Raw genomic sequence first — 70,936 nt, forward strand, 5'->3', positions numbered from 1 at the left:
AAAAGTTTTTTGCCCAAAAAAAAAGTAAGGCTAACCCCTTTGTGTTTTTGGCAAAAATTTTCGTGATTTTGAAAAGTGCTGAAATAAATTCTTTCGTGCACTTTCTCGACGTAATTTTGCAAGAGAAAGCGATTGGGCGCAGTGCGAGTACGCTGCGAGCAACCGATCAAAAGTTAGAGCCAAAAAACAAGAGCCTGTGATTTCCGCATTTTTTATATGGTGCTCTCTCCGCCGTCATTTCTCTGCTGTTGGTCCTACGCTGCTTTTGCTGCGTTTTCTGAGTTGCTGGGGGTCCAATTAGTCAGGAAAGAGTCATCCAAATCGAATTTGAGACCAAAAGATTCTTGCCCAAAAAAAAAAGTAAGGCTAACCCCTTTGTGTTTCTGGCGAAAATTTTCGCGATTTTGAAAAGCGCTGAAATAAATTCTTTCGTGCACTTTCTCGACGTAATTTTGCAAGAGAAAGCGATTGGGCGCAGTGCGAATACGCTGCGAGCAACCGATAAAAAGTTAGAGCCAAAAAACAAGAACCTGTGATTTCCACATTTTTTAAATGGTGCTCTCTCCGCCGTCATTTCTCTGCTGTTGGTCCTACGCTGCTTTTGCTGCGTTTTCTGAGTTGCTGGGGGTCCAATTAGTCAGGAAAGAGTCATCCAAATCGAATTTGAGACCAAAAGTTTTTTGCCCAAAAAAAAAGTAAGGCTAACCCCTTTGTGTTTTTGGCGAAAATTTTCACGATTTTGAAAAGTGCTGAAATAAATTCTTTCGTGCACTTTCTCGACGTAATTTTGCAAGAGAAAGCGATTGGGCGCAGTGCGAATACGCTGCGAGCAGCGGATCAAAAGTTAGAGCCAAAAAACAAGAACCTGTGATTTCCGCATTTTTTATATGGTGCTCTCTCCGCCGTCATTTCTCTGCTGTTGGTCCTACGCTGCTTTTGCTGCGTTTTCTGAGTTGCTGGGGGTCCAATTAGTCAGGAAAGAGTCATCCAAATCGAATTTGAGACCAAAAGTTTTTTGCCCAAAAAAAAAGTAAGGCTAACCCCTTTGTGTTTTTGGCAAAAATTTTCGCGATTTTGAAAAGTGCTGGAATAAATTCTTTCGTACACTTTCTCGACGTAATTTTGCAAGAGAAAGCGATTGGGCGCAGTGCGAATACGCTGCGAGCAACCGATCAAAAGTTAGAGCCAAAAAACTAGAACCTGAGATTTCCACATTTTTTAAATGGTGCCCTCTCCGCCGTCATTTCTCTGCTGTTGGTCCTACGCTGCTTTTGCTGCGTTTTCTGAGTTGCTGGGGGTCCAATTAGTCAGGAAACAGTCATCCAAATCGAATTTGAGACCAAAAGTTTTTTGCCCAAAAAAAAAGTAAGGCTAACCCCTTTGTGTTTTTGGCAAAAATTTTCGCGATTTTGAAAAGTGCTGAAATGAATTCTTTCGTGCACTTTCCCGACGTAATTTTGCAAGAGAAAGCGATTGGGCGCAGTGCGAATACGCTGCGAGCAACCGATCAAAAGTTAGAGCCAAAAAACTAGAACCTGTGATTTCCACATTTTTTAAATGGTGCTCTCTCCGCCGTCATTTCTCTGCTGTTGGTCCTACGCTGCTTTTGCTGCGTTTTCTGAGTTGCTGGGGGTCCAATTAGTCAGGAAAAAGTCATCCAAATCGAATTTGAGACCAAAAGTTTTTTGCCCGAAAAAAAAGTAAGGCTAACCCCTTTGTGTTTTTGGCAAAAATTTTCGCGATTTTGAAAAGTGCTGAAATAAATTCTTTCGTGCACTTTCTCGACGTAATTTTGCAAGAGAAAGCGATTGGGCGCAGTGCGAATACGCTGCGAGCAACCGATCAAAAGTTAGAGCCAAAAAACAAGAACCTGTGATTTCCGCATTTTTTATATGGTGCTCTCTCCGCCGTCATTTCTCTGCTGCTGGTCCTACGCTGCTTTTTCTGCGTTTTCTGAGTTCCTGGGGGTACAATTAGTCAGGAAAGGCTCATTCAAATCGAATTTGAGACCAAAAGTTTTTTGCCCAAAAAAAAAGTAAGGCTAACCCCTTTGTGTTTCTGGCGAAAATTTTCGCGATTTTGAAAAGTGCTGAAATAAATTCTTTCGTGCACTTTCTCGACGTAATTTTGCAAGAGAAAGCGATTGGGCGCAGTGCGAATACGCTGCGAGCAACCGATAAAAAGTTAGAGCCAAAAAACAAGAACCTGTGATTTCCACATTTTTTAAATGGTGCTCTCTCCGCCGTCATTTCTCTGCTGTTGGTCCTACGCTGCTTTTGCTGCGTTTTCTGAGTTGCTGGGGGTCCAATTAGTCAGGAAAGAGTCATCCAAATCGAATTTGAGACCAAAAGTTTTTTGCCCAAAAAAAAAGTAAGGCTAACCCCTTTGTGTTTTTGGCAAAAATTTTCGCGATTTTGAAAAGTGCTGAAATAAATTCTTTCGTGCACTTTCTCGACGTAATTTTGCAAGAGAAAGCGATTGGGCGCAGTGCGAATACGCTGCGAGCAACCGATAAAAAGTTAGAGCCAAAAAACAAGAACCTGTGATTTCCACATTTTTTAAATGGTGCTCTCTCCGCCGTCATTTCTCTGCTGTTGGTCCTACGCTGCTTTTGCTGCGTTTTCTGAGTTGCTGGGGGTCCAATTGGTCAAGTGAGAGTCATCCAAATCGAATTTGAGACCAAAAGTTTTTTGCCCAAAAAAAAAGTAAGGCTAACCCCTTTGTGTTTTTGGCGAAAATTTTCACGATTTTGAAAAGTGCTGAAATAAATTCTTTCGTGCACTTTCTCGACGTAATTTTGCAAGAGAAAGCGATTGGGCGCAGTGCGAATACGCTGCGAGCAACCGATCAAAAGTTAGAGCCAAAAAACAAGAACCTGTGATTTCCGCATTTTTTATATGGTGCTCTCTCCGCCGTCATTTCTCTGCTGCTGGTCCTACGCTGCTTTTTCTGCGTTTTCTGAGTTCCTGGGGGTACAATTAGTCAGGAAAGGCTCATTCAAATCGAATTTGAGACCAAAAGTTTTTTGCCCAAAAAAAAAGTAAGGCTAACCCCTTTGTGTTTCTGGCGAAAATTTTCGCGATTTTGAAAAGTGCTGAAATAAATTCTTTCGTGCACTTTCCCGACGTAATTTTGCAAGAGAAAGCGATTGGGCGCAGTGCGAATACGCTGCGAGCAACCGATAAAAAGTTAGAGCCAAAAAACAAGAACCTGTGATTTCCACATTTTTTAAATGGTGCTCTCTCCGCCGTCATTTCTCTGCTGTTGGTCCTACGCCGCTTTTGCTGCGTTTTCTGAGTTGCTGGGGGTCCAATTAGTCAGGAAAGAGTCATCCAAATCGAATTTGAGACCAAAAGTTTTTTGCCCAAAAAAAAAGTAAGGCTAACCCCTTTGTGTTTTTGGCAAAAAATTTCGCGATTTTGAAAAGAGCTGAAATAAATTCTTTCGTGCACTTTCTCGACGTAATTTTGCAAGAGAAAGCGATTGGGCGCAGTGCGAATACGCTGCGAGCAACCGATCAAAAGTTAGAGCCAAAAAACAAGAACCTGTGATTTCCACATTTTTTAAATGGTGCTCTCTCCGCCGTCATTTCTCTGCTGTTGGTCCTACGCTGCTTTTGCTGCGTTTTCTGAGTTGCTGGGGGTCCAATTGGTCAAGTGAGAGTCATCCAAATCGAATTTGAGACCAAAAGTTTTTTGCCCAAAAAAAAGTAAGGCTAACCCCTTTGTGTTTTTGGCAAAAATTTTCGCGATTTTGAAAAGTGCTGAAATGAATTCTTTCGTGCACTTTCTCGACGTAATTTTGCAAGAGAAAGCGATTGGGCGTAGTGCGAATACGCTGCGAGCAGCGGATCAAAAGTTAGAGCCAAAAAACAAGAACCTGTGATTTCCGCATTTTTTATATGGTGCTCTCTCCGCCGTCATTTCTCTGCTGTTGGTCCTACGCTGCTTTTGCTGCGTTTTCTGAGTTGCTGGGGGTCCAATTAGTCAGGAAAGAGTCATCCAAATCGAATTTGAGACCAAAAGTTTTTTGCCCAAAAAAAAAGTAAGGCTAACCCCTTTGTGTTTTTGGCAAAAATTTTCGCGATTTTGAAAAGTGCTGGAATAAATTCTTTCGTGCACTTTCTCGACGTAATTTTGCAAGAGAAAGCGATTGGGCGCAGTGCGAATACGCTGCGAGCAACCGATCAAAAGTTAGAGCCAAAAAACTAGAACCTGTGATTTCCACATTTTTTAAATGGTGCTCTCTCCGCCGTCATTTCTCTGCTGTTGGTCCTACGCTGCTTTTGCTGCGTTTTCTGAGTTGCTGGGGGTTCAATTAGTCAGAAAAGAGTCATCCAAATCGAATTTGAGACCAAAAGTTTTTTGCCCAAAAAAAAAGTAAGGCTAACCCCCTTGTGTTTTTGGCAAAAATTTTCGCGATTTTGAAAAGTGCTGAAATAAATTCTTTCGTGCACTTTCTCGACGTAATTTTGCAAGAGAAAGCGATTGGGCGCAGTGCGAATACGCTGCGAGCAACCGATCAAAAGTTAGAGCCAAAAAACAAGAACCTGTGATTTCCACATTTTTTAAATGGTGCTCTCTCCGCCGTCATTTCTCTGCTGTTGGTCCTACGCTGCTTTTGCTGCGTTTTCTGAGTTGCTGGGGGTCCAATTGGTCAAGTGAGAGTCATCCAAATCGAATTTGAGACCAAAAGTTTTTTGCCAAAAAAAAAAGTAAGGCTAACCCCTTTGTGTTTTTGGCGAAAATTTTCACGATTTTGAAAAGTGCTGAAATAAATTCTTTCGTGCACTTTCTCGACGTAATTTTGCAAGAGAAAGCGATTGGGCGCAGTGCGAATACGCTGCGAGCAGCGGATCAAAAGTTAGAGCCAAAAAACAAGAACCTGTGATTTCCGCATTTTTTATATGGTGCTCTCTCCGCCGTCATTTCTCTGCTGTTGGTCCTACGCTGCTTTTGCTGCGTTTTCTGAGTTGCTGGGGGTCCAATTAGTCAGGAAAGAGTCATCCAAATCGAATTTGAGACCAAAAGTTTTTTGCCCAAAAAAAAAGTAAGGCTAACCCCTTTGTGTTTTTGGCAAAAATTTTCGCGATTTTGAAAAGTGCTGGAATAAATTCTTTCGTGCACTTTCTCGACGTAATTTTGCAAGAGAAAGCGATTGGGTGCAGTGCGAATACGCTGCGAGCAACCGATAAAAAGTTAGAGCCAAAAAACAAGAACCTGTGATTTCCACATTTTTTATATGGTGCTCTCTCCGCCGTCATTTCTCTGCTGTTGGTCCTACGCTGCTTTTGCTGCGTTTTCTGAGTTGCTGGGAGTCCAATTGGTCAAGTGAGAGTCATCCAAATCGAATTTGAGACCAAAAGTTTTTTGCCCAAAAAAAAAGTAAGGCTAACCCCTTTGTGTTTTTGGCAAAAATTTTCGTGATTTTGAAAAGTGCTGAAATAAATTCTTTCGTGCACTTTCTCGACGTAATTTTGCAAGAGAAAGCGATTGGGCGCAGTGCGAGTACGCTGCGAGCAACCGATCAAAAGTTAGAGCCAAAAAACAAGAGCCTGTGATTTCCGCATTTTTTATATGGTGCTCTCTCCGCCGTCATTTCTCTGCTGTTGGTCCTACGCTGCTTTTGCTGCGTTTTCTGAGTTGCTGGGGGTCCAATTAGTCAGGAAAGAGTCATCCAAATCGAATTTGAGACCAAAAGATTCTTGCCCAAAAAAAAAAGTAAGGCTAACCCCTTTGTGTTTCTGGCGAAAATTTTCGCGATTTTGAAAAGCGCTGAAATAAATTCTTTCGTGCACTTTCTCGACGTAATTTTGCAAGAGAAAGCGATTGGGCGCAGTGCGAATACGCTGCGAGCAACCGATAAAAAGTTAGAGCCAAAAAACAAGAACCTGTGATTTCCACATTTTTTAAATGGTGCTCTCTCCGCCGTCATTTCTCTGCTGTTGGTCCTACGCTGCTTTTGCTGCGTTTTCTGAGTTGCTGGGGGTCCAATTAGTCAGGAAAGAGTCATCCAAATCGAATTTGAGACCAAAAGTTTTTTGCCCAAAAAAAAAGTAAGGCTAACCCCTTTGTGTTTTTGGCAAAAATTTTCGCGATTTTGAAAAGTGCTGAAATAAATTCTTTCGTGCACTGTCTCGACGTAATTTTGCAAGAGAAAGCGATTGGGCGCAGTGCGAATACGCTGCGAGCAGCGGATCAAAAGTTAGAGCCAAAAAACAAGAACCTGTGATTTCCGCATTTTTTATATGGTGCTCTCTCCGCCGTCATTTCTCTGCTGTTGGTCCTACGCTGCTTTTGCTGCGTTTTCTGAGTTGCTGGGGGTCCAATTGGTCAAGTGAGAGTCATCCAAATCGAATTTGAGACCAAAAGTTTTTTGCCAAAAAAAAAAGTAAGGCTAACCCCTTTGTGTTTTTGGCGAAAATTTTCACGATTTTGAAAAGTGCTGAAATAAATTCTTTCGTGCACTTTCTCGACGTAATTTTGCAAGAGAAAGCGATTGGGCGCAGTGCGAATACGCTGCGAGCAGCGGATCAAAAGTTAGAGCCAAAAAACAAGAACCTGTGATTTCCGCATTTTTTATATGGTGCTCTCTCCGCCGTCATTTCTCTGCTGTTGGTCCTACGCTGCTTTTGCTGCGTTTTCTGAGTTGCTGGGGGTCCAATTAGTCAGGAAAGAGTCATCCAAATCGAATTTGAGACCAAAAGTTTTTTGCCCAAAAAAAAAGTAAGGCTAACCCCTTTGTGTTTTTGGCAAAAATTTTCGCGATTTTGAAAAGTGCTGGAATAAATTCTTTCGTGCACTTTCTCGACGTAATTTTGCAAGAGAAAGCGATTGGGTGCAGTGCGAATACGCTGCGAGCAACCGATAAAAAGTTAGAGCCAAAAAACAAGAACCTGTGATTTCCACATTTTTTATATGGTGCTCTCTCCGCCGTCATTTCTCTGCTGTTGGTCCTACGCTGCTTTTGCTGCGTTTTCTGAGTTGCTGGGAGTCCAATTGGTCAAGTGAGAGTCATCCAAATCGAATTTGAGACCAAAAGTTTTTTGCCCAAAAAAAAAGTAAGGCTAACCCCTTTGTGTTTTTGGCAAAAATTTTCGTGATTTTGAAAAGTGCTGAAATAAATTCTTTCGTGCACTTTCTCGACGTAATTTTGCAAGAGAAAGCGATTGGGCGCAGTGCGAGTACGCTGCGAGCAACCGATCAAAAGTTAGAGCCAAAAAACAAGAGCCTGTGATTTCCGCATTTTTTATATGGTGCTCTCTCCGCCGTCATTTCTCTGCTGTTGGTCCTACGCTGCTTTTGCTGCGTTTTCTGAGTTGCTGGGGGTCCAATTAGTCAGGAAAGAGTCATCCAAATCGAATTTGAGACCAAAAGATTCTTGCCCAAAAAAAAAAGTAAGGCTAACCCCTTTGTGTTTCTGGCGAAAATTTTCGCGATTTTGAAAAGCGCTGAAATAAATTCTTTCGTGCACTTTCTCGACGTAATTTTGCAAGAGAAAGCGATTGGGCGCAGTGCGAATACGCTGCGAGCAACCGATAAAAAGTTAGAGCCAAAAAACAAGAACCTGTGATTTCCACATTTTTTAAATGGTGCTCTCTCCGCCGTCATTTCTCTGCTGTTGGTCCTACGCTGCTTTTGCTGCGTTTTCTGAGTTGCTGGGGGTCCAATTAGTCAGGAAAGAGTCATCCAAATCGAATTTGAGACCAAAAGTTTTTTGCCCAAAAAAAAAGTAAGGCTAACCCCTTTGTGTTTTTGGCAAAAATTTTCGCGATTTTGAAAAGTGCTGAAATAAATTCTTTCGTGCACTGTCTCGACGTAATTTTGCAAGAGAAAGCGATTGGGCGCAGTGCGAATACGCTGCGAGCAACCGATCAAAAGTTAGAGCCAAAAAACTAGAACCTGAGATTTCCACATTTTTTAAATGGTGCCCTCTCCGCCGTCATTTCTCTGCTGTTGGTCCTACGCTGCTTTTGCTGCGTTTTCTGAGTTGCTGGGGGTCCAATTAGTCAGGAAACAGTCATCCAAATCGAATTTGAGACCAAAAGTTTTTTGCCCAAAAAAAAAGTAAGGCTAACCCCTTTGTGTTTTTGGCAAAAATTTTCGCGATTTTGAAAAGTGCTGAAATGAATTCTTTCGTGCACTTTCCCGACGTAATTTTGCAAGAGAAAGCGATTGGGCGCAGTGCGAATACGCTGCGAGCAACCGATCAAAAGTTAGAGCCAAAAAACTAGAACCTGTGATTTCCACATTTTTTAAATGGTGCTCTCTCCGCCGTCATTTCTCTGCTGTTGGTCCTACGCTGCTTTTGCTGCGTTTTCTGAGTTGCTGGGGGTCCAATTAGTCAGGAAAAAGTCATCCAAATCGAATTTGAGACCAAAAGTTTTTTGCCCGAAAAAAAAGTAAGGCTAACCCCTTTGTGTTTTTGGCAAAAATTTTCGCGATTTTGAAAAGTGCTGAAATAAATTCTTTCGTGCACTTTCTCGACGTAATTTTGCAAGAGAAAGCGATTGGGCGCAGTGCGAATACGCTGCGAGCAACCGATCAAAAGTTAGAGCCAAAAAACAAGAACCTGTGATTTCCGCATTTTTTATATGGTGCTCTCTCCGCCGTCATTTCTCTGCTGCTGGTCCTACGCTGCTTTTTCTGCGTTTTCTGAGTTCCTGGGGGTACAATTAGTCAGGAAAGGCTCATTCAAATCGAATTTGAGACCAAAAGTTTTTTGCCCAAAAAAAAAGTAAGGCTAACCCCTTTGTGTTTCTGGCGAAAATTTTCGCGATTTTGAAAAGTGCTGAAATAAATTCTTTCGTGCACTTTCTCGACGTAATTTTGCAAGAGAAAGCGATTGGGCGCAGTGCGAATACGCTGCGAGCAACCGATAAAAAGTTAGAGCCAAAAAACAAGAACCTGTGATTTCCACATTTTTTAAATGGTGCTCTCTCCGCCGTCATTTCTCTGCTGTTGGTCCTACGCTGCTTTTGCTGCGTTTTCTGAGTTGCTGGGGGTCCAATTAGTCAGGAAAGAGTCATCCAAATCGAATTTGAGACCAAAAGTTTTTTGCCCAAAAAAAAAGTAAGGCTAACCCCTTTGTGTTTTTGGCAAAAATTTTCGCGATTTTGAAAAGTGCTGAAATAAATTCTTTCGTGCACTTTCTCGACGTAATTTTGCAAGAGAAAGCGATTGGGCGCAGTGCGAATACGCTGCGAGCAACCGATCAAAAGTTAGAGCCAAAAAACAAGAACCTGTGATTTCCACATTTTTTAAATGGTGCTCTCTCCGCCGTCATTTCTCTGCTGTTGGTCCTACGCTGCTTTTGCTGCGTTTTCTGAGTTGCTGGGGGTCCAATTGGTCAAGTGAGAGTCATCCAAATCGAATTTGAGACCAAAAGTTTTTTGCCCAAAAAAAAGTAAGGCTAACCCCTTTGTGTTTTTGGCAAAAATTTTCGCGATTTTGAAAAGTGCTGAAATGAATTCTTTCGTGCACTTTCTCGACGTAATTTTGCAAGAGAAAGCGATTGGGCGCAGTGCGAATACGCTGCGAGCAGCGGATCAAAAGTTAGAGCCAAAAAACAAGAACCTGTGATTTCCGCATTTTTTATATGGTGCTCTCTCCGCCGTCATTTCTCTGCTGTTGGTCCTACGCTGCTTTTGCTGCGTTTTCTGAGTTGCTGGGGGTTCAATTAGTCAGGAAAGAGTCATCCAAATCGAATTTGAGACCAAAAGTTTTTTGCCCAAAAAAAAAGTAAGGCTAACCCCTTTGTGTTTTTGGCAAAAATTTTCGCGATTTTGAAAAGTGCTGAAATAAATTCTTTCGTGCACTTTCACGACGTAATCTTGCAAGAGAAAGCGATTGGGCGCAGTGCGAATACGCTGCGAGCAACCGATAAAAAGTTAGAGCCAAAAAACAAGAACCTGTGATTTCCACATTTTTTAAATGGTGCTCTTTTCGTCGTCCTTCCTCTGCTGTTGGTCCTACGCTGCTTTTTTTGCGTTTTCTGAGTTGCTGGGGATCCGATTGGTCAAGTGAGAGTCATCCAAATCGTATTTGAGACCAAAAGTTTTTTGCCCAAAAAAAAAGTAAGGCTAACCCCATTGTGTTTTTGGCAAAAATTTTCGCGATTTTGAAAAGTGCTGGAATAAATTCTTTCTGGCACTATTCGGACGTAATTTTGCGAGAGAAATCGATTGGGCGCAGTCCGAATACGCTGCGAGCAGCGGATCAAAAGTTAGAGCCAAAAAACAAGAACCTGTGATTTCCACATTTTTTAAATGGTGCTCTCTCCGCCGTCATTTCTCTGCTGTTGGTCCTACGCTGCTCTTTCTGCGTTTTCTGAGTTGCTGGTGGTGCAATTAGTCAGGAAAGGCTCATTCAAATCGAATTTGAGACCACAAATTCTAGGATCCAAGAATGAAGAAAAAATGCAGAACACTTTGTGACAAACCATAATATTCCTTGTCACACGTCAAATTTTTTTCAAAAACATTTATCTCAAGTGCTCATGATACATATTCATCATTAGTAAGCGAAAACCGCGTCAACCCAAAAAGTACAAACACGTGGCTTTGGAATTTGATATACATGTCAAAAAAGTACGTCATTGATTGCAAAATCTCCCGAAAGTCTTTTCTGTCGAATGATCTATTGCTTATCTTTGAGAAAACTCATCAACGTTGGCTATTACCATCGATATGTTAGAAACATGTTTTCGTTTGCAGAACTATGCCAAAAATTTGAGAAACATCAGAAACCTGCATTCTAAATATTACTCAAACCGCGATTCAAACTAATGATATTCAACATTTTGAAAGATTTCGAAACACTTAGCTGCTAGAAGTTAAGATATACAAATACGTTATTTTGGAAACGGGTGAAGCAAGATAAAAAACTACATCCAAATATTTGTAAAAAAATTGAAACTATTTCATCAGACTGTCATGGGATCAATACATGTATGTATTTCCAAAATGGATATCAATTGCTGACTGAAGATACATATTTTCATCAATATTCTCCACAAGATCTATTTCACCTCTCACAAATATGCTTTAATTGCATATTCCAACAAGCCAATTTATACTCTGCAGAAAACAATAAGTATAATATTATATATTGTTACTGTTCGATGTAACCTGTATTGAAATAAATCAATGAATGAGTTGATCTTATCCTATTTTCTACGTATTTGATGAACTGTTGGTGCTACGATCTTTGTAATATCTTTTTTGCTATGCTTAGGGTTCAATTGGTCTAAAAAGGGATATTTGAATCCTTCCAAAGACAATAAGTTCTTCGTCTCAAGATCAAAGAAAAAGCAGGGCAAATGCTTTGGATTCTGTCTGAAAATTTTGACAGTTATATATAATGCCGCAATCAATACGAATCAAGTCGGAATTTGGTCGATTTTGAAAAATAGTTGAATTGATTATTCGATCATTTCACAATCAGAATAATGTCAGACACTGCATAATCCATCTGGGTACACATAATACATTTGTTCTTGTCCTGTTTACGTACCAACCGTTTACCGTCTTAAGTTGCGCCACGCAGAGGGCGCCGCTTAGTTTATCTCGTTCATTTTCGGTTACGGAAAACTCCATTAAATTTCGAGCAGTTGTAATTAATAATTTCTTTTTCTTTCTTTCATAGCTTCTAAAATGAGCAATTCAGTTCATGAAATAAATACTCTTGATTCATTGATGAAATAATTTTGATTCAACTAGCCAATCATTTTGTACATTTTCATGAAGAAAATAACCAGTAATCTAGTCATGGTATGTAGTTATAGCATAGTTGGTTATAGTTTTGGAAGTGTTTTCTTTAATTTAAAATTGTGTATATCATACATTTCCTATATTAAATGCTGTGATGACATTCTTTGAGTCGGGGGTACGCACAAGCTGTCGGAGAGAAAGGCGTCAAAATGACTCTTATCTATTGCAATAATTGATTTCTGTTTCGAAGATCTTTTAATGATATACATCAGTGGATTCACTTCTTGTTTACGAAATCTTCACCCTTCTGAATATTTTTCTTCAATTCTGGGATGGCAGCTTCTAGGAGTTTAGATTCAAAACTGCTTAATTTTCCAAGACCTAAGTTCTTCTCAACGCCATTTTTCTGTAAAATAAAATTAATGATAGTGCTTCATTTTATAAAAGATATCTAGTTCACAGGTCAAATACTGCTAGATAATCTATCTTTAGCACCACGTTCTTACTGAACAAAACAATTTTATCATACTTACGCCCAAGAGAATCGGTGTAGAGAAGTACTTGGCTTCGGTAACATTGGACCTGACGTATGAACATTCAACGATATTCTGTTCTCCGTTAAGGGCTTTGATTAGAGCTATTCCAAAACGGGCTCCTGCATAGGCCATGGATAAAGTTGCAGAACCTGTTCCTGCCTTAGCCTTGACAACCTCTGTTCCTGCTTCCTGGATCCTCTCAGTCAAAGCTTTCAGCTGATCATCTGGGAAAGAAACTTGTGGCTTGGCTTGAGAAATTAGTGGAATGATTGTAATTCCGCTATGACCTCCGATCACAGGAACCTGAGTCTTCAATGGATCCAAGCCCTACGAAACACAAGCAAAAAAGAAAATACTCAAAACTCGAGCGAAATTTTTTATGCATAAAATACTTATGCTATGCTCGAAAACTAACAATAAGCCATACTCTTAGATGGAGAAGAGTATTATTATATTTCTTGATGCACCTGAAATATCGACACGAGTAACTGGTGATGTAAGCTAATCTAATCTAATCTAATCTGATGATTTAAATGGTTTTTAAATTTTGCATGACTAATATTTATCTTTAACGAAGTAAAATATTTGTAGAATTTGGCTGTCTAATGTGAATTATATGTATCCTTTCTTACTGGCTGTTTCTCTTTAGCTTCGAACAAATCATTTGAGGTTGTATGGAGCTGTTCAGAAATAGTTTTTGAAATTATGAAAGTTAATCATGTAAATCTTTGTAATCACCTTAGCTTCGGCAATGAAAGTGTTGGCCCTAACGATATCCAATGTTGTGACCCCAAATATTCTGTTGGGATCGTAAACTCCAGCCTTTTGGAAGACCTCACTAGCAATAGGTACAGTACTATTTACAGGATTAGAAATGATGGCCACAAAGGCCTTTGGTGCAACTTCTGCAGCTGCTGCAGCAAGATCCCGAACGATTGAAGCATTTGTGTTGAAAAGATCATCACGTGTCATGCCTGGTTTGCGAGGAACTCCAGCAGGGATAATGATGACCTGGTTCAAACAAACACATAATTATGTAGTAAGACTGCAATCAATATTTCATCAGATTGTGACTGTACTGATGCTAGAAAAAAATTAAAATGCTACCATCAAGAATAAATTCATGTTATATGAAATACTAAGTAAAGCACTCACCTGAATGGTAAATTTTCCTAGACAAATGAGGTCTAAATAGATCTTAACGGATTGTTAACTCACCTGGGCACCTTTGAGAGAATCTTTCAATTGATCAGGTCCGTTGAACGCCTTGACCTTGGCAGGGGTTTCGATGTGAGATAGATCTGCAGCAACTCCGGGAGTATTTACAATATCATAAAGAGAGAGTTCGGTGACAAGGGGAGATTGTTTCATCAGCAGTGATAACGGTTGTCCGATACCTCCGCTGGCACCCATTATTGCTACCTTGGCATTGCGCTGAAAAGAACGTAATAGAAAATTTAAGTCATTCCGAAGTTCTATTCCCTGTGATATTGAGAAGAGTGATGCAATGTAGCAGATTCATTGTTTCTGACTGTAAAGTGAGGATCTGGCCTGGCTTGAGAAAAAAATTATAAAAACAATTGTTTTTGCAACAGCAATAATTCATTACAACACACGGCTTTATAAGTGATAAAGATTTTCAATGAAAAATTAACCATTAGTTAAATTATGATAACCCTTTTGTTCGATTAAATCAATATATTTGGCCCAAATTTTGTGTAAAGTATGCATAGAATATATTCATATTCTGCCACGAATAGTAAAGGTGGGAGAAAACAAAACTTTCGAAAAATTTTTCAGAAAATTCACGACGGCTGTTGCATAATCAAAAGCTTTTATAGACAAGATAAATCGAACGGCATGCTTCATCGACGGCGTTTTCATTCAGACAAAACTGAACCACGCAAACCGGATATATTTCCGATCTATTAACAAGTGAAAAGTAACTAAATTACGTGGGTTTATTTTTCTTCACGGACCAGAAGGCTACCATCTGGAAAAACGTGACCTACGCAAAATCCGATGTAACAAGGTTACATAAATTTTAATACCTAGGAAATAGAAAAGAAGTTGAAATGGAAAAGTTCGCAAATTACCTGGGATCCGGTCGATAATTGCTTCGTACTTTGTTGCACAAGTGCAGCTGTGGGTTTCATAAGCCTCGGAAACATTTCGGTGAACTTAGGAGCGGCCGTCACTGATGAAAAAATATTCGGGAGTATTCAGCAGAAGGTCCGACAACCCTTCAATGACACGAGATAACCTTGAGGAGTCATTACGGAAGCACGACGTCGGCGTCGGCGCGTGAGCTCTGACGTCTCCACGCCTGGCCGCGTTTTTTGAACCATCTCAGCCGAGCGCGTTTTGCCAGAGCGGAAGAATTTCACTCCAAATTGGCATCACCATTCGAATACCTGGACGCGGATGGAATAATAATCCTCGACTGTCATCCATCCGCAATGATGAAATCCGTACGCAATCAGCTGCGAATGAGACGCATTCGCAGAAACAGATCGTAATTTTATTTACACCGCCAACTTGTTAAACAAATTCTTCATACTTTAGGTAGGTTTAAGTAGGTATATTTTGCTTTAAGGCAGGATGAATTGAAAGTTATTTTTTGAAACCTTAGTAATAACTTTCAATGAAGGTTTGGTTACTTCGCACACGGTCGTAAGTCGTCAAACCATTGAGTGCGTTTATGACGTACAGTATAGTAGTAAACGTTGGTCAGAGGCACACTTAAGGGGGGAACCCAGTTTAGACCGATCGAAAAATCGTCTTTTTTTTTTATTGCATGAATCGTTAGTATACCTATTCAAGAATATGTGGTCAAAATTTCAAAGCAAAATTCCCATTAGTTCGAATGCAATGAGCACTTAAGTGACCGCCCGTCGGTTCTGTGAAGAAGCGCACGGTAATTATAACGGAGCGGTCGCCCAGACCCTTCTTTTCCAGCTACCTGCCTCAATACCGCTGTACTATTGAATAACAGAATGACGCATATGAGCAAGAAGAGGGATTGCTATATGATGCTGGAATAGCTGATTAACCGGTGAGCATTTTTTATAATTAATTATTACCTTGAATTTCTCGTTTTCGCTACATTTTATTTCAAACGCGTTTTTCTCGAAACGACTTTTTTTCGACTTGCGTACATTCTAGCTCAAAAAGTTATTGATCAATCGTTCTGAAATTTGGTGTAGATATTCTTTATTCAATTCCACGTGATATGAACCTAATTCGTGGATTATATTGTTATTAAAAATATATGTTTTTATGCAAGAAAGATGAAAAAATATAGTATAAAAACATGACATTGTGTTCAAACACCTCAAAAACATGCAATTTTCAATTTGTTTGATCAAAATTAGGTTCATATTCTTAGAAAATATGTTTTTAATGAAAAAAAAAATCCTGACGATTACAGATAAAAATTGCGACGTCAGGGATGTACGCAAGCCAAATGCTCGGATGGCAATCGCCCATGGACTGCACGCGGTAACTCCACTATTTCCGGCGGAAATCATTTGAAAAAATTTCAAAGTGTACTTGAAAACATAAATAAAATATCCTCCAAGTTTAAACATTTTGTGATTATTCCTTTCTGGTTAAAAAAAATCATGAAAAACAGCAAAATTTCGACCTCATAAACCGGTTTCCCCCCTTAATACACATGAAACCGATGGAAACAACACTACGAAATTCCGGATTTCGTACGTGATAAACAGTAGCACATCAAATGGTAGATTATTGAATGAAAGAAACAGTTATTGGTCTGAATTAAAAAATACAAATGAAAGTGTGGTAAAGTTACTGCTTATAAATTTGATAAAATTTTATCGTAGATTCAAAGAAAAAACTAAGTCCAACTCTTCTGAATACTTTTAACGAAATTATCGCTGATATTGGAAAATGCTAGAATCCACTTATGCAGACACTGTACTAACGTATATTTGCAATAAAACGCAACTTAACATAATAGTCCCAATTCGCCGCAATGAACGCTTCAGATTAGAGCTGAAAAACCAAAAAGTTTCATCGTATTTCCGCAACTGTTGATCGTACGATATTTTGTTGAACTTTCCGAATTTCCAAGGGTCCAATTAGTCGGAATTGGGTCCTTCTAATCAATTGTGAGCCTAAAAATTTTGGAAGTATGTTTTTGTAAAACTCTTGAGGAGTTAAAAAAGGTTGTAGGTGAAAAGTTATAGTAAGAAAACGCAAATTTTCGTCGTTTTTCTTAACTGTTAGTAGGTGGCAGGAAAAATGTTAGCATTTTAGACTTTGTGCACGAATTTTCCTGTAGGATAATCGAATATAATCGATGCAAATTGGTATGCGCTCGACAGCGTTCTAATATTAAACAAATTTTATTATCTATGTACAACATGTTATTTATCTTTCCACTCTTTTCTCTTCAAGTAACTTTATCCGTCATCAAACTCAACATCCAGCTCCAAATCCAGTGTGCTGATTTCTTGAAGGGTGTTTAACAGTGTATATCGAGAAAATCTGATATACAGTTTTCTAAACCAAACGTATTGGGATTTGTGAGCCATCATGGCCATCTGTATTTGACATAACAATTACTAATTCAGGAGATTGAATATCGAGACATTTATAAGCTGAATGATATCAATTCAGAACCTACATGTATGGTTTTCCGTTGTTTAAAGCTGAGTAGATACCAATGAGATGCAAATAGCAGGCTGATTGGTAAATCCAACATCAGAGTATATTTTCGTAGTATATTTACAGATTCTAGTACATACATCTTGCAATCTGGAAAATAGTATGGAACTTTAATGGTTAATAGAAGCTTTACAGTAACTTCTATAGTATCGTTAGTTTATGTATACGTAGAAAATATAAATTGCTCACTTACATGATGGCAATTTATTCTCCATGCATAGAGAGGCAACTCCATAGAAAATTGAAGTATGATTTTTATGCCCGCTGACCCCTCGCTTATCAAACGTAACAACCGCATTTATCCTGTAACTTTCAACGTGTTGAAGAATCGTCTCCCCTACTACATTCTCTGGCCATTGAACTTTTGGATCATCAGGTAACTGTGTAGACCTGGATATTCAAATGAGAACTATTAGCAGACTGTGATTCAAATATTAAAAGGAAGTTTGGTAATTTCTTAAATCTGTGTCGTGATGATCAGTAAAAAGTGGCTTTGAGCTTACATCAAAATGGTAACATTAGCTTCTGGGATTCCTAGGATCTTAGCACTAGCCCAGAGTTCCTCTTTTCTTCTTTTAGCACCTCCTGCAATGACAACAAAAATTTGTATCAAGATGTCGTATCAACAATAAAATAAACAAGACAAGAATACGTATCATGGGTACCTATGGTTAAACACAGGAGATAAACTTCGGAATTTTTCTGTTCTATCATACAATGTAGCATTGGACCAAAGAACATGACTTCGTCGTCCGGATGAGCAATAACTAACAATATTCTAGCAGGTGGTCCAGGCAACTGCCAAGCCTTATGACTGACATTTAATAACAGTGTATATAAAAATATGCAAACGCAAAAGTAAGCAACGCCGGCAATGACTAGCTGCCACGCTACTTCTTTTAAGTACCAAACTGTTTCATCAAATAACATGTTAAAATAATTGGTCAACGAGCTCACTATTGACACATCCATTAGAAGGGCTTGGTAAAATGAAGTTTACAAATTTTTGATTATAGTCATACTTTACGATACATGGAGATTTATATCTAATACAATTTTTATTTTTATTGCAAATTTGATTAGAATTCAAAATAATTAGGTTAGGCTTAGGTTAGGTTATGTCATGTACAATCACGATCCGAAAGATTTGAAAGGTCGGACCCCATGACGTCGGATCGGGTTCAAACCCGATTCCCTATGCTTATCAGATTTATTCGTATTCAAGCTCTTCCAAAATGACTTGTGCGATTGATTTTTGGTTTAACTAGAGATTTTGAAAAAAAAGGTTACATTATTTTAGTATTATGGTTCTCTCTACATTGCCAACATGCGAATAAAATCTAGTGAAATCCCCCAGAATCAGATGTTTTGCTGCTACGCCAGTGGTGTTGGTTAACCAAACCTGACTGTACACTATTTGTCGACACTTGACAGACGTCAATTTAAAAGATAGTAATTTTTCTAATTCAGATTCGGAAAAGAAAATTTTAATTGTACCTGATTGAATTTGAGCGGACTTGAGGTGGTGTTGCAATGGCCAAAGAGATGAAGGAGGTGGACATATTTCGCGACACGTACGTGAGATACCTTGGTAAATGATAAGTTTTCGATTTAGAACGGATTAATTATCAATTATCTCCGTACTACTGATAAATTCTTCTGAAAAGTACGCATTCCGATTATTTTAACAAATTCTTTGTTCATATACATATTGATTTATTTTCAATCTCTTTTTCTAGGATACGCTAACGAGGTCGGTGAAGCTTTTAGAGGTATCGTCGCAAAAAATTTGGTACGATTTAGCTATGCTGTAGCAATCGGCTACGTTATTGCTGACTCTTCGTGCAAGGCAGTTGTTGCCTATCAGGTACATAAATGATAAAATATGTAAAACATAAATCTTTGAAATAAATTACACAGAGATTTGGACGCATTCTATACCCCTCAGCTACGGTAGGTATAAATATTTCCTACGTTTTCTGCTGGCTGTCGGTAAAACAAACAGTGACAATATTTATCATCTATCGGCTCCCATTTAAAATAATGGAAGTTCGTTATTTATACAGAAAGATCACTACAGATTTGTCCCAGTCACATTTTTACTGTACATACATTGAAAAAACAAAAATTCACTCATCTCAATCACTTAGCCAATAATTACCGCTATCTAGCGATATTTGCGACCGATAAAACTGAGCTCGAACATCACAAAGTCGAAAAGTTTATCGAAAATACATGTTTCTGTAGAATAATTTTTTAAACTTTCGGTCATCTTGATACTTTGACTGTAATATTACTGTTTTTTTCTTATTTCAGCAAGAACCATCCCCGCATAAAATTAAACGAGTGGCTCTTTCAGCATCTGATTGCTTGATATGGCAAGGGTTTGCTTCTGTGGTGATTCCCGGGTTTACTATAAATAGGATCTGTTACTCTGTTCAATTTGCGCAGAAAAAGTTTAGTGGCAAAAAATTTCAAAGCCCTTGGATTAGCGTAGCGATCGGTCTGATATCCATACCGTTTATTATTCATCCCATAGATGCTTTGGTTGAAAATGGAATGAATCTGACTTACAGAAAATGGGTTGGCCACAGTCCCAATATAGCACCGGATTAATGTCAACTAATTTCCAAGTGACACCACAGTTGTTCCAAGTCTCGTTAGTACAAATTAACTATCAAAGTAAAGACAATGCTTTGCGCGCAAGCAGTAAATTATTTGTAACATAAAGCGATATAAACATTTTCATCGAATTAACCGCATATTTAATGTTTTCCTTATTGTTAATTCATAATTGTTATCATGTATACCTGTACGTTTTATTAGATTGATTGTTACTAACAAATAAATATTTACTATAAAATTGATTTTCCTTCTTGGTGGTTCATCCTATGTACAATAAGCTGTCATTTTCCATATAACAAGCGACAATTGACAACTACCTCATCGGACTAACGAGGAAAATGAATCGCGTGTCTTTTGTTTCTGAAAGTTTACTCGGCAAAAAAGAATCTTCCAAAGTCATGTGTTTTCGAATTTTTATTCGTCAACAAAAAATTGTGCAAATGAGGATTCAGGATTCTTATATCCGGATAATATGCTACAATCATATCTTACCCGCTTCCTTAGCTTATTCATGAGCTTCACGTTACAAATGCTCCTTAACTAAATAAGTAGTCTACCCGACAACGTTCGCCGTATGTCAAGACAGTAAGTGGTTGAAGCCAGTACACAAACAAATATGTAAACAGGTACTTGACTTTCAAATATTGTTGTTAAATTGACTATTAAGAGAACAGTTTGGTTAGTATAGTCAGGTTGGTATTCACTTCCTTCTCGAACACCATGAAATAGCACCGCAAGCGTTAGGGAATGTCGTTTCATGTAAATGTTAAATAATTCATCTTCCATAGTACTTTAAATAATAAGATAAAATATTAAACCATCGCATTTATGTACAATATGAAATTTGAAAACACTAAAAAGTATTTAGATGCAATAGAGATAAATAATTACCTTATAGCTGTGCAATGTTCTTAACGTGACAGTTAGTGAGTAAATGTAAGTCGTGTAACAATTTGTTATTATTTATATCAAAGAAACCTGATGATGGCAGGCGAGGCCTGCCAAAACGTCGTACAGAAAATAAAATTGATTGCTAAATGTGCATCATTCCATCCCTGACCGTCATCCAACGAAATCAAATCTTCATAATATTTGGTTTATCAAAACATTTGTCACGATTAAATTTTGTTTTCTTATTGTTTTACATAATTATTTACTCAATTTCCGTGTATACATGTAGATATTTCTTATTTATATATCATATACGATTAGAAGGGAATGCCGAAAAGCACAGACGCATCTATTGGACGAAAAACTACCGTTCGTAACGCGCAAAGTGGAACGATACGGTTCGTTTTACAGAGCAGGTGTATACCATCTAAGGAAAATGGTTCTTATTTAACGCTGATTCATCTCAGACCAAACTCGGTTTGAGTGAGCTCTACTTGCCCATGAAATCTGACATCTGTATAGGTTTACACCTACATCGCAGCGAGGAGAATCATTATAAAATCTAATGGCCCTATACTTCTACCCTTGTTCATCGACAAATAAATCAAATTGTATTTTACTCCTTCATTGGTGTCTACAAATATACATATGGGACTCCTTACACAGCTGTTCCCATACCATATAGCCTATTGCTGAAGGATATTGTAATTCAGAATTTGTTGATGATCTACATCGATGCGACGACTTTATTCTCGCAGATACCGCAGATGGTACGCTGCGATCGTTATACTTACCTGCTACACCGCTAATGAATTGTTTATAAGGTAAATAATAATCATTTTACGTTATACAGTTCGATGTAGAATAAAAAGACTAAGCGAATTAAAATCAGTCAGTTTAAGTTTCCGAAACTGCATTGACCGATTTCTTTTTTATCCTACAATTACAAACTAATCTGTCGCAGTAGATACGTGCTAAAATATAAATGTTCACGATAGAGGTGAAATGGAACTCAAAATTGATCGTGGACGTTTTTTTCGGTATATATACATACATGTATATAGTCATCTATAAAAACGCGATCGAGGGTTCTACAGTCTAAAATATTTATACGATTTCAAACGCACTATACTCACGAATTATAAAGAATCAATTGTTTGAATTATCCACGCGACCAGTCGCATATATTTGCGCTTTATACTTGGAAAATCGTCGAGTACAGTTTTCAGTCATAAAAATCGGACGGGCATATTTTTCTAAAAATGGCAGACGCAGTCTGATCGAGTTTATATACAAATCAAACACTAGAAGCTAAACTCAATGACCTCGCCATCAGTGCAAATAATATGTACATCAATGTACATCAATAAGCTGCAATCGAGCAGTGAACGTAGAATAAGTGAAAATCGACTCGATCCCACCCCCTGATAGCGAATCGAGTATAAGAAATTGGTAGTTCACTTTCATCAATGAACGTACGGTTTCGAATTATCGATCAAGATCGGAAGATTATGATCGATAGACGCAATATTCATTCTTCCGGATCTCTACAATCGCATAGAAGAGTGTTAATCCCCTTTAGGCGAAACCCCAGAATCATGCGGTATACGTCAAGGGAGTTGGCCCCCCTCCTAATTTTCCCATTCCGCAACCGAAACTGCGGAAGTATCGCTTTCGATCAAAGACGTTTCGTTACCCGATAGAGAGCATGCAGAGGTTGCGCAGGGCGGTCAGTGTAAAAGCAAAGCTTGCGTCATCGACCCCCGACGTCCCGCAAGCTCGAGTGAGTTGGTACTTAGTTCGCGGGTTGGCAAATATCCCGAGGCGTAGGTACGAGGCCACATACAACAGACCTTGTACCGTGCGCGGTGGAACACTTTCTTAAATTGAATAATTTAAAAATTAAATTTCTGAAACCTGTGGCATTCTGGGATCCTCCGGTAGTCTACCCACCGGCAGGATCAATAGGTATTTCCAGTCGGCGCTTTCCTGCGTCCACGCGGCGGCCATGTCTGGCTCATTCCGGGGATGGACACGCCCACCGCCGGCAGCCGCGGCCAATCGCAGCCGGTTACGAGGGGTGAAAAGCTGTGGGTCGGGCCCGACGCGGTATCCTGACCGCTCGGTGGGCGTGGCCTGTCGCCCCTTCCAAAGGGGCTTTTCCTGCAGCAGGTGCAGCCAGTTGGCAGGCGGACTCCAAGCAAGCGCCTCGTGTCACGCCGCCACGCAGTTGTCGTCCCGGTCCTCTTTGCCAGCGGATGAGCGCGACGGTGCCGAATTACAATAGCGCACGGTGTGTCGGTAGTCCGCAGATACAAGACGCGGAGGAAGTAATTCGGGTCGCACGGACGGACCGCAAGTCAGCTTTGGGACTTGAGAGAGATAACAAGCCTTTGCCCTGACCCGTGCTTTCACATAATCTGTACGATATTCTTTTACTTTACAAAATTTTATCCAGTGTTTTCATTTGCGTTAATTTCGTCGCTGGGGAGCCTTTTACATTTATAACGGATACAAGCTGCGGCCGCACGTGTGATAAAAGGATGTGTATAATTTATACACGGCTAGACGAGAGAGCTGTGCTGTATAAGTATAGTTTTCGGGTGAAATAAAGTTTCATTTGTGTGTCAAGATTGTAAGGAGAACGGATTGTGCGGGTGGTTGAGCTTGACGTATATTCTTGCCGATACTCGTGAGCAGCCCTTCCGATCGCGTTCTCTCCTAACTCTACGTACAAGTTGAGCGGAGAAATATTTATCTCACGAGTTAAGTGCGCCGAGCGTATTTCTCACCGCGGCTGTATAAAGTGTGTCTAATACCGAAGGAGTAAAAAGTGTATAAACAAAAAACTATTTGAAACAAACGCAGAAATAACTAGTTGAGAGGAGGATAAAAAAACAAAAAAAAAAAACGATCTCCTTATACGTTGGAATCACTGTACATAGTATACGGAGACAAAGGAAGTTATGCAGCAGGTGAATAATGACAGATCGTTCGTTGACCGTAAACGTGATAACGATGCCGCATCTCTGGAGAAAAACTAATCATTCGTCCGAGAATATCTGCAGGTAAAACGTCGTTGGTGAATTACAGGAGGACAGTAGTACAGAGGGTGCGAGCTGCAATCGACAATTGAGTTGTCAAAGTTCGGAGAGTAGTGACGGGAATCTCCGAAGAATAAGTATTGGAAGAAGTAAAGGAAGAAAGAGGACGTAGACCAGCGAGCGTCGCCGAGAAAAATCGTCCCGATCGGTTTATAATTTAGTACGGAATCGTTTCGATAGACAGTGACGCTGATTAGTACGTAACGCTGCACCTGCCGCGTGTTGGACGCATACACCTATATATATATATATATATATATATAAACACATAAATACGTATACAATCACGTATAGAAGATAGAAACGATCGGTGAAGAGAAGTGCGCTTCCTTAGGCTTGGAGACAATACTGTAACAGTGGGTGCGCTGGGGCCCTCGGCACCCTTCGGCCGTTACGGGCCCGCCGAGGGAGCGGCCGCTGCGGGGGAGGTGGAGGGGTACGGGGGCGGTGGGGGCGGCGGCGGTGGCGGTGGCGCCCCTGGGGTCGCGGGCCTCGCGGGGGGAACCCCCCGGATTAGGGTTGCACCCCTGGGGGGGCCTTGTTGCGCGCCCCTTCCCGTCACCCAGGCCCACAACATAGGTGAGCCCCCGATCTGCGGTTTATTACGCATCTAGTTAAAATTAACGCTCGATTGACGGCTAGCTTTTGAAAGCTCGATTGCGCACGGAGCCTCTTTCATCCAACTTTATACCGCAGGTATAAATATTGTAGAAGGAAAACTCGAGGCTACGATGGATGCGAGAAAGATTCTTGTACTTTGTACTCATTGTTTCTTACTACAGCATGGACGGACGTCGATAAATTTTCGAACGTTATCATTCGAGCTTTTGGAAGTAAGCTGGGACAATTGCTTGTGGTTGTAGTGAAGTTAATGGAAGGACATGTGTATGTTACACGGGGAGAAGAGAGCAGATTTTACTCAATAATGCGGGAGAAGAGAGACACGTCGAGGTTTTTGGTAAACAATATCCATCTTTTACCATAATAGTAGCAGATTTTACTCTGCACGTAATAGTGGTTTTCATTGTTGTAGAGTAAATTCTGCCTTTCACGAAGTATATTTTACCAAAAAACCTGACGCGTTCCTTCTTTCTTGCAGTTTTTAGTAAAACTTGCACTTTTATTCTCTACGCGGAGGGTGCAACTCTCGTACAATGTGAGTAATTTCAAGTCCTACTGTAATTTCCTGAGATTAGTATAGGTATGGCTAATGTCGTTTGCGTTATTCGTCTGATGGATCACGAAATTAGAGACGACACGGTATTAACAAATGTACCATGACAATTGTACGATACTTCCCTTCTCACAAAACCCCGACGAAAAAGATTAAGCATTGCATTTATAACGCGGATCCCTGAATGTTAGCATGGACGTAATTTTGAGTCACTTGTTTCCTCTTGACCATTAGAAGAACTTGATCCTTAGATTCCCGAAGAGATCACGGTACGTTAAATTTTAAAAACGAACGCGGTTCAGCGAGCAGCATCTAGACCGTGAAATTCAAAAAAGTATCAGTACTTATAAACATTAAAGAAGGGTTGCACCCAGCGCTGTGTGTTATCTGCTGGGGCGAAAAGGTGTATAATCTCTTGTCTGAGCCGCTCAGGTATAAGTGATCCATGTAAGTCGGTGAACATTGAACCACGATATTTGAAAGAATGGTATAGCAGTGACTGAGATCGCGAACGCGCATTATTTTACACAAATATATACATACATATATATGATATAACATTATAAGTGAATTAAGCGGGAAAACGGAAAGTGTGGTTTTCGAATTCGTCTAAAAGGTCCGACTTACGGTGCTGTATCTCTGAGTGGTTCATTGAATTTCGTCCGACAATGAGCGCTTCTTTACCGTCTGCTGTTATTATGTGGGATAATTGTAGTAAGATTGCACGGGTTATACCATATTCTGTCTGGGGTTATTCAACGTAATTTCGCATTGTTCGTTCTGTATAAACAACGTTTAGACCCAACCCCAATTTTAGGGCTTGACAAGGAACAATTGCAACAGCTTGTCGTATCACCATTCTTAGCGAGTACACCACACCTCTGTCTTATAGTTGTGCGCCATAAATACAGGATCTGTAATATACGACCGTCAATGGGTTGCTTTGAGAAAATGATCTCCTTATCAACGATGTCGTTGTGTTCAATGAGTAAGCGAATGATTCGAATCTTGGTGCATAAAACAAGTGACGTAGAATATGGAAGACATAACCGACGTGCATGGAGTGCTTGAAGCTGGGAGAGAAGCAAACTGATAAAAGTTCGTCAAATCGCTCGGTTTAGGAAGGTGCGGATTAGCTATGCTCCTGTCCTGCGCGGGCTGCGAGAAACCTATTCTGGACAAGTTCCTGTTGAACGTGTTGGACCGAGCCTGGCACGCCAATTGTGTCCGCTGTTTCGATTGCCGCATCGAACTACAGGACAAGTGCTTCTCGAGGGAGGCGAAACTCTTCTGCAGAAACGATTTCTTCAGGTCGGTTTACCAATGTTAAAACTTGGCATTAATTCATTAGTCTTATACCTGATTATCAGCTAAGAAACGAAAGAAACCGCTGTCACAGCTCCCCGTACATAACGTTGACGTTCCTCGGCCCTCCCGCGATTTTTTTTCCAAGGAATCCTGTCTGCCGCTTCCATTTTTTGCCCGAATGGTATCGCAAGCGTGAATTAACAATCAAGATTTCGACCCGATGGTCTGATACTCGGATCTGTGACTGACCGACTGCCTTGCGGCTTGACTTGTAAAACGCCGCATTTTTTCTGTCAGGAGGGATTCCTTGAATTCGAGAATCAAATAAGGAGGTTCGCGGAACGCGTCATCGTATCGCATTAAGATGTTTGCCCGCAGAAAATCCTACCTTTGCTTCGCACCCTCGTCCATAAATTGCATCGGCCCCGCAAATTGCATGCTACATATGCATACTGAGCGTTGCTAATTGGCTTACGCGAACGAAAAAAAACGCTGCGAACTTTCGAAGAGTGAATCGCACGTATAACAATCATACTCAAATGTATGGGATACGAATTGCATTCGTGTGAATATGGCGAGTCGAGTTGTCATTTTTCAGGCTCTGCTAACAAGCCGAAACTGCAACTGAAATATTCCTGCCACCGTTATGTTTGGCGTGAAATGACAATCGATAATCGCTGAGTACCGTAGACGACGTTACAGGCGAAATAAAATTTGAAGCGTGCGAATGGCCGCCATGTTGATTTGGCACCGGCGTTTAAATTCCACTGTTTGCACGATCGGCAAACATGTTTTTTGTGTAATTCTAGCCAACTTAACTTTTATGGCCGAATCGCAGTATTTCACGCCAATTATTCCTGCACCATGGACTGCGGGTATAAAAAAAAAAAAATCCCCCACGTATTTCAGTTTTAAAAATGAATATTTAGCAATGCAGACGGAACCGCTGGTTATATAATATTTTTGGTAAAAATGTTGAAAATTTGATTAAACGGGTTCTCGTAAGCCACCAAAGACGCGTGGCGATGGTGCCGAATATTCTCCTTCCGATCGACCTAAAAAGGTATCTAATTTTTTATGAATAATGCCCTTATTCAACGTGACTCGATTTATGCGTGCTAGTAGCCGCGGGTCGTAGACCGGCGCGTATATTATAACACGCGTCAAAAGGCGCATGCACGCAGGCAAGGGCCGAACGAGGAAATATTATAAATGTTCCGTGACACCCATACGAGAGTTTGTTGGGCGTGACGACTGCTCCGAAGCGTATTCCAGGAAGGTCAGCCATCAGGGGATTCGTCTTGAGGTTTTTGCCAACCCACGTTACGGTTTATTGCGTCATCGCGAGTCGCGCCTCCGCGGATAAATGCAGAGCGCGGACCTCGCATCGTGCTGCGGGATAAACCTTACTAATTAATTTAAATCGACACCTTCCTTAAACCCGAGCCGACGGTTTAATACGATTCCAAAACCTCTGGAACTCTTATTTTCTAGCCTTACGCCTTGCGTCAAAAAAGCTCAACCGCGCCTTTCGGGAAAGTTTTTTTTTTCACCTTGAACGCAAGCCGAAGACCCGCTGTCGATACTCGGAGTTTTTTCGTGTTTTTCGAGTTATTCCAGTAAAGTGCCTTTGTTCAATTGCTAGAAACGCGTGATCGAGAAAACAAAAATATCGAGAAAAAAAATAGTAATGTAATCATGGTCCTCGGTAAAAGTTCCCTCATTATTAATCTTTCAATCGATCGTGTCCTGCCGTTAATGGCGCAAAGATCAATCAGATCATCCAGCAATTTCGTATTACATGCAACGCGTACTGCGACTAATCATAAGAAACTACGAATCCCGTCATATCCCGGAGTTTCGCCTTTTCCAAGACCAATTTGCAGCAGCTTCGAGTGTAGAATAATTATGTAAGAAAACTTACAATCATCGAGTACGAAAACCCTTCGGCTTGCGCGACGAAGAGTGATTCTTCTAATACCGCGTCGCGGCGGCACCTGCGCGATATTTAAGAGAAGTCGTAGGTAAGAAAGTAAAGATGAAAGAGACAAAAGAGAAATAAAAAACCAGCCGAACGGTCCGGCATCGAGTCGCGTGTTGTGTTGGAAACTCCGGGCGTCGCGGCGCGTCGGCAGGCAAGTTCTGCTCTCGTCATCCCGGGAGCAAACCTTCTTCTGCAAGCCGTGGCTAATCGGGTGCGTTCGTTTTTATGCACGGGACCCGGTGTGTGATTTGTGTTGAACCTGCGCGTGTATAGTCGTTGCGGCCGTGTAGAGTATTCTTGTATTTCTTATTTTTGGGAGAATTCTCCGAGGCTTTTTCACCCGCGCGGCTTAGCCACGGTTTCCTTTTACTCTTTGCTCTTCTACTAAATTTTTTCGCCCCCTCTTTCTCTCTCTTTCTCTTTTTCTCTCGTTCTCTTTTTTCTTTACGTATATACGATTCTAACGCCAAGAAACCCTTTTTACTATTTAATAATCTTTCCAGTCTTATACGTGTGGTATTCATATATACACACTTCGGCGGATGCGCGCATATTGCGTGCACGTATTCTATACGCGCGCACACGCACACACACATACACCTCTTCCGGAGACAAGAGGTCGTACGACAGAACACATAAATAAACGGTTGCAGCGGGTTAGCTAATTGCCAGTAATTAATTGTGTAACATTTGTAATTAGACGGAGATAAATATATACTGCGCGAAAAACTAATTGAAAGACTTGTTGAAAAGGCGGTAACATACGCGTGTATACATTTTACGTATATTAACGATCGCTACAGCTGAAAATTTAGGTATACGGGCATCACAGAATAATAGAAACACTGAATGTGTTGATGAACATATTTGCGAAAAGCGACTATACACGCAATACGAGGATATTGTAGGTACGTCCTTAAAGCGCTTGAAGCTTTGACGAGAATGCGAAGTTTTCCACGTTTGCTGATTTGCGCTTATGGCTTATTCTGTTTACACCTTTTAACATATATTTGCATATAAGTGCAACCTGCTTTTAACGACACGGAGATATCTCGTAGCATCCAACCTTTCCATGGAACGCAACTCGTCGCCATAAAATATTATTGCTACATTATCTTTGGAATAATAATCGTCGTTTTATCGGCTGTATTAGGAGATAGCTTAAAGTGTATGACCGAGAAATAAATCAAGATTCGCGACGGGTTGGTTCAAAGAAATGTAAAATATTTTTGAACTATGTGAATTGACCAAATAATTGTAGTATTTACAGGGAATAAATTTTGATAACAATGTTTGCTTCATCGCCTGTCCAAAATTGCAATGAAACGCATGAATTTAGGGATAACACAGGTACTGTATTAATCAATCCTACAATAATAAGACATTTTTATATGAATCGTTATAATCTTTATGAAAAAGAGATGGTACAGTACGTTTGACAACCGTACTATTTACTGTTGGAAAATTGAGAGTGCGAAAAAGTGATAGGGATAAATAACATGTGTTCCAAAAATAATTCTCAAAGCAAGTATTTCGAGTAATATATATTCTCCACAAGAACTCGTGATGAATTGAAAGTCACTTGTACTTTCTGCAACTGGGATTTCAGAGAAATTCTAAAAGACTACACGAAAGATAGTCAAGACTACAAGAAAGATAGAGTGGTGTAAATATATACATATATTATCGAAATAGTAAAGCAATTCGTTTACATCGAACACAACAAGATTTTACTTTGCATTATACTAATTTTCGTTGTTCGACTCCATTACAAAATTTAATTTAACATAATTCTTTCAATGTTGTAAGAGTCTGATATTCTTACGAGCCACTCCAAAAAAAGTTATTAATCCTACCTCGATTATCCCAAAATTCGTATATTTTATTGTAATTATAAATAAGTAATAAAGCAAACATTGGTACCAACATTTTCTTCGCGACTCGACGATCTTCATCTACAGTACATTCTCATGCGAATTAGCGAAGAGGCAGTGAACGCACAATCGGCAAATTACCTCATAATCGTCGGTTAACTTAAAATTTTCCGCAGTTTTAATTGCAAGCCTTGATTCTCTTGCGTATAGAGATTCAAGGCGTGGATGGAAAAATTATCTCATTCCCATCCATCGCGTTGCTTGTATCTACAGTCTGACGCCATCGCGGTAAAGCTAATTGTAAGACGTAGTCCGTGCCAAGAATCACGTGATTCAAACTCTGCAGGCACGTTAAAGCTTAATGCTTAATGCTTAAATGCTTTCATCGAAATATAAATCATAACTATACGCTGTGTGATTTTTCATATCGTCGCAAAATGTAGCGAATTTAAGTGATAGTTTTAGACGTTACTGCGGGATCCCGAAGACAGCTCCGTATAACACTATTGCAGGTCGTTAATATTCACCTGAACTTCTTCGGCCATTGATCAATGATTCTCCAATACCGGCAATAAATCAAGAGCACAACAATTTATCGATCTATAAAGGGTAGAGCAAAAAAAGGAAAATTTTTTCAACAAACCAATTTGCCAGTAGCGAATGCAAAAATGTTTGAAATCAATCGCGGTTCCTCAGTAATTTATCATTTATCTTTTACAATACTTTTTGCAAAGCAGCACTTACAATCAGTTTAGTTTTACTCGAAGTTGCCGTTTTCATGTTTCATATTGCAGTAAAAAACTGTTTCACGAATGTGGATTTTGACAGTAAAAATAACGTCGACTTTGCGAGACAATGATTTAAGTTTTGTAAATTTAATGCAACAGATCGATAGGTAGTTGGGAAGAAAACTTGAAAATTTTTTCGTACATTTAAACAAATACCAAGATCTCCAGATATGAGAAGAGAATATTGTTGGGAAATGCGGCGATAAGTTACACTCTATAAACTTCGGTACTCGTGCGTTGTAAAAAATGATTCGTTCCGTGAGGTATTTTCATCGACGATAAATGCACGTGCGTTACATCGGATCGTGAGTCAAATAGATACACGTGTCAACGTGCTGTAATTACATAATCGCAGGGGGATCGATTAATCAAGCCGTTAAAAATTCGGGTCTGTCAACTTGTAATATTTCCCCGTTGAAGGTGTAATTCTCACCTTTGTAACCGAGTGACTGAAAGACCGGTCAACAAACCGGACAACAAGTACAACGCTTGTTGCTGGAATAATTCTGCGGGTCGCTCTTGCGTTAAACGAGATACAGCTCTTTGAAATTAATGCAGTTTAATTCGAGATTTCGCCGCCGTTTCAAACTGTTTTCATTCACGCACTTTCGGCCGCTCCGGATCAGCCAACGGGCTTGAAAAGTCGAAAGTCCCACTTCAAACGCAACTCGATTTTATGTAAAACATACGTACGTATACCTATGTGTAACATATATGGAAGTCCGTTGACTCACGGCGGCTGCCGGGACTTTGAGCTTGATTTGTCAGCCGCCCTGACCTTCGACCTCTCAGAGTATAATTTAACCCAGCTTGCGCCGCGCCCCGTCGCGTCGCGTCTAACGCTTCCTACCGATGATTTATTACATTTTTTTGTTATACTTTAAAGCGAATCGCCGTCACGGGCCGATGCACGTCGAATCCCGTGTCCCTATCACCGAATCCAACGACTACTTGAGACTAGCCGACATTCATCCTCAGCGCCGAACTTGACCGGAGTTATATTACGTACCTGAAGAAATAGGTTTTTAATTACTCGAAGGAAATTTCTCAGCATCGCGGTCTTTTGATCCGGTTCGATTTTGATCGCCGTCTGGAGCTTCCAAATATATATCGATACGAATTTCAAAAGTCTTGCGAAAATTATGTTGAAATTGCAGAAACGATCGTTTAAGCTGAGAATATTCCATCGCAATTATCGATACTCGTATGGTTAAATACTTAGATGCTAGTTTCGCGGGATTCGAGTGGAAAAAATGTTGAACTTTGACCCTGCGTCAATGCCGCAAAGGCGATCCTTTGATTAATCGAAGGATTTTGTGTTTGGTCTACAGGCGATACGGTACGAAGTGCGGTGGTTGCCTGCAAGGCATCAGCCCGTCGGATCTGGTAAGAAAGGCTAGAGACAAGGTGTTCCATCTGAACTGTTTCACGTGCCTGGTTTGCCGGAAACAGCTAAGCACAGGTGAGGAGCTTTACGTGCTGGACGATAACAAGTTCGTATGCAAGGAGGATTACTTGTCCGGAAAACCTTTACCCCACACGCACCATGCCCACAGTCATCACAGTCATCACGGTGAGTTTTGAGCCCATCGCATCCGCATGAATCGGTATAAGAATCAACCTGCGTGTACAAGAAATTTTTCTTTTTCTTTTTTTTCAATTTATTTTCTTTTATTACTTGTTTTTTTTTCTATAGTGTCATAGTTTATTGTGAATTCAATTTTAAAATGCTGTGAAAGCCGGCACAAGTCTTCATCTCTCGAGACGCCGCTCCGCGTCAACCGAAATTAGCGCCGAGCTAGTCAAACGTGAAGAGGATGAAAATTTATAGAGACTTTTAGGGTGACTCGGTTAAGGAGACTCGTGTATAACGTCGAAGATTAAACTGTGAAATTATACGTTCTAATTAAAATACTACGGTATAGCTAAGCGACAGATTTTACAGCTGGTTAACTGCGTCGTGCATGTATATAGAAACGGTGGAATACATTTGAATAGAGATATTGACTGGCCAAATACAGAAACGGAGAAAAGATGTGTCGAGAGGTGGGTGCATAATTCAAATCGGCTCGGTCTGTCCGCATACTTCAACCGATTGTTATAATATATACATCAATTTATTCAAGAATGCACTTTGATATTATACTTAGACGACAGGGATACTTGAAATTAGGAAATTACGTAAAATGGTAAAGTCAAGGGAATTCCGATTCTTTCGTAAATTGGAAACTGCACAAATTACGAGGATTTCGTACCAGCTGTAGAAATACTGCATTTTAACGAACATTGACGGATAAAATCGATCCATGTCCGCTCGGGATAAAATAAATACGTATCTATGCAGGATGTGATCCTGAATGACACCGGTGAAAGTTGTTTCTCAGAAAAGTCCAATTACGTTAGGTGGAGAAAAAATTTGCATCGTACCGTTAATTTCGAGCAGAATAAACCCGTTCCGCGATACACTCTTTGCGAAACATTCAAAAATCATCGGAGAACGATGCGATCTGTGTACAATATACATGTACATAGAGGTATGTTGTACCCGGTGCGACAACCGCTTTTACTTCAACTGCCTCTAGCGATGAGACGTGACGTTTTATGGATCCAGACGCGGACTCTCGACTCGTTATACTTTAAATGATACAGTAAACCCCTTCAATAAAACTGGGCTGTTAAAAATTTAATTCGAGGTGCGCCAATCCTGCATAAATAGTCTTAACTAACTAAGCGAATTTCAGTCAACATACTACAATGGCTTCTGGACAGTAGTAAAGATGGCGTCGAAATTTCTGCAGACTTTCGTAAAACACTGTCGATGATAATTCTGATTCGTGTTAGAAAAGTCGAGATTTTCACGGTGTTGCAGATTTAACCGGCGACAGTTCATGGAAGAATGTGCGAGGGTTCGAATGAGTTGAAAACCGCGCGAATCTCGTTTTTTTCCGTACATTCCATTCTCGTGGAACATTTGACAACTAATTCTGAATGTACGAGGTAACGGTTCGACACTTTTAAGTTCGGCGATTTAACAGGGGCTTCGCAGTGTCGTTGCGAAGGATTATTGCAGGGTGTGTTATGCGCGAGGTTCGATAGAGGAAAGGGGAAATATCTTGTGTAGGCTATACGCGCACCTCTGAGAAGACGAGAGGCGGCAAGCTGTGAAAACACCGCAACGCAGGTCCTTGAAAAGAGTACCGCAGCTCAGTTTCATGGGGTTTTGTAACGATGAAACGAAAACCGAAGGTCGTTATGTTACGCAGCAGGGCCCTTTTGTCGCATGCCGACACCTAACCGCAAGGCCCAACCCCCTCGGATCCTCTCGAGCTTCGGTGTAGGGCCCCGACCTCCCCACTCTGCTAGAGCTGGGTATAACGCGATGAATTATGCGCAGAATCTCAACTTTAAATACCTTTTAAAGCCAACTTGAGTATTAGGTTATTGTCAGAGAGTCAGAGAGACTCGCTGTCCTACCCGTCGACGCCAATTTGCTTAACCCAGCTCAGTTCGAATCCTCCGTTAAAAACTCTCGCGATTGTGTAAGAGCAGAACAGGATTGAAAAAAAAAATACAGGTAGGATGTAACCTCGGAATACGACTGTTTGTTTAGCCACGAAAATAAGTCAATTAATTCGGTAACCGTTTCGTGGTTCGTCCAACAAAGCAAACCCCAAAAGGTATCTACTCGTATATGCTCAAGTAAAATCTGTGCGTATCTACCTTACGAGACCAACGAATTGCGGCAAAATTTACTCTCCCTGATCAAGATTTGCAGGAGGATTCACAGCTCCGCGGTATTTAAATCAGGACTCAAGCCGTTTGATAGTTATAATTTGGTAGATCAACGAAGGGTAATGTTTGGATATAAGGTTTAGAATTAGCTACCAGTTTGCTGGATCTCCATGTGTACTCAGAGTCAGAGGGTTAATTTCAGACCGGTAGGTATGAAATTGCACGCTACTTTTATCCTCGATTATAATTTTCTTTTATTGCGTCAGCACAAATGCCGCTGCATCGCGAAGTGGGTATAGGTACGTCCGCTCTGCAGTAGGTCTAGCTTATATCGAAGCGCTGATTTCTTTACCGTATCTGTATTACACTACCGGCCACTGTTGCACGTATATACATTATACACTTAGGCGTTGCGAAATTTAAGTGCAAGATCTAATCATCGCGTTGATTGTATGTTATATTTACAACCTCCGCGGCGATAAGCATGCACCGTTCTCAGAAAAGACGCTTCAAGTTCAGTCATGAGTTTAAATATTAAATAAATATTAAACTAATCATGCAACTCGTGTATAACTGTTCGAGTAAAAAAAAAAAATCGATTTTTTCCCCAAAATTTGATAAAATTTTCTCGAATAATACTCCGACGCTACAGTTATTCCCGTCGCTATTCTTTCCCTACGAAAAATTCAAGCTTGATTAATTCGCGTTTGATTTGAGACAGCGATCGTTTGGCAAATTTAGAACGAATTCAATTTGTCATAAGCTGTATTAAAAACGCCCGTCCACTCCGCGCCGAGTACAGATAACCGACGATGACTCGAAATTGGATGATTTGGTGTTGACAGGGGGTGATTCTCTGATGGGATCCGGTTCCGAGGACGAGGACGATGACGGGAGTTCGCACCACCATCACGGCGGCGTCGGTGGGACGCATTTGGGGCCTCACAACCTCGCCGCCGGGGTTCCTGGGGACCCGGGTGTTGGCCACGGCGGTGATTTACCCCTTGGCGGTGACCCCTGCAAGCAGGAAGACTCGGAGGATCAAGGTGAGCTAAGCCTGCAGCGTTGCGTTGATCTCATCGTCGGCAAAAGTCCCTCTCTTCCCAGATCCGCTCCACTGCGGTATTCGGTTAGAAACTCGCGTGCCTGTACGTCGTTTTGTCAGCAAAAATAAAACTCAACTCCCATGACCGAAGGCCGAAAAGAAAGCTTGTTGTACGTACAGTCAACAGTCCGTGGCAATTATCGCCTAACAAACGAAGGTGGCAACGAAGGTGACGGTACGATTGGAACGCTGTCAACAGGCTGCAGGTGAGATTCGTACGACATGTTGATCGGTCTGCTATACCTTGAAGGCAAGGATAGTGCGTTGTGTAAAATGTACCTGTATAAGATGTTCATGGTTTTATCGACGACTGCCATTTACGTCGATGCCGTCCAAGCCCGATTTCAACGTTGTTTGATATTGTTTGACGGGGAGTAACGACGTTCCTGATGTTACTTTCCATCTATCGACACCTTGCAACGTCAAATCTAAATCCAAACAGGGTAAAGCACTGATTCAAAACCGTACGCGTCACTCGGTACAATCACGATTCTGTGTCTACGCACGGTGTCTTGTGAAAAATAGTACCTTCGAATGGTTTGAAAATTGTCAGGTCACTGGACCTAAAGCGCCTAAAATACAACGCCGTTTGTACTTGCGTCTCCTATGCATCGTCAATGGTTCGCGGGTAGCTTGCATCAAGTCGTATATGTGTATTATATATACATGTCGGTATAATACACCATTGTGGAGTGTGACACTGTCCAAATATTTTCTTTGTCCCGTGGTTGAGACCTCCCCTGCGCTGTGTGTACAGTATCTATGGCCTGCAGGACGTATAGATCTCAATGGGCTTATAGGAGGCTGTGTAATAATTCAATGGGGATGTCTATTTTCGGTGGGGCGAAAACTCACGACTGTGCAGAAATGTATGGTGGCAGCGATCGGGAAACGATGCTCAGACCTTCTTCGAGTATATTCGGGGACAAAGCGGAGAGAAAACCGGCTCTCTCTTTCCTTGGCTTTTCAATCCTCTCCGTACGGAAAATAGCTGATGGCATATCAATCGGTCGGTCGATCTCTGCACAATAAGCGAAAATAAGGTTGCAACAACGCGAACACCGACCGGTCTTAACGGTACTATTTACCTATACATATATCAGCGCTTGTGTATCCTGCAAAGTTTATTGTGCCCATAAGATATATGTGTATATATATATATATATGTATACTTATTTAAGTGACGAAACTTGCATTGCACTATTTTTTACCCAGTCAGACGTTTTTTTTGGACTCGAAAAGCAATTACAGCCGAACACCTCTTACGGAGAACGTGATGATCGATTTGTTCTGTCGTATGTGATGTAAAAAATTCACGTCATCGGGTAGATTTTCTAAACGTCTAAAAACATCGACGAAACTTTGGCAAAACTATGCGTAAATTTTTCAATATTTAGATAAATACCTGTGTCATAGTAATTTTTCTTGTACATACGACCTGTAGAGAAATTTATTTTCGTACCGTTAACACTGTGCTAAAAATTTTTGCACGTATATATGTATATATTGTTACAAAGGGTGAAATCACCCGTTTTGCCCCCTTTTAAATGATCTAGTAGTAATCATAGATAAAAGACGTTTATAAACCTCTTGTGTCTTTTAAAAGAATAAGGTTGCTGCCTCAACCAACATTATTGTAAAAACAGTCTTGTTTCAGACTTAAAACCAAAAACACGTACCCTGTAATTAAAGCTTTTTCACGACATTTATTTACGCCTTTGATTTTGGCTTGACAATCAAACTCACGAATCCATATTTATTTCCGTAACGTCCAAGAACGTTACAATATATATACATGTGCGAGAATGAAAGAAAAATGCCCCTCTAATCCTCACAATAAGCCGTGTTAATTCGATGAAAGAATTAGCCGACCCAGTTATGTATATACACGTGATAAACCGTTCGCGACCGATATATACCAACATATATACCTATATACATGTATATACGTATACGGAACGGTTTTGATCCGGGAACTTGGGCCGAAGTAAAGCGGCAGGTATACGTTATACATATAGATGGTATACATAGATGCCGCGGTGTAAAATGTTTTTTCGCCGGTGAAGGTAAAAAATTGAACCCGGTTCAACGAGGGTTAAACGATGAAATTATTGTGTACTCTTTGATCGAAGGTTCGCTCGACGGCGATCCCGAGACTCGAGACAGCCAGACGGAGAATAAAAGTCCGGACGGTGGAGCGGGCGGAGGAAGCGGCGACGGCGGGGCCGGTTCCAAAAGGCGCGGCCCCAGGACGACCATTAAAGCCAAGCAGTTGGAGATACTCAAGACGGCGTTTTCGCAGACGCCCAAACCGACGAGACACATCAGGGAACAACTCGCCAAGGAGACCGGCCTTCCTATGAGGGTCATACAGGTGAGTCGGTTCTTCGCGTCGTTCTGCTTGTCGGAAACTTTTTTCTTCCTTCATCACAGATATTCCCCGGAGATGAAGTCGTGCCTTAACTCTGCTGTACGTGTAATTTTTGCCGCAGTGCAGTAATTTGACACTGTTACTCGAAGACGAGTCAGCGATTGATCTCATCGCATTGATTTGCTAATTTTCATCAGCCAACGGTTTGAATCGTGGCGATCTGTAACGCTACTTAACGCCGAACATTCAGAGCTGATCGCTGCAGTTTAATTTTACACTTCCAGTTCGAAAATTACATTTTTACTTTTGTAATTTAGCAGCAATCGCGGTGATTCTCTGTCGATGCAGTGACGTCGAAGAAATGTATACATAAATGAAGATTTTTGCTCAATTATTACTTTGATGAGTCTGAAAAAATCATCACGTTTGGTTATAATGGGAGAAAGTATGGACGACTGAATTCGTAACAGTAACGATTGCGTGATTACAGTTGCGCTGAGATTTTAACTTCTTCGATCAAGTATATTAAATTTATAACGCGAACATTTACGACGATAAAACCGCATATTATAGTCTAAAATATATACACACCTTCGGGTATGTCTTGCGCTTTGTGGATAGAAAGTAATGATTGTACCGTTGGGTATATTTCGCATGTTTTATCAAAGAAAGTTCTGCACACTGGGCGTCGAACTGTAATATTCGCCATTAAATTTACCCGCGTGGAGCAAAATTTTATTAGTTGAATTTAATCACGCGGTAGAGGTAAGAAGATCGGTTATCATCGCGAATACGGTTACTGCCATATAAAAGGTCTTTGCATTAATCAAAGGGGAGAATTAAAAAAACCCTGCAAGTGCGATGTTTTTCAAAAAAACTTCCTCACACGAACTCAAGCGATACCTAAATAACAATTCAACGAATAAAAAACCGTTTTTCTCCGTTTTTTTTAGCTGAATCCCTGGTCGCATGCACTTGCGACCTCTTTCAATTCTCCTCTCAAATTACAAAATTGGCAATAGACGATGCGCAATTATTGCGTCCCGTGGTGCTTTGAAAATAAAAGCCGATCGCAAAGTACGTGCGAATTTAAGCTGCGCAAGGATTACAGGAAATCGTTATCCTTTCTCGTTTCAGGTGTGGTTTCAAAACAAAAGGAGCAAAGAGCGGAGGCTGAAACAACTAACGTCGATGGGCAGGGGCCCCTTCTTCGGTGGATCTCGAAAGATGCGGGGGTTCCCCTTGAACTTGAGTCCCGGGGCGCTTGGTGGCGAAGACGGACCCCCGCCGGGATTCCCCTACTTCGCCACGGACAAGTTCGAGTTTGGATACGGCGGACCCGTCGCGTTTCACCACGAATTTTTCGGCGGTCATCCCCCGCCGCATCCTCACGGCCCTCCCTTCAGCGGTCCTGGAAATCCTGGTGAGTTCTATAGGTTTTTTTAGAGTGATCGTAATGAGAAAGAATAGTAACGAATACCAGACCTTCTGGTAACAGCTAGAAAACTAATTTACATTTTGTACCTAGAACTATATTTTTCGATTGCGGTAAAAAATGAAAATAGTCAAGGACTGAGCGGTAACCGGAACTAAAAATTTCTTTCAGTACGTTTATTACGAAGATCTTTTACAAGGACTAAAATTTACTCCTTCGGAGGGTGATCGGATGGCTTATCGATGTAAGGCCGTTCCGTATTGTACAAATTTTCCGTCGAGCTTTTCACTGCCGCGTTGTATAACCAGCTACGTTGCCATATACAGTAGGTGGGGGTTGCGAAAGTTGGCGTATATGCACGCAAATAGATGATACGTGTGTACATTTGAACGGGTATTGGTTTATTTATATTCGTAAAGTCTGCCTGGGATTATCGATTATCGAAACATCCGCGACGCGATATAAATCTATAGATATTATAATTACGCAAAACATAATGCGTAACGCGACCAGTGTATTCTTTATCTGCAGAGCAGATGTATTATTCGGAATTCATTCTTGCAACATTGTACGCACATTATTTTCGTTCGTGGATGCTTTATAGATTCAGGACGATCATGAGGATGACTCTGAATCAATCTTTACTTGTCGTTAATTTTAAAATGCCAGACGAAATCGAATGATAAATCATTCTAACATTCGACAATTACCAACTTCAAGCGACAAGTTCAACCAAGTTTTACGAACTTGTATCTACTCTCGATGTAAATCGATCTCTGTATAATGAATTGAGAAAAAATTTGAAAACATCTTGTTCATTCAGTATCGAATGGAGCTCAAGTTGAGTGTTTTAAATGAAAGACCATTGTGCAACGGAATACCGTTTTCATTGATCGTGAAGTGAAGTGAAACGTTGCTTGAATTCGCGATTTTTTAAATGAAATTTCGCCTACCGTCAACGGTATCGTCAATGCTCTTCATAAACTTTCGTTCAAACATATTTTTACCGAGACATACATCCTTAACACCGCCGCATTCACTTCCTCCTGTCGATACGTGTTTGCATTCACTTTTACAATACGTAACCGCTTGAACTCGTCTCCTATTTAACCATTCAGAGACGGTTTCGGATGTAACCGATACGTCTACCAGAAGTCAATAGAATCCTGCTCGAACAGCAGCTCGGCAGTTTATCGTAAAAGGTATAATATGCACAGAGAGAAGCATTGTCCGCAGTAAGTCGAGTGAATGAAGCGAATCGCGAATATTTCGCGCCGTTTTACCAGAAAATTTGTAACAACCGCAATCTCGATTCCTCCCCGTGAACGCGCATTTACGTGCGTTCGTGTGACAAAAACTTGATTTAAAAAAATAAAATTAAATATAACAAAATGAAGAAAATTAAAATACTTGGGTACACCGGCGATTTGGCAAAAAAAAAAAAAATCCTCCAGTTCCAAGGGCTAAAGTGTCTTTAGTTTTTAGTTGGTCTTGCTATTGCAGGCCTAGATCCGGCTAGTCTCGCTGGAATGGCAGCTGCGGCTGCTGCGGCCGGCGAATATCCTCCCCCCGGCGGACCTGGCGGACCTCCCGAGTTCCTCACGGGTCCTCCAGGCCAAGGTCCTCCCGCACCTCCAGGTGGCAGTCCAGGGGAATTCCTAGCGCCGTCAGGTAAGACGATTCACCGTTAAGCCGCAACGAACCTAATTACCTATGTAACAAAAGATGTCGGATGTCCGTCGCTTGTCGGAGATGAAATATTTAAGCCGCCGCTTTGGAAACGATAACGAGATGATTTTCAGCCGTGCGAGGTTGGGATTAATATTATACAATCGCGGAACCCTTTAATAACGATAATTGATCGACAGGGCTCCGGTATGTTAATTAAGAAGAATTCCGAATCTTTGCAGGCGGTGGCCAGGGAAACCCTGGCGGGGGTGGTAACGGGGGCGGTCCAGGAGGCGGGGGAGGCGGTGGCGGATTCCCGGAACCCCACCAGATGCAGAGCGAAGGCCTTGTCTGGTAGAACAAATTAGCCCAGCATAACAGTTCTTAATTTATGTATAAGGAACTCGAGTAAATTTGAGGAAGACACGTGAATTGAGATCCGCGCGGTCGCAAAAGGTGCTGGATCAGCAGCTCCTCGATCTGTTGATCATCACTTCTGCCTCTGTTTTTGTAAGATATATTTATCATTATTATTGTGTATAAAATTGGAGCCCCCTCCCACCCCCCCCCTGACCCACTTCATCCCTGAAACCCCGAAGACCCCTATTATGTATAATGTTATGTACCTTGTTAATTATTTTAACGTTAATTATACCTTAAGAGACCTTGTAGATATTGCTATCACACATTGTACTAATTATTATTATTAAATATAAATATATAAATATATACATATATTTTGTGTGTGTGTGTGTATGTGTGTGTGTGTGTATATATATATATACAGACACACATATATATATATATATATATTATATATACATATAACTGTTAAGGCGGCATTCGATGTAAATACACTTTGACGAAAACAAAAAGACAAGATATACAGAAAGGAAAACAAATTGACGTATAACATATTTCAAATTTACATAACACACATTAGATTTTAAAGACGAAACCGACATTATATATACATACATATATATATATATATATATATATATAATAGTATATGTATATGTATATAAACAATAATAACACTAAATATTGTGTACGACACAACACGCCCCGCCATAATGCATATTAATTATAAATATTATTATATAATAAACCACCTCGTATTTCCGTAAAAATAATCGTCTCTACCTGATCACCTCGGTGTGTTACACTTTCACCTTACCACGATATACCCTGTCCTCCCCAGTCGTCAACGGGTTTAAGTTCACGCATCTTGTCCGAAGGACAATGAACCTCGACATGCGACATTGCAGACCTTGGCAAATACGTGACAGACGTACCGTCTTATACGGCGTAGCTGTTTACCGGCAGCACCGGCTTATCAACTTCTGCAGGCTCGTATTATTCTAAACATGTCGTATCAAGGGCTGAGCCGCTCTGCGTTATCGGTTCTCCAAGTATTTGCAAATTTCCATCACTAGGCAGAAACGTTTAAGAACAAAGAATTCACGCCTCGGAGTCTACATCCACGTTATAAAATGTCGAACGGGTAGTAAGAAACGAGTCCCGCCCTAAATAACGCGGGTGGTTCCCTAACGTCGTTAAGGTCCAGCCGGAAGACTCGGATGTAGAACATCTGGCGAATTCGATTTTGATGTGTTTCTGCCCCGGGGGTGCCGCAACGTACGTACAGCGCCCGGTTGACGGGGGTCGTCGATCGTCCCGCGGTGCCCCATGTGTTACTGCGTTACAACATTGTAGCGTGTGGCGTTTCACCGCGGCCTGGCGAAAAACCTCCGCGAACGACAGATGCGGACCCGCCCCGTTCCCGGGGGAGTCCTGCAGGCGGACAAACCCTCCCCGGGGAACATCGCCGGCTTACAGCCTATCCTCTTTTACCCCCTTCGAGGTCCCGGCCTCGGTTCGATCCGTAAGACACAAGGACCCCCCAAGGAACGACGCCGCCGCGACGCAGGGCTTCTGCCACGGGGACGTCGTTGTTACGGTTCGACGCGTGCCCTCCCCCCCCCCCCCCCCCCCCTACCTCACCTCAAACCACCGCCATCTACCCCCGGGCCCCCGGGGCCCCCTCTCGAGCGTAGCTGAACCTCGTTTAGTCATGCGTCCGGGATAATTAGCCTCGGATAAGCAAGTGCATCGCTCAAGCTCTTTGTTCTCTGCTCGACACGGTCCGACTTTATTCTACGGAGGGACGGTGGGGGAGGGGGACGGGCTACTCGAAGACTTTCGTTTTTTTCTCATTTTATTCGAGGATGTCGATTAGGTAAATCATCGTAAGAAAAACCCATTCACGATCGACGTTTTTCCTGTGAAATCAGCTCCGCGTTGACACCAATTTTATATCGTTGAGGCATACAAGAGAGAGAGAGAAAAGCGTTTATTAAAAAATGTCCTGGAGAAATGTGCCCCCTAAGGACAACGCAAACGCGCTGACAATGTACAGCTGTCGGTGAAAGAAAAAATAAAAATAAAATAAAATAAAATAAAAATAAAAAATAAACATATAAAAATATATAAAAATAGTTAAATTAAATCTGGGCTTATTGAATAAAATACGCGGAGAGATACTCGTGGGAAATGTCGGGTAAGAAATCGTTTTCGGGTTTCTTTTTTCCAAATACAGTTTCGAACGGCATTAAATAATTGATGCAATCGAGAATCGAATTGAATCGATTCGATCGACTTCGATTTTTTTTTCCTGTACATCGATCATGCTAGGCGTGTTCGATGATTTTACCCCAAGGGGTAAAACTGATACACACCACTCGCTGGAATTATAGACTCATAATTGTGACCAAAAGTTACACGCGCGTAATTTTTGTACCGCATAAATCCGCAAGCATTTCTCATTTGCGAATAGTAATCAAGTTTCTCATACGTTATATAACGATGACATGGAACATACGGTACGTAAATGCATGATTTATTACACACCGACGCACATACCTGCTTAAACGCAGATGAGAGTACACGAGAGAAAATTTGTTTAAATAACGCGAGCACGTTTTACCCGTTTTTTCATGCGTATTTCCCGTGCACAAAGTACTCGTTTCTACGAAGGTAAAGCGATATCTGCGAATGCGCATGCGCGGAGTACGGAAAATAGGTATTTTCCGTACTCCGCGCACGCGCCGTCGCAAACAAATCTAACATCACGCGACCCTAACCTGCATTTCGCGCTTCGTGAAAAAACGCGTAACATACTCTCGTTATTTGCAGCGTGTAAACGAAGTCCGCGTGTAAATACACGGCCTGCACGATCTAGGATTTCCCCCTCCCCCGGCTCCCGAGGGCGCCCTGTGTCTCCGGTGGGAGTTTTCAAAGTCGAGGGGGCATGTCACGGTCCACGTGACAGAGACTCACGTGTCGACACACGTGTCACCCGCCAACCCCCGTAGCTCACCCCATTTCTCTAATTATACACGGAAGCCTTACAAATCACGCCCCGGTTAACGCGCATCGCGTCGAGGCTTCCGCTGCACCGCGACGAAGAAAACGGCTCATGCATCGCCGCGCCGTCGTGATTCCGCAGGTGTTTTTCGGCCCCGCTTCAACACTATCCCTAATCGACGAAAAACCTGCGGCTCGAGCTACCTGAAATTAGGATTCGGATTTGAATCGGCTTGTTGAACGCTCCGGACGGATTCTTTCAAGACTGAAAAGAAACTCGGTCAATTCGATGCAAGTTTGAAAAGTTTCAAACGACCTGCACTACCTACTATTGTAAGGTTCCTAATTTTTCCCCAAAAATCAATAACCATACGAATTCTTCGAAATCGGAGTACGAAGGACGGTAACATATCCAGGTACTGTATTATCATAAGAATGAAAACTGCACGATTCACGTTCGCGGATCGAACCCCGAATCCGATCGCTGTATCGGAATGATTCCGAGCTACCTGGAGTTACCAATTTCAAGATCCGTCTTTACTCAGCCGGCGATTCGACGTATCAGGCACTGCGCAGCAAATTTCACCCAAGTCACGTTACGGGTCTGGGACTCGAGAATGGCCGATCGTGGGGGTTGCGCGTGTGTGCGCACCTGTGATTGTAAGGACACATGTAGACGCGGACCTAGTAGCCGAGATAAGTATACGCCTGGGATCGTGAAGGCGCGCGCTGGTCGCCTACCTACCGTTGGACGGCTGTTATGTAGGTACCCACCTACCAACATCGGCCGCGATTAGGCCGACGTGTTGTACAAGCCGTAGGCTCATCGGCAATCAACTCGAAAATTGATGAAAATTTTTCGACAGGTATATACAAGAAACCGCACCGACTATTTCTCGACTCGAGCGTGTAACACGCTGCGGACAAATCCATGTCCGTGTCGGTGTATAATTTCTACGCTCGCGTGTGCGAAGAATAAAACAGTGATCGAATGATCGCGGGATTACGGACGCGTTGTGAGAGAAAATAAAAGGTGAACCATGCACGGGCGGTTGCAGGGAAAAGAAGGATTCGTCAAAGCATGCATGAACGATCAACAGTTGTCCGTCCGTCCGTCCATCCCCCTTTCTTCCGACCTCTCTCTCTCGCTCTCTTCAGAAGTGACAGAAGCCAAAGAGGCCTCCCGGTGTTCTCGATCCTCGCCATCCTGGTGGTCGGCTTAGGCTAATCCAAAATCCGGCTTATGTCTCAGCTGGTTCCTGTTTTATATATAATACCAACACCGTCTTGCGAGAGTGTATTTTTCTACGGCATTATGAGCCAGGTACTCGCTGCGCGTGCGTGTGGGTAATTCGTATTCATCCATATCGTTGAGTCTTTGTAAAATACGCGCGGTCTGCATGGCATCGTATCGAAAGAAAAAGCCGCGCGTCACGTGTTAGGGGATACGGATCCACGATCGGACGCCGCTTATCTCGAACCGGTCGTTTTTTCATCGAGGCCTCGAGGAAATCGGTAGGCTTCGAAAAACCCTAATTTCCACTCCGTACGTATCGTACATATATTAACGTCCCTCGGATCAGAGGTCGAAACTCCGCCGCATCGAGGGATAGAAAGACCCTCATGCGGAACATAGGCTTCCTTCGCCCACGATTATAGTCAAGAACGATTCTTACTCCGATGCATGTACGTACGTAGATACGTGTATACTTGTCATAGATTTATCGGTCACACCGGACGATTTTTCATTGAGAATCGAACGTCTCTTTGACAGTTGTTTCCAATTCTTATACGCAACAGATTTATGACGAGTACTCAGGAAATCGGATTTACGAAAGTTGAAAGCCCCTTGAATTAGGTAAGCAATCGCATCGATCCGGATTTTATCACTAATCTACTATCGAGCACAATGCGATTACATTTTTATGGTCTGCAAGTATTTTAGTGAGCGAGCGTTGCGCCGCGAGGGTAGATTCGATACTTACCGAATCCGCGTGTAGCGAAAAGCTGAAGTGCTCCAGAGTATCGTTATAAGTAGACAATCGACTTCTCTCGTCGTCGGAAGGGTGTCGGTCTCGATTCGATTATACTCACGATCAAAGTGCGAGTGTGCAGAGGTCCGGTCGGCGTGAACGTGTAACACGAATCGCTCGGCATGCGCCGCGGGATGAGGACTGACGGATGGATGGATCGAGCGATCCCCGTGCCCCGGAGATTCGAGGGCCCCCCCTTCGAGTTCCATTGTTATCTCGTTTTCTTAGCCACCCGGCGCACAGATAAGTATTTGCTATTTAAAATACCAGCCCTCGCCGCGCGCTGCTTTGAGCCGGGGCACCGCGCGCAAGATAAACTGTTCGGTAGGGGTTGATTATAAACCGAGGCTTGGGGGTGGCGGGCTCGCTGAATGGGCACGAGGGCCGTGCAGCCCCGTATACTGGGCGGCCGGGGCATGCAGGGGTGGTTTATGGGGGTGTACGGGGCATTGTTGTATAAATAGGTTTGGCAAGTTAGGGGTTGCCCGTCGCCCCGAGGGAGCTGCACATGTTGGCATCGATTATACCGCCCCCACCTTGATCCTCGTCGACGGGGTGCAACCCCGAAGCGTCGCGCAACAACCACCACCGTCGCCGTCGCCGCCGCAACCGTCGCTGCAGCAGCGCTTCGGGCCTGGGCACGAGGCTCCGTTATTTTCAAGCCATTTGCTTCGTAAACCTACCCAATCTCTGCAGCTATACACAGACACACCTAACTTGCGACGTACGTACCTATACGCTTGCACTGCAGGATTGCCCGCGGCCCTTTCAAACATTCGAATTCCGATCCTGTGCTGATTTCCAAGATAAAAAAAAAAAAAGGTAAAAAAAGTAAAAAAAGAAACAGCGAAAAGAAAAAAAAAGAGAGAAAAACGAAAGGACCAAAAAAGGGTGCGGGAATACCGGGGGCGCGATTAGTCAGCGGGTATCGTTTCAAAGCTAAAGGGTTATCGGTCGTTAAACCAACGTTGGCGATAACGTTTACGCTTTCGAAGCCTATCGCGTGCGGCACTTTCGATGTTTAGTCGGAAAGCTTTAAAATTTCAACACTGCTTTCAAATGGAAATGATTAAATCGTTTCATCCCAATTTTTGTATCACGACTGGTAAAAGAAATTATCTGCATACATTCTGGCGTTTGCTTTTTTTCGTAAGTTGATGTTTGTTATTCGACTCGATTACACGGTTGTCAAATAATTCGTACCTCGTGTCAATTACCTTGTCCGTGTCGATGATCATCTCTCTATTTAAAACCATTCGCGCCGTTGCGTCAGAGAGTATTAAAACTATTCGGAACGAAGGTTGGATAAAAATGTATAGATTTGAAAATCGAACGTCAGAATCACAAGTATATAACACAATATCACGTTTACGAGATTATAACGATCCGTAAATATGCAAATTACGAGCGTCCTAAATTCTACAGAATCGCGTCGGAACTTTGATGTTTTGACGTAAACCGTCATGGGTCTGAATATACCTGTTGACCATTGAACTCATGCTAATTAGGAATCAAATTTGAGAAATGACTATCCTAATTAGGATACGACGGAGCGTCGCAGCCGGCAAAAGCAGCGCTCCAAGCTGGCGGTGAAATTTCACCCCATCGGGTGCTGATGAAAAATGTGTTCCGTCATCCCGATAGCAGGTACCTGTTAAAATATCCCCGCTTGTGCGGTGTAAAACGATTTCGTAGGGGGTGAATGCAAGGCGGCTGCTCCGGTATATACATATATCCGAGGCAAATGCAGCGGGTGTGTAATGTAGAAATTATACCATAGAGCCAAAGTATCGGGTCCGTAACGCCGGAGTCAAGTGGACCCCGAAATTCACCCCTTAAATCGCCCCAAAATTTCGCCCCTCCTCCCGCGATTCATCGGTTCGGCATGTACCCCCGTATTCGTATACACACGTTTGGTAACCGGCTCTCGTGAGCATTAAAACTCGCTTTGCCGCTAGCCTATTGCCCCTTATATCCTACATGCATCGCAGAGGGTATCATCCCCACGGTAGATCCAACCCCACCCCCTAGTCCCCTGCTTTTCCCCACTTCATCCCCGAAGTGCTCGCCGTCGTCGGGCAACACCAGAGGATCAGGAACCCTCGTGTTTGTTTCTAATTTCTGCGTGATCGTTCTGTCACCACTTCTGACTGCCTACCAAAACATATCTAATAACTCTAGTATTTGAATTACACTCTTTGCAAGTGCGATCAGCATCGAGGCACTTGACGGACTTTTGGAGCATCGCAGGCGCTTGGGATAATGGTAACCTATGTTAACACACGCAATTCGAAAATCCCTGTTTCTGGGTGTTTTTCACTGGTTCTCATTGTCATAATATACACTTGAAAAGAGCGACGCGACGTCCGCGTTTTCGACGTTTCTCCGTACTCTTTTCCTCGATTCCTCGAGGGCCGGTGACTCGAGTGAATCCTCCGGCGCTGCCGAGCTCACCACAAGGTGTTCACACAGGCCGTTTTGTTTCCACGTGTGTGAACAGCCTCGCTCCAGGCTTCTGCAGATATTGGCGCCCCGCCCCCCATCTGTCAGCCCTGAAAACGCCAACGGCGACGATGCCCCTCGGTTCTGCCGATTTTTGATCGTACACTTCGGCACAGCCACCGTGCAACACCCCGGCCTGTACACACTGACAAAGAATAACCATTTGTCCGCACCGTGCTGCTGCGGGGGGCACGTCCTGCGCCCAAGAGCGGAACCCCGCGACGCGTATGTTGATGAAACGCTAAACAGCATGTCGCGGTGAACAGGTGCCCTTGAAGAAATAATGGTAGTGACGGGTCAACCTTCAAATCACATTACGCAAGGGTGCATATTATATCGCCACTTTCTCGCTATGCACTGTACATATTGGCTGATCGGCGCACATGCCTTAGAAGCGTCCTTAGAAGCGGCCCTAGAAGCGGACCCCAAAAGGCTTTTGCTCCCTTTCAGACGGCTTGTAATTCATCGGAACGCCATCCGTTGTTTACACCATGAAACAAGATTATACAAGTACCTCACGAATGATAGATCAGCGAACATACGATACATTGACAACATTTTTCTCTCTCATAATCAGTGAACACTCGGTCAAGTATCGGGGCAGCGAATCTGTATTGCGTCTCGAATCTTTGGTTCGAAATTCGCGGAGAGCTTTTACAACGGAGCGCGAAGACGGTGAGGACGGGGCTCGATCAGAACCTGCGGAAAGGGGGTTACGTTACGTGCGGGTCCGGTCAGCGGCGGGGGCCATGACGGGGGTGGGGAAGCCGGAATGACCCCGTGGCCCGGCACGTATGGGGCCCAGACTGCTGGGCCTGACTTCTGCCGTACACCAGAAGGGAACCCTGAGTGGGGCCCCGCAGCCTATACTTATCCTCCTACTACAGCCTTGTGTTACCTTATACTTAATGCCCACGGCTGCCCTACGGGGTGTGTTATTATTATCTGACATTATCTATAATTCCGAACCGGGCAGGAAGCCCACTTAGGAATTGTGATAGCCTCCACGATTAAACCCCTAGCCCACATTGTCCGTGGCTACAGGTTTCTCCAATAAAATTTGATAAACACGTCACAAAGTGTCACAATTTGTGGAGAGAAAAAGTTTCGTTTCGTGCTTCGGAAAGACATCACCGAAGGATTGCCAACGTTTTATCATCCGACCACGCGTCTGCCTTCGCGACGAACCGATCCTTCCCAACGTTATCCAGTAATCTCTGATAAAAACCGCTCAAAGTTCCAGTGAAAGAAACTTCTCGAGCCCTGCGAGCGGAAAAAACGGAGGCTGCAAGAGGTGGAAGATCCTGTATCGATCTCTGGGTTCTTCCTAATCGTCCACCCCCTCCAGCCCGAGGCACAACAGTAGGCGCTCGCCCAACCCAAAACGTTTCGGTAATAGCCAAGCGATTATAACTGAAAAAGCCGGAAACCACTTATATATACCGCTCACAGCACTTATGGGTCGGCGAGCTAAGCAACCACACCCTTGAACCGGCTGGTGGTGGATCTTACATCTCCCGTACCCGCGGACGTCTATCTGAAATCCCTTCGGGCAAAGAGGCTGAACGGACCCCTGGAGCTGCGAGGCTCGCTTATCTATCACTTACCGGAGAATCCGGCCTGTACGGACTTTGGCTACCGGACTTGAAGCCTCGGCTCAATTGCCGATATATCGTCACCGGAAGTCGCCGGACAATGTCGGGCCACAGGTGTCCAGACTCGGTTCGGTTCTTCGCTATCCGAGATCACGTACCGTCGGAAAGTTTAAGCTTCTTCGAAACCTGCTTCGGATTTCTGGTTATTTTGCCAATCGCGTTGTGTGGCTGGTGTTTTTCTTCTGCTACGGCTAACCGGCTGCAATAGGCAGGTACCTTCCGTTCCTCGATCTTTAACCGAGTCCATTAGTATCCTCGGTCTGAAATTCGGTCCCAATGAACCGGATGAATGATGCTCCGTTTCTTACTCCAGTTTCAGGCCGGTCCCATCTCGTTCTACACCGCGTTTCTCACCATTCTGTACATGTGTAGATGTGGTTTTTTTCACCTCGCCTTATACCGCTCGCCGTGTTTTTTCACCTCACTTTATATACCGCTGCTGTTTTTCTTACACGGCTCTGCCTCGGAGCATCTATGGTAAATGATCTAACCATCCATTTATAATCCATCTATCCGTCTGACAGCCAACATAATTCTTACATGTAAGTATTATGATTACAAATTATTGTAGTTTTATGGTGGAGATTGTTTCTAATCAATTTTGAAGTAAAAGTAATACGGACAACACGGAGCTGCTGTGGCCAAACGTTTCAAGCATTCAACTTAAAACGAACCGGCTAAATGTTTACCTTCGTAAAGCGGTACGGATACGGGGTATTTTCGTAACCATTTACACAAAGGTTAAATTTCGAGTTTGCGTAATCACCGGTTAAAATTACTTTCAGTTATATCGTAAACGCAATTCTGTTTATACGGCAGACAATTAGTAACGTTCGACGATGCCGAATAATTTTGAGGCGGTCCACAGACGTTCAAGAGAACTTGCGTGATCGTGTTTCTCAGATCTCGTCGTTATCCGGAAACTCATGCAAGTCTGAAAATTTCGCGTTGCCAGAGAAGTTTTCGGAAGAAGGTATTTGACTGGCGCAAAAAATTTGGCAAAGAAGTTGATTCAGTCGGGGAACCCCTCCGACACCCTCCTCCAGATAAAGGTCCGGTTCACCGAACAAGTTACATGCCAGACTGCCGGAACGCGATTACACCCAGGTACGTGCCTGTATATGCACACATATGTATACATAAACGGATGCGTGTACCTATGTATATGTTTGTGGAGGGCCCTGATATGAGGCCCCAGGGTTGGAAGTATCGCTCGCCGTCGAAAACACGCGCGCCTTAGAAGCAGTCGCGTGGAAACGTCATTGGCAGCTGGGCTGGCGAGTGCCTTCGACCGACGTTTGCACCCCTAAGCCGCCCCATGCGCAACCACCATCCCTGCAGAGCTTATTTCACGAGCGAATGATCACCACCCCTATACATAGGCGGGACTCCGGGACTTTGCTCTCGCCACGTGAGAGAGGGTAGCTTATCTTTGCCGGGTTGTCCGGGTAGTCGGGGTGATCCTCGTCGGGTCTCGGTACAGAAGCTACGGGGGCACACGGTGCGCTTACCAACTATACAGGGTGTCCCGAGGCGATACTTGGGGGGAGCAGGGGGAATCCTTACTCCGTCACCGAGGTTCCGTCTCGAGGATGAACCTCGGATTTATCGCTTATATCCATGCGCTATTGGCTGGCATAGCGAATGTTTTTTCTACGGATCGTGAGGTGAACTCTTCCTCCGTGAACCGATCGTAAGAGGAACAACATATCCAGTTCGAATGATGAGAATCCAAGGCTTGAACTTGATATGTTGGAAATCATGTTGACAATGAGTCTGAAACGGTACAATTGAAGTATTATCGATGACTAATCATTGAATTTTTTCCCTAACTTTTGACAAGTAATTGATTACCGAGCTGGTGCGCAAACTCTGTTATTGGCGTGAATGTGATCCTAGCTGATGGAAAGTTGTCTGAAGTGTTAAAATCTGTGTCAAGTTCCAAACAATGGCTCCGATTTTTCTGCCGCAGGTTCGATATTGCTTTCGGAGTGGTTTCGGTCACGTCTGGCTTGCGGATACGAGTACATAGGTTGCGGGCCGGCCGTCTTCGGAAAAGTTTCCGGTGTTTCGTGTTGTCGGAGCGATCGGCAACCGCCGACACGAGTCGCAAAGTCTCTGCAGCGTACAAAGTTGCGGGGCGCGATACACCCTGTACGATTTCTCCCCGCGCAGAGTCCCTGGCTCGGTGATTCGCGCGTGGGGAGCGAGCGTTATCTTCACCGTCCCAGGCTGACGGGGTTCGCCCTTTGGGAATAACGCGGAGATAAGCGAGCCCGGGACTCACCCCCCACAGAAATGCAAAAAGATCTTGATACGGGCTACCGGAGAGCTGATTCTCTACCCTCGCAGCATCCCCACGCGTAGATATGACTCTGGCTACGCGGGAGCCGCGTAAGAATTATGAGTCAGATTTATCTGTGACCGTTGACTGATTGGAGTCATGGAGTCTAGGAGGTGGTGGAGAACCTGTAGAGATCGACCTGTCGAACACGAAAAAGATAATGTCGCGGCGATACTTGTTGTGCTGCCTCTTTTCGAACCTAATGGCTTTTAAAATTTCTCCACGATTCTCTGACTGGATAGTTCCATGACAATTGAACACTGGATCAATGGTCCTACTTCTGGTTATGCAGAAGTTTTACGTCTATTTTTTGAAAACACCATTTTTCAAGTGACTCGAGGAGAATTAAAACGATTTTAATTAGTCACATTACCCGATTTATAAATATTCCACAGCTGAGTGTGAGCCTGATTGCAATTATGTATGTGATCAACCGTTCTCGTATCATTGTTCTCGAGCTGGATAGCGGGCAAAGTTATCGGAATCACGTAAAGACCATCGTAGAATGCATCCGATCTATTCTTGTCGAAAAATTCATTAAAGCGCTAGTAGTCGTTGAAATAGTTTGTGATTAAATCGTCGACAAAGTCATGTAGAGCTTGGGATTGCCGATCGTAAAACAATAGTAATAAACTTAAAACGAAAAGAGAATTCAAACCAATTTGAATCATATTTTTCCAACCAAAGTAGCCCGAGGACAAAAATGATACGAAAAGAACGCAATGACCAGATGTTGCGATACGTTAAAAAATATTTCGAATTTCACCAACGTTTAATAATCATTTCAGTCGTATTACCCGACATCTGGCCGTCAAGTGAGGAAAAAATCGTGATATCAAGGATTTCGGAACCCGTGAGAAGAAGCGGGTGAACGAAAGAAGGGCCGCGGTTCAACGAATTTTTAATTGCCTCCCCAGGCTTTGGGAAGCTCAATCTCGATACCTGTTCCGTAAAGAGGTGAAAAAATTACATCACCGAGCGACGGTCTCGTTTGGTTGACGTCGACTCCACGCGCAGAGGGTCGCACGCCGTCGGTGGGTATACCTACGTCGTAGGGGTGGTCTCTTGCACGCGTAAAGTTGCTTAATCAAGTGGAACAGTCCGGGCTCCGCGTCCCGGGGTGAAGGGAAGGCGGATGGAAGACACGTTCGTTCCACGGATGGACGAACGGACGGACAGGTGGCTTGGGTCTGTCCGACTCGACCGCAATGCCGGCTCTCTTCATTGTTTCCTAGTCTGCACGAAAAGTTCAAAGTTGAGACGTCAGTGCTGCAGGGGGTGGTACCTGTACGTGTACACCCACTTACACAGAGTCAGGGATTTTCTGTACGAACCGCACGCTCCTCGTCTACAAGGGACACGGTACACGCGTACGTACCTGTTCTAGGAATTAAATATTATGATCCTGCGTGAGGGATTCTTCGTGTCCGGGGTATTACAACACGCAACAACTTCCAACGTACAACGGATACCGGTGGTGTTATGTCGAGCTTTCAATTACACGGTTTTTTCTCTACATTTTATCCCGAAGATAGGTTGGTACGGTAAACATACGTCGCTTGAGACGCGAGTTGGATCCACGGGAAAATCGTGTGTAAAAATGATATGCAACTGATCGTTGGATCGTTTTATAGACATCGGCGAAGACTGTTTCAAGTTCACTTTGACTTGGATCACTGTTGCTAGCTTGCAGGATATTCTGTGAAGCAAATTGAGCTTGTTCAAATTCAGCTTTGACATCCTTCTCTCAGTTCGATTGTCTAATTATGACATTACAGAGCTTTGCAATTCCATTGAAGCATCGGTATTTCAGGTTAGATAATAATACAACGCGAAAATAGCTGTACGGTTTCATGAAATTAGTACGGAATTGTATTCTGGTCGATCACTAACACAGGCTTGTAATCTATATTGGTAGAATGGCAGATTTATTTGGCAGACGTTTAAGGGTTGTCGGAAATGAATTGCGCAAAGACGTGGAACTAACGGTGCACAGAAAACAAGTAAGGCGGGAAAATACGTCGAGACAAGAGTGCGGAAACATTATCCGAGCGGTCGTTCGACAATGATCGTTTAGTTCGGACCGTAGACAATTACCGTCCGTCTCGCGGTAAGAAGTCGATGCGAAGATCGTCTGTCAACCCCCTTTCGAAACAGCTGGACGATTTATGGCTCGATGCGGATGGCCGGCAAATATCGACGAACCGAGGCACCGAACGAACGGCGAAACGCTCCAGAAACCAGATGACACTGCGAAGCAAACGATCGTGCAGAGTGGATTCGGCGCGTTATAAGGTAAAGCATAAGTTTGACGCGTTGAGAAATTAATGCCGAAACATTTCTTAAGGGGTGCAGGTTCGGTGCCGGGGGTTCGGGGCGAGGATGACTGGTGATGTTTTCGGGGCAGAGAGCGGCGAAACTTCAAGGCCCCTCGAGAACCTAGAAACACTCGTGGGTCCCTAATTATCACCCCGGGGGTCCCCCTTTCCGGCGGGGGCCTCTTCTGGTACAAAACTGCCCGGCGGGGGGTGCCCCATGCTTCGCCGAGGGCGTTCCTGGGCCTGTCAGCGCGCACCGCCACGGCCGAGGTTCCTCTCCCATGGCAGCGTTCCTCCGCTCGTTCCGATCCCGGCAATCGGAGCAGCACGCTCTGCGGATCTCGCCGTGGCTCCGGACAACTACGACGCCTCGATAACCGGAGGTCAGGGTGACGTTTGCGGATCTCACCGACGTCCGAGCAAATCGTTTCTTTCATACGGCAAGAACCACACCTACGATGACCGCACTCGATGGACAGAGGTTGATTTTACATTCCGTTACGATGGTTGTGTTGACCTGAGACATCGATGGAATTGGCGCGTGGGTTCCAAGGGAAACTGTTTGATGGACTCCGTGGATGAACTACCATGTTTATAGGTAAGGGAAGTGTGCCAGTTATTGACACGTTTAGACCCAATTACATTGACCCTTCTATTTTCCAAAATTATAAATTGACGACACAAATTGTAAGTCCCTCGGTGAATAAAACCAATTGCTAGAGGGTTAGACGCTACAAATTTATTTGTTGGTAATTTCAGAACTAAGGATCAAACAGATTCGTCGCGAAAAAGGTCAATGATGAGGACAGGGTCAATAACTGGGACATTTACCTTACGTAGATTGAAACTACAACGGTGTTGTGTCAAACGGTGATCAAGTACTGAATTGGACTGGCGCTGTTAAAGCCACGATTGCTTCAGCCGTAAGACGTCATGCTATACCAGTGGATTTCTTACTAGCGAGTACAAAACTGCAGTTGCAGCTTGTCCGTATAATTAGCTTGATTTGCAGTAAAACCGGGACATACTTTACACCGATCATCGCCGACGTGTTTGATACTACGGAAACTCGCGTCTCTGGTAGAAAAGCCGGCAGCGGTAGAGTGAAAAAACTTGAAGCAGGTATCAGAAGCGTGTAATTGAAGCGAAACAAATTCGTCGATCAATCGTCGTTTCTACCAACAACAAAACAAGAAAAAAAAAAAAAAAATGGAAACAAAGCGAAGCAGTCGGTCTCACAAGCTTCTAATTGGCGAACCAATTAGCATGAGCGCGGGCCGAGGCATAGACCGTTCACCCACGACACGAAACGGAATGAAAATCGAGTCGCAATAAAAGTTAGTAAATTTTACAGGTCGCGCGTCGTTCGCACACTTCGTTCGCTCGCAGCCCCTCGGCTGGTTGGTTCCGGGGTTGCATTTCGGTTGATCGTTGGTTGATGTTTTGGCCCGTATACGGCACACTTCGAGTTCCCACGTGCAGCTACTGCAGGCATCAGGAGCCGCGCGCACACCAGAATCGCGTGTCGGGTTCTAGCCACGGTCGGCCCGTCAGTCCGTCGGGATTAGTTAGGGGTTGTTACAATGGGGAGTGTTTCGAGGGTGGGGGTGGAGGGGGTGAACGAAGGGGGCCGGAGGAATAGATGATTGTAGCTCGGCCGCGTGACGATAACTGCCGGGGCTTGTCCTGACAGCTACGGGCACGTGCGTGTCTCAGATCCCGACTGTTCCGGGTCCCGGTTCTCCGTCGGGGTCGGCGAATACCCGCAGGACTAAAAGACACCCCGGCAAATAGCGCGGCCCACGCTTCTAGGAGGAGGTGTAGCTTCGGTTGTTGGGATGCACCGGAGATAATCGCCGGTTTATGTTGGCGCACCGTAATTATACCCAAGTAGCATCCGAAGGTCCGCCCCTGCACTTTTCCTTGGTACGACATTCTCTGGGTTTTAAAGACGTTTGAGGAAGCGTGAATAGTGATCTTGTCAAACAAATTTGAATTGTGGTAGAAAAAGCTTTGACACGCCTCGTTTTTGTCGATCAGCGTATTCTTGAGTGATGCGTAAGAAACTGCTGGTATCATCGTTACGAGAATGGCAAAGTTGTGCCGGAGGGAAAATTGATTGAAGCCGATAATAATTCGGTGGAGCAAAGAACTTTTGGTAGCGAATTAAAACGGACAATAGAAGTCGACGTTCTCGAGTCGCACTGGCAAGAACCGGTGCACGAATGCTGGATCTTGTGTATTCCGTACAGTATACGCGATAAGCAAAACGACCAACATACCGATCAGAGCAAGAAAAACTAACGCAGAAATGTAACAGTATTACACAGCTGAGTCAAGACGGTCTTGTGGACAATCCAAGTGCTCGGTGTTCACGGTTCACCGATACTTTCAAACGTGAGAAGTACGACACCTTGCACTGCCTTTCCACAGTTCTGCACCACAACCCGCATGCAGCGATACCTCGACATAGAATCGGAAGGTTTTAATCACTTGTTCTCACGTTCGATGAAAGCAAAGTCGAAGCGAGCTTTCGGACGAAATCGTTTTTCCTTGTACTTGCTTGTACAAGTAGCCCCGCATCTTGTTGCTTTTCAATCCTGCGTGGATGAGAAAAATTTAATAAAACTTTGTAGAATATGCGAAGAAGGGCTTCTCCGATGTGCAGTCCTCTTATGGACTAGTGTGGCCCACTATCCAACTATACGGTATCCTTTATTATATGTATATCTATATGTATACGGTAGGTGTGTAGTATACGCCGTATAGAGCATGGGGTTCTATGGTGCTTTAATGAACCAATTTAAATGCATACGATGATCAGTTGCCCTCTGAGCCCTCCTCCGCTGCTTCGGCTCTTTGGCTGCTTGGCTACCTTTTAAATACGCCACGCCGAACCTAAGACTATATAGCGCGTACCTATACCTACACACCTATACACACGCACGCGTATCGTTACGCGCTTAGACGTATATATGTATATACCGGTCTCCAGAGCCGCCTATACGATACGGCGAAGGAAAGAGGGTGTACCGGACAGAAGGAAGAACGGGCAGAAGGACGAGGAGGAGGAATAAATGGGGGACGAACCCGAGGAAACTCATTTTTCTTTCCTTTTTCTTTTTTTTTATTTCACCAAATTAAGCCGTGCGACCTCAACGTATTTGCGGGGGGAGCTTTTCGTCGGGGTGAAAACCGCGGATAAATCGAACCCCGTTGCTCCTGATCGAATTCCATATCCTGCACGTTTCCCTGCTACAAAGCACCTGCGTTCTTTTATTTCCTTCATCTTTACTTCTAAAGTTATTCCTGATTTGAAGATTCATGTTCCGACGCTATACTAATTGAATAATCCAGTTAACATTCGAAAGAACGTCGAGGTGGTGTAGTAAAAATTTATAGTACGGCTATAAAAACAGTACGATACTTTCTAAAATGATTACCAGAATTTTTATAGTCCCAGATTACATAGAACAGTAGGTATTTAGGGAGGATAATTATAATCTAATGAAAGTTGAGATTGAAAAAAAAAAAGTAAATAAAGATATTAAAAAATAAAAGAGGCACACTACAGTCGTTTTATACTTCGCAACAGTGTAGAAATTTATCACGTCTGGCTGCCAGGTATACTTTTCGTCAAATTATTCTTCTAGATAGGGATATTTAAGACTCGGCAGGTAGCTGATTTAGGGAGCAATTTGCGAAGCGTCGAATTTTGCCGATCGAACGGAATATCAATTACGTTTCGCAATTTTAACCCGCACCGTTACACCTACCTAAGGTGTTCGAAGGATCGAGCTCGTGTCTTCGACCGGATCACGAATCCTACGGTATAAAAACACCTCTGTGACGGTAATTCGGTCGAAGCGTACGCACGTATATGTACGAAGACCTCGGTAATCGGCAAGCCTCGGTTCCCAGACCTCAACGATCATGTTTTCGGCGCAGTGAGTCATCCGGATCCCGGTGAGGGTGGAGGGTGGAGGGTGGTTAGACCGCAGCGACGGGCAGCCGAGGTGCGCCTTCGTCAGGGCGTCCGCGATCTCCGACCAGGCACCTGGCCCACTCCCACGCGAGGAGGCAACAAGTGACGACGCGTCGCGTCGCGACGCCCCTTGCAGCCACGCGGGACGTCGCCTACCGGGACCCCCTGCCACGACGCTACGCGTACAAACCGACTGCTGCAAGTGTCACGCACCCGGTCTAGGAGAGCTTTTATCAACTTGACGAGCGCCCCGCTGAGACCGAATTTCCAGCAGCATGCCGTCGCTGGGTCCTCAAGTTTTCGCAGGAAATTTCGTTAGGAGTCAAGAGGAAACGAACGGAAAATTATTCGATCCTCGCACGAGTTTTCGAGGACCTGCGGATGGTCAATTAAACAAGGGGATGTCGGAGTTCCGACCAAGTGAACAAATCTTGCGTGTTTTACGCTCTTTTTTCTTATCTCACGCAGAGTAACGACGTTGTTTCCAATCTTGGATAATCATTGACGTTGCGCTGTTGCGATTCGGCGATCGGTGATGAAAGCTCGGAGGATTTGTGAAAACGAGGGAAAACATTCGAGTGACCTTGTGATACCCTGAAGCAAGTTAAAATTAATTGCAAAGATATTTGTCGCGTTTTTCACAATTTTCCGTCCTTTTTTCAATCAACGTAAAATATAAATTGCAAACACTAATATTTGTCCAAGTTTGATCCGATTTCATCGCTCCGAGAAGAAAAAAGTGTAAAATACGATTTGCTCATGCGCTCCGTCGGCACCCCGACTCAGGAAAGCCTGTGAATTTGGTCACAGATAAATTAATAAACTATGCTTGATCGGAAAATGTTAATCGTTTGTCAAGAATGCAGTTTATGCTGACCCTCCTGAAGAGAATCCGAATTTAGCAGAACTAAGAAATCGTTGATACGACTAGGTGTCGGTTTTACACGTACCTACCGGAGCCTTGACACTTCTTCGTCGCAACTCTTTGAAGGTATCACTTCAATGATACGCAGTGACCCGACAGTAAAATCGGTTTTCTACGTCAAGCACGAACCTTTAACTGGCAAGCATGAGATTCTTTTGAAATCAGATAGAACCAATTTCTTCACGCAGGATCAATTTTAGGCATAAAACAGTGACGAAGATTTAGCCTATCGTGCCGCGCCATTAGACAAGGTAGAATTTTTAATCGTTCGTGCAATACCCGGCAGGAAAATAGACCGCATAGATGAAAGAATCGGCGTGTAACTATCACACGATCGATCTTTGCTTCCAGGCTCTTCCGAAGATTGTTTCAAATTGAAAAATAGTTCTCAGGATCTATTCCAGTTCGAGAATCGAAGCCACCGTATCTATCACCGGTCGACACTGGCATAAGACACTTTGACTCCGACTTGAAATCCTCGGAGTTGCGATATTTTTCCAGCGAAACGTCCAGCAATCTCGACGAGTTTTATGGAAATAGCAAGAGGCTTCCAGGACGAACAGCAGACGGATCAACTCGTGCCGACACGGACGTACGGTTCCCGTCAGTACAATAAATTTCTGGGTCTTCGGCTGCTTTTGCGTTGAGGTCAACCGAGTGGAAAGCAACGCGTCTGCCCCCAACCTTTTCTGACCGAGTCTCGTCTAACCCAGCCTAATCCGAGACTCAAGCTTTTACACGACCCGTCGCGTATTCGCTCCGCTGTGTCACAACGCGTCTTTTCTTGGCCCCCCGATCTCCGTGGGCTCGTACATGCAGTCGTTCGGATTTGCATACCAGGCACCACCTTCGTCCTGTGTTCTCCATTTTTATTTATCCCCCTAAAATTTTACTTCGTTTTATTTATTTATTTTTCATTTTTTTTTACCTCTTTCGCACCGACGCCAAGTGCGGTGTGAAATTTCTCACGGCTCGGACAGAGGCAGCAGCTCGATTTACCCTCACCTATCGGAGGAACCGGCTGTGCTTGATCAGAATCCATAAATCGATCGTAACGATCAACGTTTGACAAGTTTTCAAGGTCGCGCAATGCCCGCCAGACGAATTACACGGATCCTATGACCCGAGGCATCACGCCTCTGTAGCGTAATATACAAGAGACTTGGTGAGGCCACCGAACGAGATAAGTAACTCGCATGATCATGGTGTTGTGGTGTTTCACCATGGTTTCACCTGGAAGCGTCCCGGTCTTCTCAACTATTCGACCGGCATTCAGGGTTGTTGCAGGTGTGCTCATACGGGTATCATTTGAGAAGCTTAACACGCGTATGTGTATAAAAATAAATTTCTTTTTTTTTGGTGAAATGGAAAATTCTACAACGCAACTTTCGATACATATATTCCACATATATATATGTATGCGTATGCCTACCGACATATCGTATATATCGTATAACCTACCTGATTCGAGGCTTGGTTTATGAAATTGCTTACACAAAATTGCTCGCGGATGATGCATAGTCACGGGGAGCCAGTAAATTTCAGGTATTCCAATATATTCGAGGGTATATACCTGCGGTACCTGTTCGTTCATTCCCGCTGCCTCGACTTAAAAGAAAAGATACAAAATGAGGATGGGCGTTCCCACCGGAGTTATTAATGACTCAAAGTCGGTTGCCATGGATATCCATAAGTCTTTGGCCTACGCGGCCTTCGCCACGGACTATCCAAGAAGTGTGAGACTGCTAGAATAGTTTTTCAGTCATTTTTTTCCTCGTCATATGCTCCTTCCTCCTCTCCCTCTTACAGTATTCTTGTTTCTTCTTCCTTGATACTCCTTTTTTTTCCCATCCTCCGATATATTATTCCACGCCGCTGTACAAGCTGGTCTCTTATCGAGGCTCCAGTCAACCGTCGAACAAGGCAGCCGGACTCTCGACGTCGTACAGCCGACCACCGAATCATGCTCCGCTTCTGTATATCCCTCGAGTCCGTCTTTCCTCCATACGTCTGTACCTACGTATATCATAGGTTTGCCCGATAACACAATTCGAGCAAATCACCGCTCGTCGATCCATCGGCCAACATCCTCGACACGATCGACCTTAAACAGACTTAGGCTACTCCGTTTTTTCACCTCTCTTACATGTACCGACACGCATGCTCCTGTGCCGTATTTGGTAAATCGTTGCAAAGACGTCGACCGTTGATTCGGGCCACCTCCGGAGTTGTTACAAACGTCAAACACCGCAGCGTTATAGTTATACGATAGTGTGTGTACAAACATACGCGCACACGTATTCCAGAAAAGGACAGGGCGCATACAATAACGCGTCCGCGCTAATGATCCTTCGGAAAGTAATCTATCCTGGACGGGGTCCGGGCGGCACGAAAGACCCTCTGACGGTGCAGCGCACATAACAAATGTATATTGCGGTTTTTCAAAATTCACCGTCAAAAAGGAACGAGAGTTAAAAAATGAATGGAAATAAAAGTGAGGAAAAAAATTAAAAAAAAAAAAAAAAAAAGAAGATAAAGAAAAAAATAAATAAACAAGAAGAGGAAAGCCGCGGAGTGCGTAGCCAGCGGCGGCGGTTCGTGGGAGCGAGAGGGCGAGAGATAATGGAGGGAGAGGAAGGTGGAGGATGGAGTGAAACAAAAAAGGGCAACAAATACACCGCCGCCAGCGGGGAGTCCGGCCCAGCGGGGCACCCTTACCTAAATTCCGCGTCTCGCTCGCTCCTGGGATCGGTTGTTACCCGCTCGATTCTCCTCTCCGTCGCTCATCTCGAAGCGAGACAAATGAGCGGCATCCGTCTGTGTCACCTGTCGGTCACTCGGGTTCGTTCGTAACTTTTGACCGGAGTTTTTGAGGCCCTGCGTCTTGGTCTTGGTCTCGGTCTTGCACGTCCTCCTCCTCCTCCTCCCGATCTTCCTCCTCCTCATCCTCTCCGGGAGGACGCGGACGCATGCCGAGACTCCAAGGACTACGATATCCGTAAAGGGCTGATTCCCCTGCACGACGAAGCCGATGCACTCGCGCCCCGAATGCAACCCTGCAGATCGTCGAGATCCGAGAACACCTCCGACCCCCTCGGATATATGTAAGCCGAGATAATCTCGAGATCAGATCTGAGCAATGCCTGCAGGGTGTGGCCTTTGAGACACCCGAAACTTGTGACCAAGCTTCCGTATAACGTCTCAACTCCCGATTTCTCCGATCCGTACGCGCCGTATCCTTCGTCGACGACTATCCTTGGGAGACCCTTGGATCGGGGCGTGCGTCGATCACGCGCTACGGGGTACCGCGCCTTCGGCTAACCGGACGCATCGACCTCTCTACCATTACGGGGCGGATGTATTATACCTACGGGTACGCTTAAATACAGGGGTGCATCCACACCGACAATTATTGCGAGGCTACCGAGACCCCGCAACTTATTCGAAGGCCCCGCAGCGCTGCTCCACCTAAACGCACGGGGCGTCCGTCTTCGACCATACAAATTGATCCCGTTTCACTCAATTGCCGAAACGTTCGACTTTGGAAATTAACCAACGCTTATCCGGCACCTGATTCACGCTCTTATTTATCGGGGTGCTTAAATGCCTCATTGATACCTGATTGTTATGGTCGGATAAAAGTTACGCACTTCAGGGCGGCTACTCGAAGTTCTTTATATCGTACGGTCGAATTACAGTTCGATACTCAATGGCTGCTGCATTGCTGAAAGATTCTGAATCATGGCATTGGCGAAACGATTTACCTAACGATGTTCAGACTTGCGAATCCATTGACAAAATTCGTTTTGAATTTCAGGCGCATGGTATTGTAAATGAATACTCGTTGCTAGCGACTCGCTGCATGAATTATTGAATTACGTTTAAAAAAGGCGAAAAAAAAACCGGAGAAAACTGGTATTTCTACTGTCGATTTATTATCGTATAGTCCAAGTGACGGAGTATGGTGCTAATATTGAACGCGTAAGATGAATGTGCTTTCTCGCGCGAATGCGCAACTTTTGCGTAGCAATTTTTAACCCGAGAAGGCAAATTTATGATAGAATGATAAATCGTTTGTTATAAACGAACCACGTGTGGCGACAGCCATATTGTCTGTCCAATGTTCAATGAAATACCGATACGTGTGTAGTCGTATATAAAATCGACTACCGATGACTAATAAACTCATTCGTCGGATTATAAATATCGAAGAAACGAGTCTACGGCTATCAGCCCGCAACGTTGAAATTCTTCAACTACCGCGAAAGTGAAAATACAAATTACGAAATCGATCGTCTTGATGACGGAGGTTTTACCGCGGTCCCGAAAAACTTTCATTGGAAAACAATTTGTGTGAGTTAAAAGGTACGCGCAACTTAGTGAAAAGTATATATCTAGATTATTATACGCGTGTGTTGTACTAATTTTCGTCCGGCTTATATCCGTCCATTTTTTCTTCATTACGATTCATCCCGCTCCTCTTACGCCTAGCCAATTCGACTTTCGCTCCTGTCATGTGTTAGCAGTCAGGCGCTGCTCCGCCTTGTTCGCTTTCGGTTCGTACTTACTCGTATTGCGCACGCTTACAATTCGCCAAGGGTGCGATATTTCTCGTCGCAGGGTTGCTCGACGTTCATAAAAAGCGAAACATACGCCGTTTCTGACTTACGGAGGCGTGTGAAAATTTATAGATGAAAAATTTCACCCAAGTACTGTCGCCGTTCTTGTAAATTATTCTGCAGAGAAACCTTGCCAAGCATTTAACGCGAAATCAGTGGGCTAAGGAATTCTGCAGCTTTGGGATTAATCACCTAATCTAAGAGAGAAAAATCGCCAATTTCTTACACGTAGTCACTGGAAGCCAACTCTTATTTCGAAATGCGACATTCTTTTTTAAAAACGTCAATATTTGCCTGCGGTGAAAAAGGTGCATAGTAGGTACGTCAAAACGCGATGGAAGATATATTGAGTTACAAAGTAATTCGAAACTCGCGTTACGGCTGAAACGCGTCAAACGCGGTAGCGCAAGTTTTGATGAAATCAGTTTTCAGCAAGATATCAGCAGAACGACGCTTCATTTGCGGCTTTTCGTACTCTGAGAAGCTGAGAGGAATAAAAACGCTAACCAACTTTTCAAGCCCGGTATTTCATTATGCGATATTTTCGAAGAGTCGGACGTGAAACGAAAAAATAACAGAAAAAGCTATGTTATACCTATATTTGAGAAAATCTGTGCAAGCGGAACTACGCGGATTCATTCTACAACCGGTTTTGAGAAAACTTGGAAAAAAAATTCTAATAACATCCTTTGAAATCGGCGTCCACGATCGAAGCGACCGAAAGGAAAGGCCGAGAGAAAAGAAAAGGAAATGTTTCGTATTATGTGAAATAAACTGGCTATAGAAACTTGGGGAAAAAAGTTCGTGAATTCTTTCCATTTTTAGATTATATCCGAAGAATGAATTTTGCACCTGACCGATGGATGAGAAGGAGGAAAATTATAGAAGAATTCCGACAAGCTATATTGACTAGAAAATCAATTTATAAAATAATCAATGACAAGAATTAAATCGGTATAAAACTAGATGTTTTAATATTTTTGCATCAGATCATCTTAGCTTACTTAGGTTTCAGTTATTCCCATTACGTGGACGCGTGGAGCTGCAATTATTAGTCTTCGAAATTTACAGATGCCCATAAAATTCAATTTTGTCCGAATCCAACATTCAGAAGCCAATAAATTATTGTTGAATATCGCCGCGATACAAAAAGCCTCGCGTATCGGGATCTTGCACATGCGATATATCGACATTATATACGGGCTCGCCGGTTGCTTCGAAATTGCATTTTAATTGGCTCCCGCAAGAGAGAAACGCGTGTGCATATCAAAGGAACAGCGGTACCAAAGCGGGTCGTTGGAAAATCCGTGCTATTTAAACTTATTGTTAAATAAGATGAAGACTTTTCGTGCAATGACTGCCTGAAGAGTCTTTCTAGTTATTATCGACATGCACTAACTTGCCGTAAAAATAATTAGTCCACTAACGGACACTTTTTAAGGCGAAAATTTAGGAAAGCCATTTTCTCGAAACGCGATTTTCTTCAGTTTCATAAATTTTCATCACTCATCGATTCCAATTTTTCCACATCACACGTTCCTATAACATAATCTGAAAGCTGAACCGAAATAAAGCCCCGCAAAGAAGAGAACGAAAAATTGGATCAGACCCGAATTAAGGCGTCGCGTCGCGAAGGAATCGCATTTCGTATTTTATTCTGTAATTAACGAATATTATTTTCCTCCGTTGTTTCGAGTCTGCAGAGCTTCCGATGCCGGCTGCAACGGTCGGCGACGCCGGGCGTCGCGTCGCCTCGGTTTCACGGAACGTACGGCGATTTACGACGCCTGGCCTCTACCCGCGTTACGGCATCTAGTACATGCACACGGTGTTCCATTAGTAATGCCACGTGATATATACGGACCGGTGTCGCGCCCTGAGCCATGACGCGCCGGCTAATAGCGAGAACAGAAGAGAGCATTTTTTTACCCGGAAAATCTCGCACGGTGCATGGCGTTTATCGCGGCATATGTAACATGAAAGCGACACGCGGTGTTGGCGTCTCAGGTACATCTAGTCGGGATCCGATTCGCGCGTTAATCATTATCGCGAACCTGCGCACGCTGCGCTTGCAAAACGTTCCACATTTATCGTTATGGCCGCATGCCTGCGTAACCTCGTGGAAAAACTCTTATTGCAAATTGGTGCGCGGATGGAGAAGCCTCCGTAAATTTTTTCCGCTACCAAGCAGCCTTACAAAAGTATCGTCGTATCGTACGCAGGTCAGAAATTAAATTGTTGCAAAAATTTAAAAGATATGACCTGCGGTAAGATCGAAATATTTGTTCATCGATATATACGTGCAGATATTGCAGGAATTACGGAATTCACGATCAGAGATGGGATATCAATCAAGCCGGATTGTAATGTGATGGAAGTTGGAGTACCTGTATGGTCACCATTTACAGCTGTTATCGTACAAGGTGTGTTTATATACTTTCTATTCAGTTTCCATACGCCAATGTGAAGTTAGTTTAGCTCCGCCGCACGTCTGGTTGCATAATACATTAATTACAATGATACAATATTAATAGCACGGTTGCTTTGCTACTATTATACAGCTTTGGAGTTTGCTTTCCAATACAATCGTTGTTGCAGCAACTACAACTGAGTTGTAATTGTGGTGTTTGAATTTTCAACTACCAATCGTTGTACCATATTTTAACCAAGTCTCGATATTATTGAAATTCCCTCGTAAATCCAACGTTTTTCGACGAATTTCATCAAATCATATCTCTTGCCAACGAACAAACGGAGATTTCAGTAAATGAAAATACGGAGATTATAAGAACCGCGTCGATTATCTCCTTGCATTATGATACGATGTGCCGACTCGCAGGATCTGGACATCACGGTTTATATTTTTATTAAAGGTAATTTATATCGTTGATGGCCCAATTTTGACCGTCAAAAAACACTCTGAGAGTTCATTTATGTACGCGGAGCGTGTCTCGTACATTTTACAGTATGAATTTTCGATTTACTCAGGTATTTCATGCATTTGGCAGCCCGGCGAAATTGCTCAGGATTTGCCTGGCGGTGACGCGTTCAAGCCTCAAAGTAATGCGCGGCGTCCTTTCGGAACGAGCGAGCGAAGCTTAACGAAAGCACCAGCTTTCACGGAAAATCGCTAGCTTCCGCAATTTCCGGCTTATAGATTGATTTTTCATCAATACGTAGCAATTGTATGCGCGTTTAGCGTTTTTTAAGCATCCTCGGCAAGAGCTTTCAGTTTTAAATACGCAATTCTACGTATTATATAATAATATTTTCGCCATACAAATAAACTATTTTGTTCATTGCCACTATTTTCGTCGTGTAAAACCGATCAATCTCTGCACTCATTTTATTCGTCATTTCGAGATTTTAGAGAAACATACACCTACGCCAGCGATTGAAGAACATTTTCTCTTCCCCCGTTCACTCGAAGAACGCGGAAAAAGACAAAAATAAAAACAAAAAGCGAGAACAGCCGTAACGTAGATAACGTACCCCCGATTCGCAATGATGACTTCTGTCAAATCAAAACCGCAAGTAAGTACCCGTTACAAAGGAAGCCACGATATTACCGGGAACGATAAAGTCCTAGATATAGTAGACACTGGAGAATTATCTCCTTGATGTCTAGGTGTACACCATCTCTTCGCTCGCGGTTCGCCTTTCTAGTTCACACGTGAGGCTGCGAGATAATGCGGCGAATAATAAAACTGTACCTATATAATCTACAGTGCACGGTTCATATATTATTCGCGACAAAAAATTATCCGGTGTACTTTAACGGACGTATAAGATCGTTGTTTCTTTGTCCTTTATTCTACTTCTTTTTTCGAGTACGAATTTTATCAGGAATTTTGTTGACAAAGGAAAAAAAACGCCCATAACGAGATGAAAAAAAGCCGAATATTGGGATAATGACTTTCGAAAATGTTGCCATACTCGGTGCAGGCCTGGATAAAATATGTTGGTCAGGGATTTTACTTGTACATACATTTACAATTCATTTATTGTATAGGTCTATGCAATATCTCTGGTCTTGCCAATACTTCATCTAATGCTTCTACTACGATAGCTCGTAAAAGCGGATCTCGAGTTTAGGCACGATTGTTGTATTCGTCAAGTTTGTCAGAAAATTTTCTACTCGGCATTGAGGCTTGACTCTGTAAAGTTGATCTTGCAGTGTAACAAGCTCGTCAAAGAGAAATTTATGCATTTATTACTTCCGGCGTTCAATTAACCGATGATTTTTCAAAATAACAAAACAGAACAATTTTTTCTCCTGCAGATCGTACGAAAGCTATGATTTTTTGAGATCTTCCAAGTATACGAAGTAAAATCGATCGCGCACCAATTTCTTCCCTCGCAACAAACGATCACGTATTGTACAAATTGCAGGTATACATCGATATTTGGATCTACATTTGTAAGTATGTAAAGAAGAATGAAGAAAAAATTCGCGATCTATGAAAATCCTCCTCGTTCCTCGGCGTTCGTTCACCGGTCACTGCGAGTTTCCATAACCCAACTCAGCCAAGGTCCGCAACGGAAAATGAGTCGACCGGATATGCCGATTCGGGAAAAACGAGACCTGCACAATTTCCGAGTCTTACGCGGGCAAGGGATGGAGCAACGCGGCTGCGATCTTACAAGAACCGCCGAGGGCGGTCATCGCGAGGGATAGGACAGGAGGCTCGATCACTACCGGCGTGAAGCTTCCGAGAGAACGGAGATTACGCGGAGAAATTGGCGGAGCATCGACGCGGCCCAAGGCCGTCGTGAATAAAGACCCGGGAGTTCGTCTTCGGCTCGGTGGCGGTCGAGTGGCAACCCCCGCGGCCCGATCTCCAGGCTCCGGGAGGACCATTTGTACGTGGGCCGTCCCTTTTTGCCTCTTCTCTCTCTCCCGTATTTCTCATTTCGTACCTATACCCACCGGCTTCCTCTCTCCCTCTTTCTCCCCGGCTCTATCGCCCTCTCGCTACGTTCTTTCCGCGCCCGCCTCTCAGCGGTGCTGCTCGCCCGTTATACACCGCGGTCTCGCGTCTCCTTCTAATTCTATCTCGCAGCGTTGCGATCTCTCTCCGACAACCTATCAACTCGGTGGATAGACGTTGGCTCCGGACGCCCTTAACGTCGTCCCCCACTGCCTGCCGGTTCGGATCTCCTCACCGACGAGGGACTCGCCCGTCTCTGTGCTCGTGGGCACGATACACCTCGACAACTGTCATATACGCGGTGTACGCTTTGTTTCATACCCCGTACTTTTTACTCCCCTCCCTCCCTCCCTGCAAAGCAGCAACGAGCTTTCTTCCATCGATATTTGCCGCCCCTCCCGCAGCGCCCCGACGATTTCGACGACCTCATTAGGTACAAGCCGCGATAGTCGAGAGGAGGATTTTCCTTTTTTTTATTTCTTCCCTGTTTTGCTTAATTATATTTTCCTCTCTTTCTTCTAATTTTCTCTAATGACGACGAGTCGATGCATGCTGTATAATACCTACCCGTGTTATACGTGTTCCGGCTCCGTCGTGTGATTGTGTTGTACACGCGTTGCACGGTTCGGTTGCGTGTCACGAAGTGCTTGGATCGACGTATATCCTTATCCTGCGAGCAGCTATAGGCGTGTATACATATATCACGCTCTGACGACGCACGTTATAACTACGTGTAACTTGGATGCGCGTAATGTTGCCAAGCCGTTTGACAGTTTTAGAATTTCGTCTGTAGACGAATATTTCCGGTCATGGTTACATCTCCTCGCTTGACCCTTGCGAACGTTCCGAAATATGGAAATTCTCCCGGTGTATCCTCATTCGAAAGCTCTACCCGCGATTATTACACGCAACTTTTGTCCCGTACACACCCGACCATCATCAACTTTCAGCCTCTAAAGCATCGGTGAATTTTCTTCACCCGCAGAAGTTCGTATCGCAAATTCCGGTTTCAACTGAATTGGAATTACTTCCAAAGTAGACTTTACCATACATAGTCCATAGAAGAAGCATTTTTATCAAGGATGCGAATTTGTTACAAATTCCTCGTCAAAGTACGGAGGGAGAAATTTTCGGGTCATTAACGTTGGCCGCAGTGATCTGCCTGCGAATCAGTCCACCATTACAACCAACGATACAACGCTCACCAGTTGGTCAAATTTCTATATTTCAACAATTATAAACTTTGATTAAGCGG

At 43.2% G+C, this 70,936-nt stretch overlaps 4 protein-coding genes and 1 long non-coding RNA gene across 6 annotated transcripts; 3 read left to right on the plus strand and 2 right to left on the minus strand.

Annotated features, from left to right (window-relative positions):
* Positions 1–11,688: 11,688 nt before the first annotated feature.
* Positions 11,689–14,518, minus strand: LOC124177523 (malate dehydrogenase, mitochondrial). Its single transcript, XM_046559958.1, has 5 exons — positions 14,343–14,518; positions 13,465–13,680; positions 12,985–13,257; positions 12,244–12,573; positions 11,689–12,116 (listed from the first exon to the last, which is right to left on the minus strand). Exons 1-5 carry the CDS (start codon positions 14,415–14,417, stop codon positions 11,988–11,990), a joined length of 1,023 nt encoding a protein of 340 aa, XP_046415914.1. The 5' UTR covers positions 14,418–14,518; the 3' UTR covers positions 11,689–11,987.
* A 130-nt stretch (positions 14,519–14,648) lies between these two features.
* Positions 14,649–15,833, plus strand: LOC124177526. The gene is made up of 2 exons (XR_006869621.1): positions 14,649–15,301; positions 15,677–15,833. It is a non-coding gene; the product is annotated as an uncharacterized LOC124177526 (long non-coding RNA).
* Positions 15,834–16,584: 751 nt separating this feature from the next.
* LOC124177524 (N-acetylglucosaminyl-phosphatidylinositol de-N-acetylase) lies at positions 16,585–18,263 on the minus strand. The gene is made up of 5 exons (XM_046559959.1): positions 17,607–18,263; positions 17,445–17,526; positions 17,135–17,331; positions 16,901–17,031; positions 16,585–16,817 (listed from the first exon to the last, which is right to left on the minus strand). Exons 1-5 carry the CDS (start codon positions 17,911–17,913, stop codon positions 16,677–16,679), a joined length of 858 nt encoding a protein of 285 aa, XP_046415915.1. The 5' UTR covers positions 17,914–18,263; the 3' UTR covers positions 16,585–16,676.
* Positions 18,264–18,332: 69 nt separating this feature from the next.
* On the plus strand, positions 18,333–20,686 carry LOC124177525 (mitochondrial fission process protein 1). The gene is made up of 3 exons (XM_046559960.1): positions 18,333–18,532; positions 18,681–18,808; positions 19,258–20,686. The coding sequence occupies exons 1-3, from the start codon at positions 18,475–18,477 to the stop codon at positions 19,555–19,557; spliced, it is 486 nt and encodes a 161-aa protein (XP_046415916.1). The 5' UTR covers positions 18,333–18,474; the 3' UTR covers positions 19,558–20,686.
* Positions 20,687–24,041: 3,355 nt separating this feature from the next.
* LOC124178021 (LIM/homeobox protein Lhx5) lies at positions 24,042–42,110 on the plus strand. Of its 2 annotated transcripts, none has more exons than XM_046561084.1 (8): positions 24,042–24,140; positions 25,857–26,046; positions 32,021–32,262; positions 35,267–35,467; positions 37,659–37,900; positions 39,035–39,320; positions 40,818–41,003; positions 41,243–42,110. In XM_046561084.1, the coding sequence occupies exons 2-8, from the start codon at positions 25,874–25,876 to the stop codon at positions 41,356–41,358; spliced, it is 1,446 nt and encodes a 481-aa protein (XP_046417040.1). In that variant the 5' UTR covers positions 24,042–24,140; positions 25,857–25,873; the 3' UTR covers positions 41,359–42,110. The 2 variants fall into 2 exon arrangements, with proteins under 2 accessions (XP_046417040.1, XP_046417041.1); XM_046561085.1 differs by having other exon boundaries at positions 40,836–41,003.
* Positions 42,111–70,936: the final 28,826 nt, after the last annotated feature.

This window comes from Neodiprion fabricii, chromosome 3 (genome assembly GCF_021155785.1).
Source record: "Neodiprion fabricii isolate iyNeoFabr1 chromosome 3, iyNeoFabr1.1, whole genome shotgun sequence".
NCBI lineage: Eukaryota > Metazoa > Arthropoda > Insecta > Hymenoptera > Diprionidae > Neodiprion > Neodiprion fabricii.

What these genes read in the sequence shown, in the direction of transcription:
- LOC124177523 (XM_046559958.1), bottom strand. Translation starts at nt 14,417, where the DNA reads ATGTTTCCGAGGCTTATGAAACCCACAGCTGCACTTGTGCAACAAAGT. An exon ending in ATTCTCTCAAAGGTGCCCAG is followed by an intron (nt 13,258 to 13,464) that starts GTGAGTTAACAA and finishes TGTTTGAACCAG; the next exon opens with GTCATCATTATCCCTGCTGG. An exon ending in CTACACCGATTCTCTTGGGC is followed by an intron (nt 12,117 to 12,243) that starts GTAAGTATGATA and finishes TTTATTTTACAG; the next exon opens with AAAAATGGCGTTGAGAAGAA.
- LOC124177524 (XM_046559959.1), bottom strand. Translation starts at nt 17,913, where the DNA reads ATGGATGTGTCAATAGTGAGCTCGTTGACCAATTATTTTAACATGTTA. An exon ending in GCTAATGTTACCATTTTGAT is followed by an intron (nt 17,332 to 17,444) that starts GTAAGCTCAAAG and finishes TTGAATATCCAG; the next exon opens with GTCTACACAGTTACCTGATG. An exon ending in GGAGAATAAATTGCCATCAT is followed by an intron (nt 17,032 to 17,134) that starts GTAAGTGAGCAA and finishes ACTATTTTCCAG; the next exon opens with ATTGCAAGATGTATGTACTA.
- LOC124177525 (XM_046559960.1), top strand. Translation starts at nt 18,475, where the DNA reads ATGGCCAAAGAGATGAAGGAGGTGGACATATTTCGCGACACGTACGTG. An exon ending in CACGTACGTGAGATACCTTG is followed by an intron (nt 18,533 to 18,680) that starts GTAAATGATAAG and finishes CTCTTTTTCTAG; the next exon opens with GATACGCTAACGAGGTCGGT. An exon ending in AGGCAGTTGTTGCCTATCAG is followed by an intron (nt 18,809 to 19,257) that starts GTACATAAATGA and finishes TTCTTATTTCAG; the next exon opens with CAAGAACCATCCCCGCATAA.
- LOC124178021 (XM_046561084.1), top strand. Translation starts at nt 25,874, where the DNA reads ATGCTCCTGTCCTGCGCGGGCTGCGAGAAACCTATTCTGGACAAGTTC. An exon ending in CAGTCATCACAGTCATCACG is followed by an intron (nt 32,263 to 35,266) that starts GTGAGTTTTGAG and finishes TGGTGTTGACAG; the next exon opens with GGGGTGATTCTCTGATGGGA. An exon ending in GGAATTCCTAGCGCCGTCAG is followed by an intron (nt 41,004 to 41,242) that starts GTAAGACGATTC and finishes GAATCTTTGCAG; the next exon opens with GCGGTGGCCAGGGAAACCCT.